Below are 72,089 nucleotides of genomic sequence, written 5' to 3'. Positions count from 1 at the left end.
AACACCAAGACCATGAATTATTGGGTAAATATAGAGCATCACCCACCAAAACAGCAGGATATACATTCTTCCCAAGTGCTTGTGGACCTCTCTCCAGGATAGACCATATGTTGGGACTTAAATCAGATCTCAATAAATGTAAAAATCTTGAAATTATACAAAAACACTTTCTATGATCATAATGGAATAAAGTTGGAAACTAATAACAGAAAAAGGGAAAATTCACAAATATATAGAGATTGAACAATACTCTCTTAAATAATCAATGGGTCAAAGAAGAAATTGCAAAAGAAATCAGTAAATACCTCAAGACAAATGAAAACAAGAACACAACATACATAAACTTATGAGATACAGCAAAGGCAGTGCTGATAGGGAAATATATAACCTTTTTTTCTAAGAAATATATATTAATATATAGCAATATATATAGTTTATATATTAAATTATATAAATTTAATATAATCAATGCTTATATTTGTTTAAAGAAGAAAGAGCGAAAATCAAAGATTAACTGCACACCAGGAGAAATTTTAAAAAGAATGACAGGGAAGCGGTTATGACTCAACTGATAGAGCATCTGCCTACCAAATGGAGGGTCCAGAGTTCTATATCCAGGGCCTCCTGACCCGCGTGGTGAGCTGACCCAAGCACAGTGCTGCCACACGCAAAGAGTACTGTGCCATGTAGGGGTGTGCCCCACGTAGGGGAGCCCACATACAAGGAGTGCACCCCACAAGGAGAGCTGCCCCATGCAAAAAAAAAAGCACAGCCCACCCAGGAGTGGCACTACACACACGGAGAGCTGACACAGCAAGATGATGCAAGAAAAAAAGCAAGTTTCCCTGTTCCCCATGACGAGAATGCAAGCAAAGAAGAACACACAGTGAATGGACACAAAGAGCAGACAATGGGGAGGGGGGAAGGGGAGAGAAATAAATAAAATAAATCTTTAAAAAAGAATAACACACCAATCCTAAGCAAGCAGAAGGAAAGAAAGAATATACGAGCAGCAATAAATGAAATGAAAATTTTTTTAAATGACAGAGACAATCAACAGAACTAAGTGTTGGTTCTTTGAGAAGATCAGTAAATTCAATCAACCCTTAGCTAGATTAACAAAGAAAAAAGAGAGAAGATGCAAATAAATAAAATCAGAAATGAGAAGGGTAACTTTACCACTAACCCAGCAAAAATAAAAGAGACCATAAGACGATACTATGAACAACTATATATCAACAAACTAGACAATGTTGATAAAATGGACAAATTTCTGGACATACATGAAAAACCGACACCAACCCCAAAGAAATAAAAGACCTCAATGAATCAATAGCAAGTAAAGAAATTGAAAGAGTCATCAAAACCTCAGATGGTTTCACAGGTAAATTCTACCAATGATTTAAAGAAGATCTAATACCAATCTTGCTCAAACTCTTCCAAAAATTAAACAGGAGGGAATGCTACCAAACTCATCCTAATATCTAACATCACCCTAATACCAACGCCAAGTAAAGACAATACAAAAAAAGAAAATTACAGACCAATTTTGTTAATAAATATGAATGCAAAAATCCTTTGGGAAACAGATGTGGTTCAAGCACTTGAGTGCCCACCTAACAACATGGTAGGTCCCAAGTTCGGTTCCCAGTGCCTCCTAAAGAAGATGAGCAAGACAGGGAGTTAATGCAACAGGCTGATGTGGCAAGCTGGTGCAACGAGAAGACACAGTGAAGAAACACAATGAGAGACACAACAAGCAGGGAGCGGAGGTGGCTCAAGTTTTTGTGTGCCTTCATCCCACATGGAAGGTCCTGGATTTGGTTTTTGGTGTTTCCTAAAAAGAAGATGAACAGACACAGAGAGCAGACAGTAAGTGCAAACCATGAGGAGGGAGGGGAATAGAAATAAATAAATACAATAAAATATTTTAAAAAATAAATCCTCACCAAAATACCTGCTAACCAAATCCAAAAGCACATTTGAAAAAAATTATATATCACGATCAAGTGGGCTTAATGCCAGGTGTGCAAAGATGGTTCAACATAAGAATATGAATCAGTGTATTCATTATACATATACATTATACATAAGAATATGAATCAGTGTATTCATTAATAAACTGAAGAAGAAAACTCACATGATCATTTAAATTGATGCAGAAAGGACTTTTGACCAAATACAACACCCTTTCTTGATTGAAAAAAACACTCTGAAAGGTAGGAACAGAAAGAAACTTTCTCAATATCATGCATGCATATATGAAAAACCCACAGCTAACATTGTACTCAATATTGAAAGACCAAAAACTTTGCTAATGAGAACGGGATCAAGACAAACATGCCCACCCTCACCACTGATATTCAGTGTAGTATTAGAAGCTCTAGCTAGACAACTAGACAAGAAAAAGAAATAAAAGGCACCCAAATAGGAAAGGGAAAGGAATAAAACTTTCATTATTTGCTGAGGATATGATCCTATACTTAGAAAATCCAAAACAAAAACACCATAAAACTATTAGAATTTGGGAAGTAGATGTGGCTGAAGCAATTGGGCTCCCACCTACTACATAGTAGGTCCTGGTTCAGTTCAGGATGCCTCCTAAAGAATACAGCTAGCTGGCACAATGGACAGGTGCAGCAAGCTGACACAAGATGATGCAACAAGAAACATGGGGAAAACATAAGGAGAGACACAACAAAGTAGGGAGCAGAAGTGGCTCAAGCAATTAAAGCACCTCCCTCCCATGTCGGATGTCCCAGGTTTGGTTCCTTGTGCCAGGAAACTAGATGAACAGACACAGCAAGTGCAAACAACGAAGTGGTGGGGAGAAACAAGTAAAAATAAATCTTAAAAAAAAAAAACTATTAGAACTTATAGATGATTTCAGTAAAGTGGCAAGTACAAGAGTAATATGCAAAAGTCAATAACATTTCTATACACTACTAATGAGCAATCTGAGGAGGAAGCCAGAAAAAATTCCATTTATAAAAGCAACTAAAGGAATCAAATATTTAGTAATAAATTTGACCAAGGACATAAAAGACCTGTATGCAGCAAACCATAAAATATTGCTAATAGAAACAACAATGATCTAAATAAATGGAAGGATATTCCATTATTCATGAGTTGGAAGACTAAATATCAGTAATATGTCAATTCTACCCAAACCAATCTATAGATTTAACACAATCCTGATAAAAAGTTCAATATCCTTCTTTGTAGAATTAGAAAAGCTAGTTACCAAATTTATCTGAAAGGGTCAGTGTTCCTGAATAGCCAAAAATATCTTTAAAAAGAATAATGAAGTTGGAGGACTCTAACTTCCAGAATTTAAAGCATATTATCTAGGAAAGCGAGTATGGCTCAAGTGATTTGTCTCCCATCTACCTTATGGGAGGTCCCAGGTTCAGTTCCCAGGGCCTCCTGGTGAAGGCGAGCTGGCCCGCATGGAGAGCTGGCCCACATGGAGAGTTGACCCTCATGGAAAGATGGTGCAACAAGATGATGCAACAAAAAGGAGACACAGAGGAAAGACACAACAAACTAGGGAGCTGAGGTGGCTCAAGCAATGAGTACCTCTCTCCCACATCAGAAGGTCCTGGGATCAGTTCCTGGTGCCTCCTAAAGAGAAGACAAGCAGACACAGCACAGAAGAACATGCAGCAAATGGACACAGAGAGCAGACAGTGAGTGCAAGTGGCAAGGGGAGGGGGGCATTAAATAAATTTTTTAAAATAATAGTAGAGCATAGTATCTAGCTACAGTGGAAAGAACAGCATGGTACTGACATAAATATAGACAGATTGACCAATGGAATCAAAACTATAGTTCAGAGATAGACCTTCACATTTATAGTCAAGTGATTTTTTACAAGGCTGTCAAACCCACTCAGTTGGGTCAGAATAGGTTATTCAACAAATGTTTCTCAGAAAACTGGATATCTATATCTAAAGGAAAGAAAGAGGACCCTTATCTCACACTTTATACAAAATTTAATTAAAAATGGATCAAGGACTTAAATATAAAAACTAGAACTATAAAACACCTAGAAGAAAATGTAGGGAAACATCTTCAAGCTCTTGTGGTTGGTGGTGATATCTTGGACCTTACATCCAAAGCACAAGCAACAAAAGAAAAAATGGATAAATGGGACTGCCTCAAAATTAAACACTTTCGTTCTTCAAAAGATTTTGTCGAGAAAGTAAAATGGCAGCCTACTCACTGGGAAAAAAATCTTCAGAAACTATATATCTAATAAGGGATTGCTGCCCATGGTATATAAAGAGATCACACAACTCAACAACAAAATGACAGGCAACCCAATTTAAAAATGGGCGAAAGGGTTGAATAGACATTTTTCCAAAATGGAAATACAATTGGCCAAAATGTATATGAAAAGATGTTCAACATCACTAGCTACTAGGTAATGCAGATCAAAACTGCATCGGCCCTATGGGGTGGCAGCCCCCTCTCAATTAGAGATGGAGTGGATCTCACCATCCCAGAATTCTCAGGTTGGGGGAATGAACTTTGGACTAAAGTAGACTTACAGGTATTCTACTACAGACTTATGATCCTAGCAATGGAAGAAATTATATCACAGAAGTAGAGGCAGTGGCCACTGGAGGTTCTGCAGACAGGAAGAGAGAAATGTGTAACACGGGGACACTTTAGGGACCTGGGAATTGTCCTGAATGGCATTGCAACAGCAGATGCAGGCCACTATATATTTTGCCATTATCTACAGAATTGAGTGGGAGAGAACATAAACTACAATGTAAACTTGGCAATGCTCCAAAATGTATTCATCAATAGCAATGAATGTACTTCACTAATGAAGGATGTTGTTAATGTGGGAGGTGTGGGGAGCAGGCATATGGGAATGAGTGTGCCACAATGATGGGGGAGGTTGTTAGTGTGGGAGGAGTGGGGTGGGGAATGGGGGTATATGGGACTCATGTTTTTTGTAATGTAACCTTTTTTGTGATGTATGTATCTTCAAAAAATACAATTTATAAAAATGATGGGGGTGGGGGAGTGAGGTGGGGGTTATATGGGAACTTCTTATTTTTTTTAATGTAACATTTTATGTTATCTGTTAATTTCAATTTTAAAAAATACAATGAGATATCATCTCCCACCACACAGAATGGACATTATTTTTTAAAAAACAGAAAACCTCAAGTGTTGGAGAGGATGTACAGAAACAGGAATACTCCTTCACTGTTGGTAGGAATTTAAAATGGTACAGCCTCCAAGGAAAACAGTTTGGCCCTTCCTCAGGAAGCTAAATATAGAACTGCCTTATGATCCAGCAATCCTGTTACTAGGAATATATTCAGAAGAACTGAAAGCAAGGATGTGAACAGGTATTTGCACTCCAATGTTCATAGTAGTGTTATTCACAATTGCTAAAATGTGTAAACAACCTAAGTGTCTGTCAACTGATGAATGGATAAACAAGATGTGGTATATTCATATGACAGAATATTATTGAGGTGTTAGAAGAAACCAAATGGGGAAGCACATGGCAACATGGGGGAACTTGGAGTATATTATGTTGAGTGAAATAAGCCAGACACAGAAGGACAAATATTTTATGTTCTCACTGATGGGAACCAAATACAATGAGTAGACCTGCAGAGTTGGACTACAAAGTATAGATTGGTTGGAGATGGAATGTATGATACAAAAGGGAGGATGATGCTGGATCTATGTAGAATATTTAATAAGGTTAAATGTAAATATGTGGTAATAGTTGGACTTGATAGTAACATATTATAATGAATATAACACAAACACTGTTGATTTATGGATATGATTGTGACTAAAATGAGTAGTCTAGGAAGAGAAATGTTAGTTGAAACACAGCTGGAGGATAATATTGGGAATGTATAATGATGATTTTGGCAATAGAAAAGGATTGTGGTTAACAATATTTCTTCTGCTACAGGGTGTTAAGAATGTGGTGATACTTGGGAAAATATAACTAGTGTAATTTATTGACTATAATTAAATTAACAAAAACATTGAAATGTTTTTGTAGAAAAAGCAAAGTTGATACTATATTAATGCTAATGGTATAAAGAATATGGGGTTTGGTATTGTGAGATATGAATATGATTAAGTATTTTTTCTCTTCATTTTTTTCATTAATAAGGAGACCTTTACTATATCATTTAACTAAACTGTGTTCATCTGTGTATCTTTCTGAACACTAGGGGAATAACTGAGTTAGTAGTTGGAATTAGATGAGTAAAAGTCCTAGAAAGAACTTTTTTAGGAGTGTCTCCATAACTCGTAGAGCTGCCTTTTTTCTTTTTCTTTTTTTAATTTGAAATGAAGTTATTAAAAATAAATAAACAAAAAGAAATGTGTTGCTGCTTCCTTCTATGTTCTGTATGGAATATGGAAACATTACACAAGGGTGATGTGGAATATATGTGTGCACAGTCCAATTTGATTTTCTAAAGTAGGGAAGTACAAATTCTCTCTGGAACAATTTCTTTGATTCATTGTAGGAAAAAACCTTGTCACCATGACAAAGGCAAAATTGTTGCTGGGTTTAGTTTTGAATTTTATAAAGTGAATAAGTGAAAAATATATATACTCTCATTTGACTCAAGTTATAAATAATTAAATGAATATATAATTGTATCCAGTTTTACCCTCAAGCTCAATCAGCAAAGACAACTTCAGTCCGTGTAAAAAGGACACTTCATGTTTTATTTTGTTTTTATATTGTGAGCAAGCTACCAAACACCACTGAATTTATATGCTTGTAAGCAGTAATAGAAATCTGTTGATAAAATTATGAATTAGAGAGTAAAGCAGCATGTAAGAGTTTTGTTTAATGGACCTTATGTGTTCTATAATTTGTATTTACAGAAGTGTTTTCTTGTGTTGTCTCAAATGTCTTATATCTTCATCATGTCATCTTACTCCTGGTCCAAGCTTGGGGTGGGGACGTGTGTGTATGTGTGGGGGGAGGCTAGTGAACATCACTAAGTAACATATTTAATAAGTGTGTCCAGAAACTCTTTTCATGTTCAGAATCAATCCTCCAGAAATGCTTTATCAATAGAACAATAAGGAAGTCTTTCTATTATAAATAAAAGAATTGCATTCAATTCCAATACCTTGGTGGGGAAATGGGCCACCGTGTGCAGATGGGCATGGTGTTCTGCCCAGATTCGTCAAACCACATGCTCTGGAGCAAGGCTAGATATGTCCAGGAGGGAAGAATATCTTAAAAATTTTTACTCAAAGGCACCTATTACAAAAGGCTAGCCATGCTTTGCCCCAAGGAGCTTCATTCAGCCAGAGAGGATGTCCTTGGCTAGTTTGTAAAAAGGTGTCACATGGACTAGTAGCAGCTCTATGAGGAACTTTCTTGCCTTAATGATACCTTGATTTTGCCATCTGTAAAGCGGGAACTACGGGAAACACTGAGGCAAAAATGTTGTAAGATGTTCCTTTAATTTTTTTTCAACTGTGAAGAAGTGCAACATGCCCTGTTACTGCAGTGTAACGGCAAAGCCACATTTCTCCATCTATTGGAAAATGCTGTGGAACTAGTTTGAGGAGAGGAAGAAGGTAGCAATGGGAATAGCAAAAGTACAAAAAGGCAGAAAAGAGCTGTCCAAGAAGCCATGTGCTGAAGAGGAGTTCACACAAGACTTTCTCACACATTCAAGGCCAGAGTGGGCCAGAGTGAGCCAGGTGGAGAAGGGAAATAGAACACAAAATATGTGCCTGAGTGAAAGCCATAGTTCCCCATATGGAAAGCTGCCAATACAAAAAGAAAAGGGGGGTGGGGAGCGGTAGAGATTCTTTGACAGAGGATACAAATGATGATTCCCTTCCCTGTAGAAACCGTGAACCTAAAAGCAGAGATTTCCAGAGGAGGCCACTCCACCACTCATCCTGAAACATTGTTTTTCATTCTGACAATTGAGAAGGTGACAGAAGCCTGTCCTCAGTGGAGTCTGACATCACTCTCTGGTATCGCAGGATGGATGGTGGCTCCTATCACTTGGCCTCTGGCTCACATATCCATTCCCGTAGCCTGTCTTCCCTCCCACCATTCCTGGCACAGATGCTCAGCTCCTCTTCCAGTCTATGTTGCTTGAGTGCTTTTATTCTAATGTATGGAGTAGGGCAAATTAACATGGATGATTTTAACCCACACATTAAAGCATGTATTCAAATGAGAGTTGTCCCCTTCAAAGTGATTCTCTTAGGGAGACTTATCCTATGATGTTGTCACTGTGCAGGTTATGTTTCAATCTCCTTCCCCTTTTGGAGTACAATTTTAAAGATATGGTCCATTTTTTCCAAGTTGTTCTGAAGGCAAATAAGTCCTTAGCACAATAAAAAAAAAATTCCTTTTTAATCTGTGCTTTGACATATCTTATACTTATTGGCTATTCACACCCACCCACCCTTCCACATACTGCTTGTGCTCCAGTTATACTGAACAATGTACAGTTCCTAGAAGCTTCTGTGTATCTGTTAATCCCTCTACTTGGAAGATCTTTCTCTTATTACTAAGCTTGAGATCAGCTCCACCAGAAAGGCTTCCTTCATTGCCCCTTTCCCATCCCCCAATCTGTTTAACTCCTTTCTATTTAACTGAACTTTAGAAATACTAAAGTCACCTCAACCCCCCAAGTTATTTATTGTTTTCATTTGCCTCCCTTCCTTTCTAGTCTATGAACTCCTAGTAGGCAGACACTGCCATTTTTATTTGTACTCACAGGGCCCAAAAGTATTGACACACAATATAAGTTCAATAAGGATTTGTCAAATGAGTGGTGTGTCTTAGTTCCCAACCTGCTAAAACAAATATCAAACAATGCGTTGACTTAAACAACAGGAATTTATTGGCTCATGATTTTGAAGCTAAGAGAAGTCCAAACTTGAGGCATCAGCCTTCCCTCTGAAGACTGTGGTATTCTGGGGCTAGGGTGATCATTGGTCCTTGCGTTTTAAGTCACATGATGATGTCTTCTCCTTTCTCCTCCAAATTCAGTTGGCTTCTGCTGTTTTTCTTTGACTTCCTCTCTATGGCCTTCTCTATAAGGTCTCTAGTAACAGCATTAAGACCCATACTGAGACAGTTGGCCACACCTTAACTGAAACTATAATCTTCGAAAGCTCCTATTTACAGTGGGTTCACATCCACAGGAATGGATTAAGAACACATTTTTTCTCAATCTACTGCAAGGGGATATTTGAATAATGGGTAATCTAAGATGACATCTTTGAAAGTAAACATTCATTTGAGTAAGACCAAAGTAAGTTCAAGAATTACTGGATTATTCACTAAACAATTTAGGAAAACTATTTAGCCAGTTAGGAAACTATAAAATCAGATCCCTACTTCATATCATAAAAGTATATAAACCAAATTCCAATTTAATGTTCATATGTAAAAACAGTGAAGGTTTAAAACTGCCAGAAGAAAGCAGTGACTATTTGTATAATTTTAGGATTAAGAAGGACTATTTAAACAAAGCAACAAAGCCAGAAACAAAAAGGAAAAGCTTGAAGGTATCTCTGAACTAGTATATCACCTTCCAACTAATACCTTCCACTTAGGGTCTGGAAGCCACACGCTTTATCCTCTGCAAATTTTTGAATTTTGAATATCTGCTTATTTAAAGCTCATAAAAACAATAATTGTTGTAAAAATACATTAAGACTGCCCCCAAAGTCTGGAAATAGAGGGAAAATTGTATAATTTTTATACTTCTACCAAATGAACAATTAGACCCATTGCTTTATTTTTTTTTTATAATTTTTTTATTTTTTATTGACTTTGTAATAATATTACATTAAAAATATATATGTGAGGTCCCATTCAACCCCACCCCCCCACCCCCCCTCTCCCCCCCCCCCCAACAACACTCGTTCCCATCATCATGACACATCCATTGGATTTGGTAAGTACATCTTTGGGCACCTCTGCACCTCATATACATTGGTTCACATCATGGCCCATACTCTCCTCTATTCCATCAAGTGGGCCCTGTGAGGATTTACAATGTCCGGTGATTACCTCTGAAGCACCATCCAGGGCAGCTCCATGTCCCGAAGACGCCTCCACCTCTCATCTCTTCCTGCCTTTCCCCATACCCTTTGTCCATTATGTCCACTTTTCCCAATCCAATGCCACCTCTTCTATGTGGACATTGGATTGGTTGTGTCCATTGCACCTCTATGTCAAGAGGAGGGTCAGATTCCACCTGGATGCTGGATGCAATCCTCCCATTTTCAGTTGTAATCACTCTAGGCTCCATGGTGTGGTGGTTGTCCTTCTTCACCTCCATCTTAGCTGAGTGTGGTAAGTCCAATAAATCAGATTGTAGGTGCTGGAGTCTGTTGAGGCTCAGGATCTGGCTATCACATTGTCAGTCCAGAGATTCAAATCCCCTAAATATATCTTAAACCTCAACATTAACTGCACCTCCAGCACATTAGCATGAAAGTCTTATGAAGGGAGATCCCATCTGAGTCCAGATTCATCACACATAAACACCATTTCCAAAGAGGGGCCATCTGCCCTGGTAGTTAACCCCATCGGCCATGACCATAACTCCCATGAGGACCCATTGCTTTAGAGACACCTCACCTGAGAACGTGCCTGGAAGTTCAAGGAAAATATATTGAACATATTCTTTGAAAATGTGATGAGTATATTGTTTAGAAATGTTTGTCCTATTTTTCCAACTTTCTGGACATGCAACACAGAGTTGTTTTGAATTATTCAAAAAATGAAGTAACCAAATTGTTCAATACTGATTGTCAATAAATAAATTGCCCATAATAAAAATGGTGTTAAAATGTATTTATTGACCTGAAAAATGAGTTCATGATATATATATATAGATATAAGTTATTTTCTGCTTTTATTTTTTCAATAGCAACCATTCCAATGGGTGTGAAAGAGTTTCTCCTTGTGGTTTTGATTTGTATTTCCCTAATGGCTAATAATGTTGATATCTTTACACATGCTTTCTGGCCATTTATTTTTTCCTCATTTTTAAAGAAGTTTTTTTTTTTAAGATTTATTTATTTATTTCTCTCCCCTTTCCCCACCACCCCAGTTGTCTGTTCTCTGTGTCCACTTGCTGCATGTTCTTCCTTGTCTGCTTCTGTTGCTGTCAATGGCATGGGAATCTGTGTTTCTTTTTGTTGCGTCATCTTGCTGTGTCAGCTCTCCATGTGTGTGGTGCCATTCTTGGGCAGGCTGAACTTTCTTTCGCATTGGGCGGCTTTCCTTATGGGGTGCACTCCTTGCACGTGGGGCTCCCCTGCGTGTGGGGCTCCCCTTGCGTGGCACAGCATTCCCTGCACACATCAGCACTGTGCATGGGCCAGCTCCACATGGGTCAAAGTGGCCCGGTGTTTGAACCGCGGACCTCCCATGTGGTAGATGGATTCCCTAACTGCGGGACCAAGTCCACTTCCCTAAAGAAGTTTTAAACTACAGAAAAGTTACACCAAAAATATAGGGGATTATCATACACCCCATCTTCTCTCCCTCTCACATTTTTCCTTATTAACATCTTACATTAGTGAGGTACATTTGTTACAACTGATGAACAAATATTAAAGCATTGCTACAATATTAGTCAGTGAAAGAGGTGCTAATGCAAAATACCAGAAATTGGTTGGTTTTTATAAAGGGATTTATTTGGGGTAGGAGCTTACAGAAACCAGGTTACTTCCCTCACCGAATCTATTTCCACATGTTGGAGCAAGATGGCTGCCAACATCTGCCAGAGTTCAGGCTTCCTGGGTTCCTCTCTTCCAAGGTCTTTCTCCTCTCTGGGGTCCTCTTATTTCTTGACAAGTTCAGGTATAGACCATGAGGCGCTCTAGACTTTGCCTCTCTTCACAAGATCAGCTGGAGACTATCAGGCAAATGACTCTTTCTCTCTCCTCTGGGGTTTCTGCTGTGTCTAAAGAGCCATCTCTATTCCTCTGTGTTCTTCTCCTGGCTCAGGTCCTCTCTTCCTGGGGCTTGCCTCTCTTTCCTCTGTGAGCCTACTTCCCGGTGCTCCAGTTTAAGGCTTCAGCATCAAACTCCAATATCAAAACTCCAACATCAAAAACCCTCAACTCTGTCCTTTGCCATGTCTTTTATCTGTGAGTCCCCACCCACCAAGGGATGGGGACACAACACCCTAATGACGTGGCCCAATCGAAGCCCTAATCGTAACTTAATCATGCCCAGGTACAGACCAGATTACAAATATAATCCAGTTTCTATTTTTGGAATTCATAACCATATCAAACTGCTACAGCTACTAACCATGGTCTATAATTTTCATTATGGTTTACACTTCACACTGTACAATTTTATGGGTTTGGACAAAATGTATAATAGCCTGTATCCATCATTGCAATATAATGCAGAACAATTCCAGTGCTGTAACAATGCCTTATCATGATATATTTTTAATGAAACCATTAGGTATATGAACTCATTTTTTATAAAAAGTATATTCACACATAATTTATATAGTTATAGGTATTAAATCTGAAAGGATATACATAAGTGTAATTAATAATGATTATCTTTTTTGACTTATCTGTAGTTTCTAATGTGTCAACAAGTGTAATGTGGCAGTTTGAGATTATTTTATGAATCCCAAAAAAATAAAGATTATGTTTGTAAACGAATCTATTTCTCTGGGTGTGATAACCTTCACATTAAATTCAGTTGAGGGGCTTTTGATTAGATTATCCATTAAGATTGATTTAGGGGAAGCAGATGTGGCTTGGTGGTTGAACACCTGCTTCCCACATGCAAGGTCCTGGGTGCAATCTCTGATACCTCCTGGAAAGGAGGAAAAGAAAGAAAAAAGAAAGGAAAGAAAGGAAAGAAAGAAAGAGAAATCAAGGCTTTTTGATTCAACTATATCAGTGGGCGTGGCTCAGGTTGAGTCCCCACAACCCACCCCCTCCTTTGCTGGGTCTGATATAAATGAACTCTCAGACACAGAGACAGGTCTGGTTTGATTTTTGTTTGTTTGTTTTTGAGGTACCAGGGCTGGGGATTGAACCTAGGACCTTGTATGTAGGCAGCCAGCACTCAACCAGTGAGTCACATCCACCCCTCTGCATTGGTTTTTTTTTTTTTTCATTTATTTGCTTGTTGTTTGTTTTTGTTTTTAGAAGGCACCAGGGATGGAACTTGGGACCTCCCATGTGGGATGCAGGTGCTCAACTTCTTGAGCCATATCTGTTCCCTAGTTCTGTTATTGTTGATCCTGCCATGTGACAGAAAGGAAAAGGCTCAAATAGCTGAGGCCCGGGCCAGAGATAAGCAATTTGCCTAGTAGCTTACAGCTGAATTTGGGAAGAGAGCAGAACAGCTGAGACTGATATAGGAAGCCCTGAGAGACAAGCCTATCCAGCGTACAGCTGAAATTGGGAAGAAAATGAAGCAGCTGGGCCTGAGAGGAACCCTACAGAGAAAGGAGAGACCAGGCGGAGATGGTCTGCCATCTTGCCTCAACACATGGCAGCTGACTTTGGTGAGAAAACACTTCTTATGGTGCCTTGAGTTGGGCTTTTCATAGCTTGAGACTGTAGGCTTTTACCCCAAATAAATCCCTATTATATTTCTGGTACTTTGCATCAGCACCCCTTGGCAGACTGATACATGTAGATAATTTGTGATAAAGATTTTTAAAAAGACACAGAATTACTTACTCAAACCAAAGCAAACACTGGTCAAGATTATTAAACTATACTTACTAAAATTAAGAAGAGAACAAAGATTGCAAAATCATTCAACTATTCATGACTTTAAATTATTTTCTGCCCCCCTGTGGAGAATACTACTCATTACAGGACTGAAATCAACAAAATTTGCAACTATGAAAAATCTGGAACTAGTTCTGAAATTGTTAGAAGGAGCAGGGCCCCAGAAGTTATTTACTTGCATCTCTGTTGATCAGTTTTGTTTATTTTCTCTGCAGGTACTTATCAAAATTACTAAAAGAGGAGGAAAATAGTAATACCTAATATTTATACTGATTACAATATGTGAAGCACTGTTCAAAATAAATTTCATTATTATATTTTTACAGATGAGGCACGGAGCATTTAACCACTTGCCAAGGCCACACAGTCTATGGCCAATGATTTTCATTTTTTGAACTTTTCAGTTCTCCTCCGGCCCCACCACTTCCTAAGGCATTACACAAATGCACTAGGTTGCCTTCTGGGCCCTTGAAGGGTTTTGTGTAGCTGAGAGATTACTATGGTGCTGGTTTTCTCCAAACTAGTAATTAATCTTATTTCTTTGAAACCGTAGAGCAGCTTTGCTGCTCAAAGCATGGTCCACCGATCTGTGTTCTTCAGAAAACTCTTTGTTACTGGTCTACTGCGAGACAGTGCAGAAATTGGGAGAAAGCATTTAAAAACCTTTATGGCAATTTTACAGAGCAATATTACTGCTGTTGACTTGTACTTTGTATATCTTTTATCATCTCGTTTTTATAATTTTTTAAAAAATTTTATTAAAGTATGGACCACAACAAATCAGGAAAAAAAAATTTTTTTAATTGATCTCTTCCCCATAGGTAGTTTAAGAAGCACTGCTTTAGAGTAAAGCTATCCACACTCCATGAATTTTAGCATACTCTCTAAGAATTCTTCTCAGGTCTAGATCCCCAAAATGGGGCCTCAGATATTTTTCTTCCCCTCATTTTATTCATTTTTCAATACAGGCATACTTCAAAGATGCAGTGGATTGGTTTCCAGACCACTGCAATAAAGGGAATATGGCAATAAAGTGAGTGACATGAAGTTTTGGTTCCCCAATGCATGTAAAAGTTCTGTTCACACCTTACTGTAGTCTATTAACTGTGCAATATCATTATGTCTTTAAAAAGTGTACATACCGTAATTAAAATGTGACAGAGGCCAGCACACGTGCTCCTGCCTGCTGGGTGCTGGCATGCCCGCTCTGACCCGCTCTGGGTAGGGATTGGTCAGTTGGCCCAGGCACCATCAGTGCCAAGGTTGAGAATAGAGGGTTCTTCTGCTCGCTGGCCAATTTTTGCAGCGGGGACCAGTGAGTAAGAAGAAAGAACTCCCAAGGAACAATGAACAGGGCAAGTACACCCCAGGACAAGAGTGGCTGCTCCCATAACAGAAGCCCTCTTGAGGCGTTTTGATGCTTGAAGGAAACTGGAGCTTGCTATTAGAGTTCTGGGATGAATAGCAAGTTAAAGATATAACTTGGGAGAGGTCAAAGTTCAGATTCACAGCTGCATAAGCTGACACCTGGAATGCCTTCCAAACTGTGAGGTGCAGCTGTACGAACATGTTTATCTCATTTATCAACTTAAAGAGGAGACATTTCAATAGCAAGCCCAACAGCTCTACTAGTTATTGGGTCAGTTCAATTGTCTTATTCATCAACTGGAGTACACCCAAAACAAAGATCTAGCCAATCAGGTCTCTGTGTACCTGGAGAGACTGGGCAATTTGACCCTCAAACCTGAAGATTCCACTGTCATGGTCTTTGATGCAGATACAGCTGTTCTGTACCAGACCATCGCCATATTTGGATCCCACAAGACCATCCAAATTCCTAGCACCTGATGGCCCATGCTAGTTCATTAAATACTGGGCACTTCCTGGAGAAAGAGGTTACATCCCAATGCCAGAACTGAAGCCATTTTCCAGCACCACAGCTGTCCTTCTCGGTGAATGGCTCCTTGGAAGCTAGCTTGCTCATTGTCATCAGGTTCTTCATGATTATCAGTCTCCTTATATACCTAGCACCGACCCTCAGGACTGGCTCTGCCAGTAGCAGACTTTGGAGAATAATAAAAGTTTCCCCCAAGCCTGAAATTTTTTTTCAGTAATGTCTGGGGCAACTTAAAGGGCTTGGAAAACTGAGTCCTCAAGACTCAGCAGCAAGAAGTTTCTGAAAAACCAAGTTACCAAAAGTGTAACAGTTATTCTACTGCCAGTTCTTTCTCTATTGAAGTTGAAAAGGTCAGTGATATAGAGCTTCTGGATCAAGATGAGGTGGACCTTTCTAATTGTCTGGTGATTCCACAGGAACCCCATAAGCCAGAGAAACCTGAGAATGACAGCTGTGAAACCAGGGAGAAGTTTTAAACTCTCGTTCCAGATTTTCCAGTAGTCATATAGTGTGAACGACTGGCTTGTCATTTGTCGGGGGATCCAACCTATAGATGTGGAGATCGAAAACGTGGGCAATCTGAAGTGCTCGAATTACCACTTAGAAACCAAGAAACCATTGTCCATCCTCAGCAAGACTGGCTTATCCAGATACATCCAGAACCATGTAAAGTAGAGGAAGCCTGCAAGGCCAATGAGTCTGCACACGTTTTTCAGAGTGTGGGCGTTATGACAATTGTGAGAAGGAAGCCCTGTGTAAAGTGGCTTCTGAAGAAAGAAGGAAACGATAAAAATGGATCCAACACCTGAGCTGAGAAATTTAAAGATTCCCTGAATATGTGACTCTGTCCTCCCAGAAAAGCGGAAACAAAACAGGCTAAGGCACCAAAGGCAATGGAGCCTTCTAGAATTGCTGACTCCTTCCAAGTCACAAGGAGCAGTCTGTTGTCAGAATGGCTTATCAGATCTCTGGAAGTCCCCAGGAAGTACCTATACTGAGGGCAGAGCTGCCCAAGAAGTGGCACCCCCAAGCAAACAAACGCTTGTGAGCCTGACAGCCACTACCTGGTGTCCTTTCAAAACAGCTGACTGGATCTTGCTAGGAAAGACTACAGGAAATTTCAGTCAGTTATCCCCTAAAGACGACAAATGGCCACCACTTCAAAGAAGGCCCAGAAAATATACTTCTTCCCTACAGGAGGAACAAAACTTTTCCCCCAGACTGCCATGGCCTCCCAGGAGTCTGGGATTTCTTTGTCCATATGCAGCTTAGAGTTGATAAAGAAAAGTGGTTGTATCAAACTCCTCCACAGATGTGAAGGCATGGAATACTAGAGTTGAGCAACTTTTCTACATACTGTTGCACATTCATGAGCCAAGTGACTGTGGCTTGCCAAATAATTGTTTCTTGGTTTGACTAGTAAGCTTCTTTCCTTTCCTGCCTAATTTTCAACTAGCGAAGTGAAAAGTCTTCAAATTATGAGTTACCATACAAGAAAAAGGCTATTTGTTAAATTGAAGCTAGGGCAATTCAGTGCCTTGAACTGAATTATTTAATTAATTCCTACAGTAGAAACACAGCGTCTTGTTGGATAAGTCTTTTTCCTAAGCCTCCTTAAATCTGGTTGTTAATAAAAGTACATTAAAGCACTGTAGTTTTAAAAATGAAATATTTCTGTGGAAAAGTGTGTTGATGTATTATAAAGCTATAAACTTTCCTTTTTGATGACCTTCTTTAGATGTTTCCCTTGCTGTGGGTTTTCTACAGTTAGTGTTCTGAAATAACAAATTTCACAAAAGTAATTAGCCTTGCCAATATAGTGATTTTTCTTTCTTACCAAAATGTATATCAATAATCTTGGCAATTTTTTACATTAACCACAAAGTAGTTTAGACTACTTGTCAATTTTACATTATTTTTCTACCCCCCCCCCAATGGCTCCCTCATCTGTCTGCTTATTGTCTGCTCACTGTGTCTACTCATTGTCTGCTTATTGTCTGCTCTTGGTCTCTACTTGTTGTCTGCTCATTATCTGCTCGTCTTCTCTAGGAGGCACTGGGAACCAAACCAATTCTACCCAACTCTTCCAAAAACTTGTGGAGTAGGGAACACTACCTAACTCATTATGGGAGGCAGGTGCCCAACCACTTGAGCCTCACCTGATCCCTGCTCATTGTGTCTGTTCACTGCATCAGCTCCTTGGGTTAGTTTGCCTTCTTTAGGAGGTACGGGGAACCGAACCTGGGACCTCCCATGTGGGAGACAGGTGCCCAACTGCTTGAACCACATTTACTCTCAACATTATTTTTCTTTCTACATTTTTGAAAGAAATTTAAGCTACTGCAAAATTCACTTTATTCCCTTTTTAAAAATGTTACTAAAGTGTTCATTGGCTCTTGTAGAAGAGTTCAGTACTGCTTCAAGACCATATTCAGTATAGTCCTAGCCTTTCAAAGTATTCTGCAGACCTACAGACAAAAGGGTACCTCAGCACCGATGAATCAAAAAGCAAAAAGGTGAAGACAAGTAGGAAATGTAGTTCTTGAACCATTCATCCTCCTAGGGATGGTTGGTGCACTCTGAGTAATGGAAGACAAACAGCTGAGTTTGACATCTGGTGCTTTTAACTAGGGATGCATTTCATGTCCTCTCACTGCAAGCACAGCATACCAGCATCTCAAAACGTATAATGTAGTGATATTTTAGTGATTAGACCATTTTAAACACTTGTGCCTTGGAGTATTTATTGAAGTTTTATGAAAAATATTGATATATTTTCTCAATCTCTTTAAGGTAGTCATACCTATGCTTTAAAAATCTTCTCTGTAGAACAGAAATGGGGCTAATGTTTTTAAATTACCTAAAATGAGATGTTTCCTTCCAGGTTCTTAAACTATGAAGTCTCTCAACTGCCTATGTATTTTGGAAATACTTTTTAAGTTTGTGATGTGGTCATCTAGAATTTAGCCCTTCTGGGGAAATTTCAGTCCCACAGCATCATTGCCACAATGTCAACTCCACTAGAATTCTTTGGACCACAGCTAAAAAGAGCCTACTATTTTTTATTTCCCCAGATAACATTTAGAACTAAAAATGATAAAGATGTTCGGTAAAAACTTACAGAGCTTTTGGAATATCTTAGAGTGCAGGAATTTTGTGGAGTTTCTTGAGGCGCACACTGTGTATTCCTAAATTTACATTAATCACTATGCTAATGAATATTTTTGCATTGATGCATTTTATACCTCCCTCCATTAAAAGAATATCTACCAAATAAACAAATGACAAAGACAGGAAGTGAGTACATGCTGATGAAAAATTGGTTGTTAGACTAGTAGGCAGGGTTGCCACAAACCTGCAATTTGTAAAAAACGCAATATCTGCAAAGCGCAATAAAAGAAAAGTATGCCTGCATTTAGTTTGTCTAACTAATTAGCACTCTAATCAGTAAAAATAAGCCAAAAGCAATCTAAAAATAGCTCTTTGAGACTTGAGGAAAACCTCCCGGCAAAAAAGAAAGGGAGAGGAGGGCCTCCAGCCTTAGAGGCACGGCAATTAAGGGCTCAACTCTCCTGCCTCTCGCAGGGGAAACAGCGGGTTGCCCAAGTCGCGCAGAGCCCGGATTTACCCCTCCAAGGCTAGGGGTTGGCGCGGGGATGACCCCGCGGGCTTCAAGAAGATACCCCGCCCCCGCCTGTGTCAGGGTGTTGTCACTTCCGTCGTGCCCCATTTCTGCGTCCGGGTCAGAGCGACTACTGTCGCTGCTACCACCGACTCCGCCGCCGTTGCTGTAGCCGCAGCCCGGAGACTCGGCCCAAATATCCGCCGCCCACTGAGCGGATCGGGCTCCGCTCGGCAGCGCCTCGTCCGCCCTGGCCGTCAGCCCCACGTCGCCGGCCTGGAGGAACGAAGGGCACGAGGGAGCCGAGGCTTCCTCCACGGTGAGTGCGGTCTGGTAGGGCCCGGTAAGGTGGACCTGGGCTGGGAACAGGCTCGGGGGCTGAGGATAGGAGTGGCGCGTATCCGCGGGCGTCGGGAGAGAAAAGGCCCTGTCCGAGGATGGGTTTCGGCCCTAAGGGGCGCCGTAGAACCTGCCCGGGAGGCGCTTCCCAGTCCCCGCCCAACTTAGGTCTCCGCCCTTGGCTCGGCTGCGCTTCGCGTAGGCCAACTTTGCCACCCACCCCATTTCTGCTTGTTGTGGTGCCCCGGATGGCTCCTTCTCGCTCCCGGGTGTCCGCGCCGCCAGATATACACACCTTGGTCTGGGTGCGTGAATGGGCCACGTTGGTCCCGTGCTTATGACTAGTGAATGTCCTAGTGCAGAACAAAGAAACTTGGGCTTGTGTGCCTCGTACCCTCGGGGAATAGACGCGGAAGCGCCATTCGTAATCTGGTCTCTGTTAGGCCTTCCTGAGCAAGCCAAGCCAAATACAGGGTGTGTACAAGAAACGCCGAGTCCCTTCAGGGGATTCATACACTGTGCCCTCTACGCATTAATACCTGACAAAAAAAGTTTGGGTTTCCTGATTCATCTGAAGCCACTGCACATCTACTAAGATCGCCTCCTGTTAATTTAGGAATTTAAGTCTTTATCACGTTGCTATCGAAGCTGTTCCCTTGTCTGCCAGGAGCTGTTTGAGGGCACAGCTTTTGCTGTGTTTATCCAGGCACTCAAAATGCCTCCCGTAAATTTGGTTGAATAAATCCATGCTAAGAGTGTGATTTTCGTCCCCACCATTTTTTTTATTAGGATCTCTATTTCTCCTAATGCTTAATTTCTTAATTATATTTAGTGAAATGTATTCTTTATCTAATGTAAGAATTTCAGCAATTTGTAAATGGATAATGTTTCCTCAAAATTATAACTGAAGTTTATCTACAAACTAGTTTCCTGATCTTCTTGCACGTTTCCTCCTATCTGTTCTTGTCATTTCATATTTTCCCTTTGCTCTATTCATAATCTCCTCTATCGCAGCCTAATATTGGATTTAGGCAGGCTGTCCAGTGGCAGGTCCACTTCTGCAAACACAGGAAACTTGAGCTAGATCACAATAAGTCAAGGCTATTAGAATCTTTAGGCATTGCAGGACCTTTGAAGCTAAGTGTAACCATATCTTTTATTATGGGCTTATTCTGTATAAAGTTGCCAGTGAACTGGAGACAGTGTACTATATTAGAGACAGTTCTTGCTTAGATCTGGGAACCAGAGTACTGAACTTTGTAGTGTCAGTGCTTTGTATATAAAATAAAAAGGAGATAATAACACCAGTGTTGTATACCTCACAAAATTGTTGGTTGGATGATGAATGTAAAAATGATCAGTAAATGTGAAAAGAACTCTTTGGGAAAGTGGTTCTCTTCTGTACAGTTTGTCTGGGGTGATGCTGGTAAAAAAGAGTAATTGAGGAAGGAAGGCTTTTGAGAAAGGCAGCGTAACCAGATCCAATAACTCAACCTTGGCTGGCAGTAGATCAAAAGATGCCTTGTTAAGCTTACATCCTGTAAATCAGAATGCTAGTGTAATATGGTGGTAGTCATATTCCAAGATTATAACTTTATATTACAACCAATATTTATAACTCTATAACAGAGTGTTAGAGATCCATTTTTAGACTTTTTAAAGGTGTCTGCCTCTCCAGTATGTTCTGCATACTGATAATCTAATAAATGTACCTTGTTGCTCTGTTCTTTTGTGTTTGTGTGTTAATTTGGTGGTAGAGGTTTTGTCTTCTCATAGGTGGTATACTTATCCTTTGCGTTGTTTTCACAATTTTAGGAAACAGCATCATTCTAGTTTTTCTTTAAATTTTGTGTTAATATTCCCGATAGAGCATCTCATTTCACGCTTAAAAATCGATGACCCTATCCTTAGGGGAATAATGACAAGCAGGCATGTCAGGGTTTTCCAGAGGTGTTTTGGTGATCTTTGTAAACATATAGGATGGTTTAAAGTATTTTCCTATAGTGCTACCGAATGCTATCAACTTCATAGGGAAAAAAATGAATATAAATATTTAGAATTAAAACCTTTTGCTTAAATGGGAAGGAGCTTGCCTGTGCATTTATTTCCTTCTGCCAACCATATTGATTTCAGCATAGATGGTGGTTACCAGTACCTATTCCAGTGGCGTTGTTGAACTACATAATGGTAGTTTGCCATGTAAAATTGTGTTACAGTTTAGACAGTTCTAAATACAGTCTTAATATTTAATTTTTGCTTATGTTGCTGAGGTGCATGGGGAAGTCCCTTTCTTCCTCTAGTTGGATTTATCACCACACCTCCCTCTAAAGCTGTGCTAGGAAGGAATCCACAGCTCCTTGAATTTTAACCTCAGCGAGGTCAGCAACTGTTTCTAATTTGTCTTTATGACCTCCACAGATAACTGGCATAAGGATGTGCCACCACTACCACCAATCTGTTGATAAATTTGAGTATTCCTGTTACCTTGGGTTATTTTAATAAATAGCGTCTTAAGGTGTTTATTTTCCATTCTGATTTGCAAAAAAAATCTAAGAACAGAAAAGGAAACAACCACAGTTAGCTTGTGAGTCATCAGTATCCTGATTTCCTTCAAAATGGTTTTGCTTTTATTATTCCTCTTTGTTAGCTTCCTGTTCTTAGCTGCTTGATAATAAAGTACTTCCAATAACAGTACTCTCTCAGTTGTTTAAACTTTTTATCTACCTAGTGTACTATTTGTGATGAAATCATCAAGAGGAAATATATCTTTGTCTCTACTCCTAGGTTCTATTAAACTGGCCTGATTAATTTTCCTCAAACTAAATATCCATGTCTACATGCTGTGGTATATATTAATTTCATGTGATTCAAGAAAATTAAAAAGTTGAATAAATAGGCCAAGAAGACTGAACACTTAGGCTGTCAATGTAGACAGGCTATTTTCAAGTGGTAAACTTTTCCAGTGGTAAAGCAGCTAAAAGATAAGATTTGTCTTCTAGAATTCCATGAGAGATATATTAATTTTACAAACAGAAATTTCTATTACATGTCTGTAGGTTGTCACAAAATATTTTTATTACTTTTTTTGAGAGATAAAACCTAAGAGGAAGCCTATTTATGAAGTTTAATGAACAAAATGACCCTAAGAGGTTGAGAAAGGCTTGCTAGTCAGTGTATACTTAACAGTTAAATATTTGTTTACAGACCTACTATAGGCCAGGTACTATGCTAGGTGTTGGAAATACAGTAGTAGCAACTTTCAGCCACTGCTTTTACTTTTGAAATATTATATATTTTTCCGAGTATGTGGGATATTGGAAAAAGACATCCAGAACATCCTGATATTTTTTAGTACTCAGAAAAAAGGTGAGACAAGATAATAGAAAACTTTTTTTTTTTTTGATAATTGAATTTTGGGAAATATATCTGTTCACTTAGTGAGTACCAGAGACTTAAGAAACTTGACATTGAGAATTACAGTGAATTAAAAATTTGGAAGAGTGCCAGTATTTGACCTTTAGTGATAGAAGGCTTGGGACTCACTTGGGATTTGGGATGGTTGCTATGATTTTGGGTTCTCTTGTTTTGTGCTCTTAAATAAAAGAGTTGCTTGGTAAAGTAGATGTCCATCTGTTTCCCCCCCTCTTTACCCCCACTGTTCTTGCCTCAACATAGAGAAAGAGTTGCAATCAGAAAGCAGTCTATGGAATGATCATTGAAGATATGTGTTAAAATTACTTTAAAGCATAGATTGTGTATTAGAAATAGAGTGTGGGAGCATGAGGGATGGGATATATGAGAATTCTCTATTTTTGATGTAACATTTATGTAATCTATAAGCTTCTTTAAAGATAGTATCTATATATATTTTAAAAAGACGCAGTCCCTTGTGCTCTTCCTTTCTGACTTGATTGAGGCAGAATAGCTCCCACTAAGAAGGGTGGCAAGAGGAAGGGCCGTTCTGCCATCAATGAGGTGGTGACCAGAGAGTACACCATCAGCATTCACAAGAGCATCCGTGGAGTGGGCTTCAGGAAACATGCCCCTTTGACCCTTACAGAGATCCAGAGTTTGCCATGAAGGAGATGGGAATGACAGATGTGCTCATCAACACAAGGCTCAACAAGGCTGTTTGAGCCAAAGGGATAAAGAATGTCCCATGTCGAATGTGTGTGGTTGTCCAAAAACGTAATGAGAATGAAGATTCTCCGAATAAGCTCTATACTTTGGTTAACTATGTACCTGGCACCACTTTCAAAAACCTATAGACAGTCAATGAGGATGAAAACTAATAGTTGATTATCAAATAAAATTATTTTTTAAAAAATAGAGGAACTACTAAATAAGTCAAGCTTGCCATATTTTAAGTATTTTTCATGAATTTCTCAACATTGCCTGGCTCCGTTTTCCCAGAGAATTATAAATGCCTTACTCCTATATATAAATAAACTGAATTCTCCAAGCAAATATGTTGGTGAGTAACAGTCAGCATTTGCCATTTTTTTCCTATGCTAACAAAGTGGCTACTCAAAAACTTAAACCTTTGGGGATGTTTAAAACCTTGTCTTGAGCAAATGTAAGAACTCAAACCATGGAGAGAGCCTCCCAGTCTTTTGGTGGAGTTATGAATTTGTTCTACCATATGAACTCAAGCAATTTAGGAAATTCCCACTGTAATTTTATTGTTGTTCTGAAATGCAATCCTTTCTCCATACAACTTTGTGTAGATAAGTCAACCATAAAACATGACAAAGTCTTTGTTTTAGAAGACTAATTGGTAAGAATGTGAATGGCTGTCACCAGCCATTAAAAAACAATGGCTGTTGTATTTGATAAGTGCTTTTAAAAAAATTATATATACATAGTTTTAAAAATCAAATGTAGAAAATTTTACAATGAAAAGCTTCAGTCGTTCTCATTTCACCCACTTACACTGGTGTCAACCAATTTTAACTTTGTTTTTAGTACTTCCAGTGATACTTTTTTTTTTTTTTTTTTTTGATGTACTGGGCCTGGGAATTGAACCCAGGACCTCCCATGTGTGAAGCCAGCACTCAACCACTCGAGCCACATCCATTCCCCTCTGATACTTTATATTTCTTAAGAAATATGTGTTCTACCGCTGTTTTTTGAATAACTTTAGATATCTAATGACTTACTCTAATGGAGATGAGCTAAATACCCTTCTATTACCTCTGACCCCCCCTCCCCATAGTTAAGTCAGTATTTTTGTTGAATTGTTAACCAGTTGATCTTCGTGGATTCTTAAATAAATACTTAAATTACTCTGTTTCTTATTCCATCAACCAAAGGGAGTACCTCTAAACTCCTCACTTTATAAAATGAGGAATTGGCACTCACACCTTCCTTGGAGAAACTAAAGTTAAAATTCATGGCCTAAGTTAAAATACGTAGTTGCAGAAACAGAGACATTCACCAAGTTCAGTGTCTGAAAACTTATACTGAACAATATGAGAAAGGCAGTGTATATATGGAGCAAATCAAAATATAGTATAATTCATTTACTGAACAGTTATTGCATAGACTTAAGTGGCTCAGGAGTTGTAGCATTGAAACTATAGAGAAAGAAATATAAATGATAGCACATCCACATGGCTCTGCTGAATTCTTAAGAGTATAAATGCTGTTTACTTGTTTTTAATTTCTACAATCAACCTCTATTGAAAGGACAGGTTTAATTATAAGTTGAGTAGAGTATGTAATCATTTACTTTTATCCCTTCCCCACGTTTTTTTTTTTTTAACATAATCCATAGCAAAACATGCATTTTAAATTGCAGCTGAAAACAAATGTTTTCATTGAACAATACCCTTACTACAAATACTTATTTTATTAGAATATATTTATTCTGGGTCTTTTCTGTTCTGTTCTAATTTTTTTGAAGGGGGGCAGGGGAGTTGGTTGCAACCAATAAATTAATTTCATGGCCAGACTTTTGAGCTAAAATCCCAAAGGTTGATGTGGTAGAGGTATGAACTAACATGTAAGATTATTGCACCTTTCAGCAAATGAAAAATAAAGTGGAAGATAAGTTATTAATGGTTATAAATCATTCTCTCTATCCTTCACAGGATATTCAGTCTCTGGGTCATGAGGAGTTTGTAGTTGACATTGAGGACAGACTGAGGATGGAAGGTGTGGAACTAAAGGAAGAATGGCAAGATGAAGATTTTCCAGTGTGAGCAATTCTTTCAAGTGAAAACAAATTGAGAACAAAACTTAAAAGTTTCTTTATTAGTATGTCACTTATTAAATGACTATTGGACTTCTTAGAGAAGCCCATTATTATAAGATGATTACTTGAATACTACAAAATGAAAGTTCCTTTCCAACAGTCAGAATAATTCTCTTGTCTCTAACTTTCCAACCAAACATACAGGCATTCTTAATCTTTAAATTTTTTTTTTACATTTTCTTTTTAAAAAAATTATAGTTACATACATGGCACCTAAAATTTCCCCCTTTAACCACACTCAGATGTATAATTCAGTGGTGTTAATTACATTCACAAAGTTGTGCAGCCTTCACCATCATTCATTATCACAATTTTTCCATCTTCCCCAATGGAAATTCTATACCAATTAAGCTTTTTTAAAAATCAGTTTTATTGATGCATATTAATAAAGCATACAGTCCATCCAATGTGTACAATCAATAGTATTTGGTATAATCACATAGTTGTGCATTTATCACTTCAATCATTATTATTTTCATTTATTCAATAATAGTAATAAAAAAGAGACCCAAAAAAAATACCCCTTATTAATAACCTCTCAGTCTGTCTGCTGTACATAGCTATTATTCTGTTTGAACTCACCTTTCTCTATCCCTCCCCATCCGCTTGTAACTTGTATTCTAGTTTCTGACCCTTATGGATTTTTTTTTTTCTGGTTATTTCAAACCAGTGTCTCATATAGTATTTGTCCTTTTGTTTGGCTTACTTCACTTAACATGTCTTCAAGGTTCATCCGTGTTGTCACATGTATCAGAACCTCCTTCCTTTTCAAAGCTGCATAATATTGTATGTATAGACCACATTTTACTTATACATTCATTGGTTGATGGATACCTGGGTTGCTACCATATTTTGAAAGTTGTGAGTAATGCTGCTATGACTATCTGTCCATGTCTCTGCTTCCAGGTTTTTTGGTTGTATACCTAGTAGTAGGATATGACAGTACTATACTTACCTTTATGAGGAACCACTAAACTGTCTTTTACAGTGGCAGCATCATTTTACATTGCCACCAGCAGTGAATGAGTGTTTCTGTTTCTCCATATCCTCTCTAACGTTTTAGTTTTCATTTTTTAAATATTAGTCATTCTAGTGGGTATACAGTGGTATCTCATTTGGATTTGGATTTAATTTGCATTTCCCTGTTAGCTAATGATGTTGACCCTCTTTTCATATGCTTTTGGCCATTTGTATATCTTAACTGGAGAAATATCCTTCAAATCTTTTGCCCATTTTTTAAATTGGGTTGTTTGTCTTGTTAAGTTGTAGGATTTCTTTATATATTCTAGAAATTAAACTCTTATTAGATATATGGTTTCCAAGTATTTCTCCCATTGGGTAGGCTGTTGTTTTACTTTAATAATAAAGCTCTTTGATGCCAGAGTTTTAAATTTTTATGAGGTCCCATTTATCTCTTTTTTCTTTTGTTACTTATGCTTTTGGTGTCAAGTCTAAAAAACCATTACCTAATACAAGGTCCTGATGATGCTTCCCTATGTTTTCTAGGAGTTTTATAGTCCTGATTCTTGTATTTAGATCTTTGATCCATTTTGAGTTAATTTTTTATATGGTGAGAGATGAGGGTCTCTGTTTATTCTTTTGATTATGGATATCCAGTTTCTCAGCATCATTTATTAAAGATACTGTTCTAAATGTAGTCTCTTATGATTTAAGCATTGGGACAAATATATGTCATAAGAAGTAGGGGAAGCAAGAAAAAAAAATCTTAAAAAACCCACTGATTTATCTATGTATTTTAAAGTTCAAGGAATAGCCCTTGTGATAATGATCTAGTGATATTTACTTCTGACTATTCATTAATTTCTTCACTAACTGAATTTTTAACCAGGCCCCTATAATCTATCACAAGAATTGAAAAGAAATAAAGACAGATATATATACCAAGAACTCTATGAAATTCACCACATATAGCTGAACATCCCATATAAATTTCCATAATCAAAAGACTATGGTATTCTTAAAACCCATAGGCTATAAAAAGCCTGTTTTCCAGTTTTCTGAATTTTAAGAAATGATTTGATCTACATTAAAGTAAAATACATTATATATTTTAACATCAGTAAGATAATGACATTCAAGAGGACAGCTAAAAAAACTTGGCATTTTAAAACCAAAAAGAACATATTCTGGACACCTTAAATTATAAAATTCAGTTTTAAGCAGGAACTATTATCAAAAGTGCTGGTTACAAAGAATTCATTATGCCCTCGCCCCAATATCTGTTCACATACATACACACATACATATCTCTCTCTATATATAGATATATATGTGTGTGTGTGTGTGTGTATATATATATTTGTCTATGTGTCTAACGGCAATAAGACTTGAAATGTTTAAGGTGCTTACATTTTGCACTGCAGGACTAGTTCACTGAGTATCCATCTGCTACCTCCTTAGTAACAACTCCAGTTAGAGTGAATGGTCCACAGACCAAAAACATGCTGTTATTTTCTAGAATGTGACATTTGTGGAGCTGGAGTGCCCTCTACTGGTACAGAAGAGGACACACTCATAAGCAATCCTGAATGCATCTTCTCATTAATTCAGAGTTCACATCCATCCTGAAGTATTCGAACTGTTATTCTGATATTTTTCTTTTTTTTTTTTTAAAGATTTATTTATTTATTTCTCTCCCCTTCCCCTCCCACCCCGGTTGTCTGTTCTCTGTGTCTATTTGCTGTGTCTTCTTTGTGAGCTTCTGTTGTTGGCAGTGGCACAGGAATCTGTGTTTCTTTTTGTTGTGTCATCTTGCTCTGTCAGCTCTCCTTGTGTACGGCGCCATTCCTGGGCAGGCTGCACTTTCTTTTGCACTGGGTGGCTCCTTACTGGGCGCATTCCTTGCGCGTGGGGCTCCGCTACGCGGGGGGCACCCCTGCGTGGCACGGCACTCCTTGTGCGCATCAGCACTGCGCATGGGCCAGCTCCACACGGGTCAGGGAGGCCCAGGGTTTGAACCGCGGACCTCCCATGTGGTAGATGGACACCCTAAACACTGGACCAAGTCTGCCTCCTGATAATATTGTTAAGGCATCAAGATCTCTGTGTGGCTGCCCATTATAATTCATTCCAAGTTTTTCAAGCATTATTGTCAATTTCATTTGGCCTCTAGGAACCTTGTAAAAGTTTTCGTAAGACTTTCGAATATTGATCTACTTTTTAGCAAAGAGGATATCAGCCTGCTGAGTTAGCACTGAATGTTCAGGAACTTACTCATATCCCATCTGTTAATACGGGGTATTTATACTTTGTTCCTAATTCTTTCAACTTCATCCAGTCAATTACTTTTTTTTAGAACCTGAGGGAAGGTATGCACTCTGTCTATCTGATTCTGAGTAATTCCAGTAATATTGATGCAGAAATCAGAAATCTCTGGTCTCACATACTGCTGAAATGTATCTTCTATTTCTAAGGTATGAGTTTTCAGTAAAACAATAGGAAATCCAATTATTTCATGTATAAACTCAGGTGGATTACCCTTTTCAAAATCGATAGTACAGATTAGTCATAATAACTGCGAGCACAGTTGTTCTCTTTCAACATCAGCTTCTATTTCTTATAATAGTTTCTTAGCCTCTTCTTTAGTACATCCTATATTCCTCTGGTTCCAAGCTTGAATTCTGAAAGTTAGCTTGCAGGTCTTTCTTATTCATTCTATTAATAGAACCATTTGTAATAGCAATCTCTTTGTAAACTGGGTCACTGAAATCACCTGCATTGGAGCTAATAAACTTAGTTCCTTTTGTTTTTGGCCATGAAATCTACATTGTTGCTTTCTCAGACTCAGTGGTGGCCACACTGTAATAAATTTTAAAATCTGAAAGTGTGAGTCCTCCAACTTCATTCTTCTCTTATTAAGATAAATGGGATTTTTTTTCTTAATTTCCTCCTCAGATTGTTCATTACTGTAGAAACACTACTGATTTTTACTTGCTGATCTCGTACACTGCCACATTGCTGAATTTGCTTTTGTAATAAACATTTAATTTTACTTAAACAAATCAATTTTATTGATACATATTAATAAAGCATATAGTTTATCCAAAGTATACAAGCAGTGGTAATTGTTATAATCACATAGTTGTGTGTTCATCACTTCAATCATTATTAAAGCATTTTCATTATTTTAATAATAATAATAGACAAAAAACCAACAAAAAGCAAACAAACACATATGAAAGTTCCTTACCTCTCAATATCTCTGAGATATAAATAAATCTTTAAAAAAAACACGTAGCATAGCAACAATAAAAATAATTCAAATATAATAGAAATTATAACAATTCTAATTTTTATGTCACAACTCTAACAATTGGATATAATCTCTAAGAATGAAATAAGTTACTGGTTTATTTATTTAATTTCCATTTAGGCCATAGTTCTTTCTAGATAATCAAATTCCTGTTTTGGAATTCTTCACATCTTATTGAAATGAATTACAGCAGATAACAGTTTGCCAACTCATAATTTTATGAGGCAGAAAAACTCAAAATCTTTTTCAACAGTAGTCATGCTAAATCATCATTGGTTCAGATAGATTGTTTTAATTAAGAGTATGAATAAGAAAGGGTTAAAGAAAAATGAAGTATCCAAAAAGATATCTCTTCTCCAGTCCTCCTCAATTAAAGCAAGTGTTTATTTTGTGTGAAAAAAATTATAGAATACTGACCACAGGAACAATATGCCAGTTGCACTAGTTATTGTTCATATACTATAACGTTGTTATTTTAAATATTTATCTGGTCTACTCCAGCTCCTTTTTGATTACTGTTTGCATGGAATATCTTTTTCCAACCTTTTACTTTTAACCTAGTTGTGTCCTTACATCTGAGGTGGGTGTGTTGTAGACAACATGTAGACTGCTCATTTTTTTAATCCATTCTATCAGGCTTTGTCTTTTGATTGGGGACTTCAATCCATTAACCTTCGGTGTTAACACTGTAAAGGCATTACTTACTTCATCCATTTGTCCTTCAGCTCTCTGTTGTCATATTGTTCTGTTGTCTGTCTTCTTGTCCTTTAATTTACACTTCCTAATAATCTTCATTTCTAAACTCTTCTCCAAATCTCTCACCCTTGTTTTTGCCTTTCAGGCTGCAGCACCCCCTTTAGTATCTCTTGTAAATCTGGTCTTTTGGTAACATATTCTATCAGGTTTTTTTTTTTGTCTATGAAGACTTTGACATCACCCTCATGTTTGCAGGACAGCTTTGCCAGATACAGAATCTTGGCTGGCAGTTTTTCTTTTTTCAGTACTCCTCCATGGTTTCTGATGAGAGGTCAGCATTTAATCTTACCGAGTTTCCCTTGTATGTGATGCTTTGCTTTTCTCTTGCTGCTTTCAGAATCCTCTCTTTATCACTGGTATTTGTCATTCTGAATATTAGATGTCTCAGGTAGTTCTATTAGGATTTATTTGTTTGCGGTATGCTATCCTTGGATATTGATATTTATGTTCTTCAGAAGGGTTGGGAAGTTTTCGGTCATTATTTTCTCAAATATTCTTTCTGCCCCGTTTCCATTCTCTTCTCCTTCTGGGATACCAATAATGCAGATGTGTGTGGATTTCATGTTCTCATTCAGTTCCCTGAGACTGTTTCATTTTATCCATTCTCTTTTCTTTCTGTTCTCCTGTCTTTTCCAGTTCAGATTTTCTGTCTTCGAAATCACTAATTCTGTCTTCAGGCCATTCAAATCTGTTCTTATGTGCCTCTAATGTATTTTTAATCTCATCCATCATGTCTTTCATTCCCATAAGGCCTGTTACTTTTCTTTGTAGGCTTTCAGATTGTTCTTTATACTCTGTAGTCATATTTTCTTTAAATTCTTTGAAGTGATTTAGGAGAATTGTGTGATTATACCTGATTAGTTATATTCAGTCCTGAATCTTTTCAGGATATTTGGTTTGTTATTTCTGGGCCATCTCTTCCTGTTTCCTATTATAGCTTGTAATTTTTTTGCTGATGTCTAGTTATCTGAATATGTTGGCTATTTTCTCTCTCCTGCCTACTGTTTTATTTTTTTCCTACAACTCTTTGATATTTGGTTCAACTTATTCTCAGTCTTTAAAATTACCCAGCTTAAATTTTCAAAATTGGTCAGGGACTCACTAATGGGGCAGAGATTTTCTCCCCAGAGGTTGGATACAGAGAGAATGGACAGTTTTTGTCCATGCAGTTTCTAGACTGGCCAGTAGATGGTACTAGTCAGCACACCTTTCCATGGAGGTGTTTTGGTCCCAGATTTCTGGTGTTCCTACATTGAATCTCCAGATCAGAGATTTAAAGTGGATTCTGTTGGCCGAATTCACTGAATAAAAGTGCCCCAACCTCCCCTCCCTTTTTCCTTGAAACAGCTGACAGGGAGGAAGATGTCTGTTCCCCTCTCAGTTAGCTGGAGTGAACCAGGTGTTTCACCTCAGCGTATTATCTTGAGGGTGGGGAAGAGGAATCCTTCCAGCTGCCAAAAGGACTTGGTAACTCATGTTTGTCAATTAGGTTTCTTAATCTCTCTGTCCCTCATCCTCCTGGGAGTCGTATACACTGTCCTGGTCTGCTGATCCTCAAAGCATGTCCCTCGGACACCTTTTCTTTCTCTGATGTTTTTGTGAGAGCATTCAGCTCTGCCTATAAGTCCATCACCATTTTTGGGGGTACTGGGACTGGGGATTGAACCTGGGACCTTGTATGCAGGAAGCTGGCACTCAACTACTGAGACACATTGGCTACCCTGAGTTAGCTCCCTCACCTGTTTGTACATTGTTTTGCTCTTTGTTTGTTCATTGTTTTGTTGTTGGTTGGTTTTCTTTAGGAGGCACTGGAAATCGAACCCAGGACCTTCCATGTGGGAGGCAGGTGCTCAACTGCTTGAGCCACATCCACTCCTTGTACATATATTTTTTAATTTATTTTTTAATTTTATCTTCCTATATATTTTTAAAAATACTTTATTTGTGGTTACCCTGGGATCTGTATTACACAATCTTAAGTCTAACCTACTTTTTGAAGATTCCAACTTAACTTCAATAGCATACACATTCTTTGCCCCCGTATCTCTCTGTTTCCCCTCTTTATGTTGTTTTTCCCCCCCACACTGCCTCTTTCTATTCTGTGTCTAGTATCAGGAAATATTATTTCTTATTCAATTGTATTCTAACTCTTATAGGAATTAAAGAGTAGAGTTATATACTGAGAATATAGTACTTTTGGGTTTTGCATTTACCCATTTAATTATCTTTACTGAAGAGCTTCACTAATTCACACTGCTCCAAGATGCTTTCTCCTACCCTTTCCTTTCAACCCAAAGAACTCCCTTTAGCAATTCTTTTTTTTCTTCAGACTTTTAAAGAACAATCATGCATACCATACAGGATTCCCATATATTACCTCACTACCAACACCTTTCATTGTTGTGACACATTTCTTACAAAGGATGGAAAAACATCATCACAATATTACTGCTATCTATTGTCCATTACTTATATTTGGTGTATTTTTCCCACAAACCATCCTATTATTAATTGCCATATATTGGTATTGTATATTTGTTTTAGTTCATGAGAGAATGGTGCTAAACATAATCCATCATTCACCATGGGGTTCACTGTGTTAGATGGTCCCCTGCCTTGTACAGTCCATCCAAAGTATATACCCAGTGGCTCTCAGTTTCATCATATCCTTGTGCTATCATCAGCCCAGTCCACTTTAGAATGTTTTCATTACTCCAAAAGGAAATAATTTCATTTCCCCTTATATATCCTATTATTGGCCCTTAGCATTGGTATAGTGCCTTCTTTGCATAGTTGTAAAAATATTACAGTATTACTGTTAACTATAGTCTATATGTTACATTAGTTGTATTTTTCCATGTAACTCAATATTCTTAACACACTGTAATAGAGGAACATTCTTGTATTAGTACTATTAACCACAATCATCATCCACCAGTCTTTAGCATTTCTTGAAGGGCAGCTCTTTTGGTGACAAACTCTCTTGTTTTTTTCTGTGAATGTCTTAAACTCTTCCTCATTTTTGAAGGACATTTTTGCCAGATAAAGAATTTGGGGTTGGCAGTTTTTCTCTTTCAGTACCTGAAGTATATCACACCACTACTTTCTTGACTCCATAGTTTCTGATGAGAAATTGGCACGTAGTCTTATTGAGGATCCCTTGTATGTTGTGAAGCACTTTTCTCTTGCTGCTTTCAGAATTCTCTTTTTACCTTTGCCATTGGACATTTTGATAATTAAGTGTCTTGAAATATGCCACTTAAGGTTCATCCTGTTTGAAGTATGTTGTGCTTCTTAGACATGAGTATTTATGTCTTTCATAAGAGTTGGGAAATTTCTGACCATTATTTCCTCAAATATTCTTTCTGCCCTTTTTCTGTTCTCTCTTCCTTTTGGGACTCGCATGATGGTATGTTGGTATGCTTCATGCTATCACACAGGTTCCTTAGACACTGCTCAGTGTTTTCCTATTCTTTTCTCTATCTGTTCTTCCAACTGTATGATTCTGATTGTCCTGCCTTCAGTTTGCTGATTCTTTCTTCTCCCTATTCAGATCTGCTGTTGTATGCCTCTAGTGTGTTTTTAATCTCCATTATTGTTTTTCATCCCCATAATTTTTGTTATATATTTTTAACTTTCAAACTCTTCTTTTTTGCTCACACCTTGTCTTCTTAATATCCTTTGCTCTACATCCATATTTAGTTTATTTCTATCCATATGTTCCTTCAAGTTCTTGAATTGACTTAGGAGATTTGTTTGAATTTCTTTGATTAGTTGTCCAAAGTCTGTGTCTCCTGAAGTTTTAACTTGTTCCCTTGACTGAGCTAGGTCTTTGTGTTGGCTTAGTATGGCTTGTAATTTTTTGTTTACATCTGGGCATCTTATAATTTTCATGTGCTAACTCGGAAAGTCAGGTTCTCCTTCTTGCCTTGGGTTTTATTGTAGATTGTCTGTGTGTTAAGGTTGTTGTTTGACCCACAGTCTAGTTTATACTGAATCTTTAGAGCAGCCTTTGTTTGTTCAGATTTTCTTAGATCTTCTGTACCTGTCTCTTGTCCTGGGCATGTGGTGCAGCTTTTAAGATTGCCCTTTTATGTGCAGTTTTTTCTGTCTCAGGAGAACCCTTCCTTTCCTCTGCTCCTTCTCTGGGAAACCTGAGCTGTTGTTTGTTTTTGTGCAGATTATTTTCCTCATTGCCTATGATTTGCTCAACTCCTTCACTATTGCCCCCTTTCCCTTACACTTTTCTGTCCTGAGGCCCATCCTGCCTTATAGCAATTCAGTTTTCCTTTTTTTTTTTTTTTTTTCTGTGAGGCTTTTCTGCCTCCAGTAATTTCCAAGTTAGGGTATCCTACCCCAGGAGCCAGATGGGGTTAACGGTCAGAAATGCCCAGTTTTTCATTTGGGTGTTTCAAAAATTAGAGACTGGGTTCGGTGTTTAGACTGCTGGTCTCTTGTTTCTTGGGGAACCCCCCCACCTCTTTTTTTTTTTTAGGAGGTGCAGGGATTGAACCCAGGACTTTGTTTCTAGGAGGCAGGTACTTAACCACTGAGCTACACCCATTTCCCTTTTGTATGCACGTGCTTGCCAGTCAGTTGGGTCCTGCCTGTGTATATGTGCCTGGGTCCCTGTGCCTGGAGGTGCATGAGGTTCTAACTTGCTGCTGTGAGTAGCTGTGTGGTCTATGACTATGAAAGGAGGAACCCTGGCCAGCGTGCTGCCACTGTGTAACTCTTAAGCCACACAAGACCATATGAGGGGTAGGGGTCCAACTGGCAGGTCCCAGTCATAGATCTCCTAACTTTTTTGTGTTTGAGGGTTTTTTTCCCTTCATTTCAGCATTTGTAGAGTTCTTCTCCACTCTTTGTTGTCTTCTATAGAGTCCCAGATAAGTGAGATTTGTCATTTGACTAGTTGTCTGATGGGAGACTTCCCAGGGATATTGTAGATTGCCGTCTTAACCTTATTATAATCTTTAATAATTAATCATTTTATATAATTATAATCTTATATAGTCTGTCTTTTTGTTTTTATCATTTATGTCTCAAAATTTTTGTGGTGATAAACAATGCTTGAACTGGGGTCTGATGGGTTCCTTGGAGAAGGAGAAATCTTTAGTTATCTGTAAGAATTTCTGACTTTGGTGTTTCTATTTCAAGAAGAAACTTTTAAAATAAACAAGGATTTTCTAGATCATCACCTTGAAACATGCACCTTTGTACTTATAAGTATATTGTTACCAGGTGGGTTAAGGAAAAAACAAAGGCAGACCTTATGTTTAAATGATGCTTCCATGCCATCACAGTCAGAAGACATCCCAGTACCACCGTAAGGTGGCTGAGCAGTTGGAATTTGACAACTGGTGGAAGAACTGAGTCATTGCTGCTGCTGATAGTATATAGGAATGCTGAACTCAAAAGAATTCTAGCTGTGGGGGGGCTAGGGAGCAGGACATATGGGAATACCCTATCTTTTATTATTATTATTAATTTTACTTTTTTGCTTCCCCTATATTTTTATGTAACATTTATGTAATCTAAGTTTCTTTTTTAAAAAAACTAAAAAGTATATTTAAAAAAAAAAGAATTCTAGCCATCAGTTTCATATTCCTGTTATGAGTGGCAATTTACTTTATCATATATCACATTATTAAAACTGCTTTATTTGATTTCCTGTATAAATGTTTTTTTCAGCTGTCTTGTAAAAAAATTTTTGTGGTAACAAATGCAACCTAAAATTTTGCATTTTAACAATTTTCCATGTACAGTTCAGTAATATTAATTACATTCATAATATTTTGCATACAACATCACCATCCATTACCAAAACTTCTTTATTAACCCAAACCATACCCATTAAACATAATTCCTTATCCCTTCTCTCCCTAGCCCATGGCAACCTATTATCTACTTTCTGTCTCTCTATGCTTATTCTAGATATTTCAGATAGTGAAATTTGTCCTTTTGTGTCTGGCTTTTTAAAAAAAAAACTTTATTTCAAATTCACAAAAATGAAAGAACAGAAAAATGCAGTACAACAAGTTATGGAAACATTATTCCTAAAAAGTTATTTTTCAGGCACTTTTATCTAATTCCAACTGCTAGCTCAGTTATTCCTCCAGTGTTTAGAAAGATACACAGATGACTACAGATTGGTTAAATGACAAAGTCAAGATCTCCTTATTAATGAAAAAAAATGTCTGGCTTATTTTACTCATAATGACGTCTTCAAGGTTTATCCATGTTGTCATATGTATCAGAACTTCATTTCTTTTTATGGTTGAATAATATTCCATTGTGTGTATCCACCACATTTTGTTTATCCATTCATCTTTTGATGGGCCCTTAGGTTACTTCCACCTTTGGCTATTGTAAATGATGCTGCTGTGAACATCGGTGTACAAATATCTGTTTGAGTTCCTATGTTCAGTTCTTTGGGGTATATACTTAGGAATAGAATTCCTGAGTCATATGCTATTTAAGCTATTTTTAACAGATCTTTGAACTTAAATTTTTTTTGTTTAATTTTTGGATTAAAATTTATATATATGTTTTCTAGACCTCTACCAGAAGATGATAGTATTGAAGCAGATATATCTGTATCTGGACCAGAGAGACAGCCTGGTAAGAACTTGAGACTTAGTTTCAATAAAATGAACTTTAAAGAAAGCATTTTTTGGAATGCTTTGGAAATTTAACATTCTAAAATCATAGCCTTAGTTTCTTGAAATTTATACAATAAAAAATATGGGGGCAGATCATTTTTAATAGTAAGAAGGGACTATGGGGAGCAGATGTAGCTGGAGTAGTTGAGCACCTGCTTCCCACATATAAGGTCTTGGGTTCGATCCCCAGGACCTCCTAAAAACAAAACAAACAAATGAAAAAACCAGTTCTCATTGGGGAGTGGATGTAACTCATTGGTTGAGCATCTTTTCCCCATGTACAAGGTCCTGGGTTCAATCCCCAGTACCTCCCAAATAAAAATTTTTTTTACAAAAGGGGGATGATTGTAAGATCTGCTTTTATTACTTAAAAAGACATATCCTTGCTGGGATACTTCATTACCTCATGCCATGATATAAAAGCAATAGTGATCAAAATTCAAACTTTGTAAATTAATCAGTCTTTGGAATTGTGTTTAATTAATACTATTTTTCTCAAGAGTTTTTATCTTATTCAACTTGAGCATCTAAGTAGCCCTTCTAATATATCTCTCACTTTGTTTTTCTATTTCAGGCTCACTTGAAGTTAATGGAAATAAAGTAAGAAAGAAACTCGTGGCTCCAGACATTAGTCTGACATTGGATCCTAGTGATGGCTCTGTGTTGTCAGATGATTTGGATGAAAGTGGGGAGATTGACTTAGATGGCTTAGACACGCCATCAGAGAACAGTAATGAGTTTGAATGGGAAGGTAAATGCTTCACTGTTTTCATCTGATATTTATTGATAAGTATTTGTGTTTACATACATACATGTTTTTACAATGACATTCTCTATTAGGAAAATGAGGATAATTGAAAAACTTAAAACTTGATGGTGACACCTACTAAAATCAATGTATTTTATGTGTGAGTGTTATATAAACCCACAATTTTTCTAATAAAAAAATTTTAATGTATTAAGGACTTTTGTTTGAAATATATGTTATTGTTTTCTAAAGTTTATACACTTATTCCTAAAATAGGAATCCTATATCTCTGAATACTCATAGATTTCAGTACTGTCTACAGTAGATTACCCAGGTTGGCTTAATTTTTTTTCTTAATTGCCCATTGTTATAAAGTGTTGATTCTTCATGGCTGCCCCAAAAACATTGCTTGGTAATTATGGCATGCTCTTTTATTCAGTTGATCAGCTAAAAAAAACCCAACAACAACACTTTGAAAAATACAATTTAGTGAATGTATGTTAAGAGTAGTTAACGGTTTGAGGGGAGGGGGTCCCAAAAGCAGTTTTTTGGAAGTTTTTAAAAATAGGCTTGCTTGTTAGTGCTATACTTTGTGGACCAACCAACTTGAAATAATATATACTCTTAGCTCCTAAACCTTATATTCCTTATCATTAGTTATTTGGAATTCAAAGGAATTGGCATGTGTTTTGCTTTGCATGCTTTCTTTAATTAGATAATTGCTGTCTGTAGTATCTTTACATAGTTGTTAATAATTTTCACGTAGTTGTTAATAATTTATATATAGTCTGTCTTTAAAATGATTTTTACTGCAAAGCAGCGTTTAGCATTAGGTGTCTTTATATGCAGTAAAGAGTAAGATTATTGTTATGTTTGTCTTTGGTTCCTTTTTCCCTCCATTTTACTGGTTTAGTAAGCATTCCAGTAATAAGCAATATTTTATAAAGATACTGAAATAGTTTTCTGCCTATGTGTTTTGTCTCTTCTTTCTTTAATGCTGCTGTAGTCATTTCCTGGAAGGATATTTTCCGTTAACAGCTTTGTCTTGGAAACAAACAACTAACATGCAGTAGGTCCCCCCTCCCCCATCTTTTGGTAAGGACTATGATACTAAAACTCTGAAAATCATTACTTCATTAAAAATCAGCTAAAATGTATCTTGAAACATATAAATTATAACTAATTATTGTTGCTTATGCTTTGACTGTTAATTTAAATAGGCTTTTTTGCATGTACACTTCAGAATATCATAAATAAATAGCTGCTTTATAAGACCAATCAAATGAGAAATAATCTTCAACTAGTTAACCACTTTCTATCTGGAATTATAATGTTTGGAGAATAATTTATGTGCTCAACAGAAAAACAGTTGGCTCCCAGAGAGTTAACATTAAGTAACAATATTAACTATAAAGGACAATGTCTTCATAAATATCTTCAGAATCCTGGAATGGTATTTTAGGGCCAATATACTAAGACTTAGATTGCTAAATGAATTCTCTTTCCTGAACGTGGGGATATACATTGTGTTCTGATTAGATGCTTTGCCGAATCAGGCAGTAAAGAACTATGATTTGCAAAAAAACATAAAATAGCCTCATTTTAAGAGTAAGCCTTTTCCTTCTTTAAGGGAGAGATATTTAAAATTCTGCAGGTGATATAATAAAAATCTTTCTGAATAATCAAAGATAGTAAAGTGGTTAACATAATTTGATTTTTACTGTAAAAATAACAATTTGGATTCAAAAACGTTTTATTTTGACAGATGATCTTCCAAAACCCAAAACTACTGAAGTTATCAGGAAAGGGTCAATTACTGAATACACAGCAGCGGAAGAAAAAGAAGATGGCCGACGCTGGCGCATGTTCAGAATTGGAGAACAGGATCACAGGGTTGATATGAAGGCAATTGAACCCTATAAAAAAGTTATCAGCCATGGAGGTAAAAATTACTGAAGATCGTTCAGATTTTTTTAAACCTAATATCAAAAATCTAAATATTTATAGAAAAATATCCTTGAAATATCACATAATTTAAAAAAAATAAACATTGCTCATATCATTTTAGAAACACTTTAAAATCATTAATAAAATAAAAAGTAAACAGTTTAAAAATCATTAATACATGCATGCAGAAAGTTCAAAAGGTACAAAAATAAATACAGTGAAAACTCTATCCCTCTAGCTTCCATTCTTCAGTCATCCAAAATGGGGACTTTACTTTTTTCTCTTTAATATAGTTCAGTGAGTTTTGACCAATCTCCATGTAACCACAAATACCCATGTAACCTACACCCCTAAGGATACAGAACATCTTCATTGCCCAGAAAATTTCTCTAATCCTCCTCTGTAGTGAATCCCCCCTCAGAATAACTACTGTTCTAATGTCTCCTCCCATTACTAGCTTTCCTTGTTTTAGAATTTCATATAAATGGAATCATATAATACATACTTTTTTCCCTACTTATTTAGCTCAGCATGTTTTTGAGATTGATCCATGCTGTCACATGTATTTGTAGTTCACTCCTTTTCATTGCTGAGTGATATTCCATTGCATGGATAAACCACAATTTTCTTATCCATTTTCCTTTCGATGGACATTGAAGTTAGGCTCATGAATAAAACTGTTGTGGGCATTCTTGTACAAGTCTTTTTGTGGATATAAGTAAAACTTAGACTTTTAAACTATGGTTCTTAATTTATCTTAAATCCCTGAACAAATCATGTAGCTCTCCCACAAAACAGGGAACTACTTCATTCCACGTTTTTCTCAAGCACCTACTTTGCATATTTGTGGGGTACAAAAATACAAAGCATAGTCCCTTCCCTTAAGAAAATTTACAAGTCAAGTAGGGAGAGCTATGGAAGTACAGGTTATAACATATCAGTCAGACTGTGCCGTATGTAGACATTTACCTAGGCACTATGTAAATGGTGCCAGAATGTTAGTAGCTACCAGAATGCATAGGGCAACTTCGTAGAGTGTATCATATTACCTTAAATCCTCCTAACACAGGCCAGAGAGAGCACCTAGAAAAGCACATTGATTTTTCACATAGTCATTTCTACTTCATTTACTCTTCACTGAATGCATTTCTCTGTTTATTTCTACAGTCTACATTCATTTGAAAGCAAATCACTAGAATATTTGCAGTCACATTATTCTGCCTAATTTAATCTTAGTCAGATGAAAAAAAACAGAATAATCTGGACCAGGAAGTCTAAAGACACATTAATTCAACTAGTTCATGAGATGGAAATCATAAGACCTTCCTTATGGTTTCTACCTAATATCTTGCAGAAATGACACTTTATTTCTCTTAGGGGAAAATAATTAAGGCCATCTAATCCTATTGGATTGTCACATTATATTTTGTGACAAAGGAATTAAGAAAGATAGGGAAAATTCTAATGTACTTGAAATAATAAAACCTTTCCAGTACATGTTTATAAACAATAGAAATGAAGGTAAAGCAAAAATATTTGTTACTGGATTCAGTTTAATATCTAGAGATTGTATGGAAATATGCTTATTTTAGCACTGCTTTTCTTCACTTAGAATTATGTTAAAGATGTAATCTTTTCTTAATTTTAATATCCTAAAATCTGTAAAATGCTAGGCATTGTTGAATGTAAAACTACCTTTTAAAAAGCACCCACTTTAACTGTAAATAGCAAAAGAATATTTTAAATGAGATATTTTGGACTTGTGACTACTTGTATTTTATCACTGTCTATCTGCTAAAATAAGGCTGACTTTTTAATTATGCCAGTTTAGGTGGGTTTTTGGTTTTTATGCCCACCCTTTTTCCTCTTCAGATTTTATTGTTTTCTTTTTTGGAAGAGGAGATTTAAAGATCTATATAAGGGAAGCAGATGTGGCTCAAGTGATTAAGCTCCTGCCTACCAGATGGGAGGTCCCTGGTTCAGTTCCCCGTGCCTCCTAAAGAAGACAATGACCTGGCACAATGGGCAGGCATAGCAAGCTGATGCAACAAGAGACACAAGAAGAAAAACATAATGAGAAATAACAAAATGGAACGGAGGTGGCTCATGTGATTAGGTACCTCCCTACCACATCAGAGGACCTTGGTTTGGTTCCCATTGCCTCCTAGAGAAACAAAGATAACAAACAGATCACAGCAGTGAGGGGATGGAGAGAAATAAAATAAATCTCTTAAATTAAAAAAAAAATAAGATATGTATAAGACTACATAAGCTAAAACATATACTTATTAATCCAGAAATTTGTGGTAGGTAAACCACTATAATCTACCAATCATACAGACTTCCTCAGAAAAATCTTCAGAGTGAAGTAACACTGATGATTTTATCTTGGGTTTCTTTTTCAGGATATTATGGGGATGGATTAAATGCCATTGTTGTGTTTGCTGTCTGTTTTATGCCTGAAAGTGGTCAACCTAACTATAGATACCTGATGGACAATCTCTTTAAGTAAGTACATCCCTACAAAATTGTTGCAACAGAATTTGGATCTAATTATATATTCAATTTAAGGAAGTGAAATTTAGCTATGTAAAAACTATAAATGTCCCAATTCTGATTAAGTTCTTATTCTTGGGCATTATGGAACAAGTGTTTTCCAGCTCAGTAGGAAAACTATCAATTTTAAAAACTGGAAGGGATATCTTAAATGATCTCCTCCAACTTTGTTTGCATTTGAGGACATAGTAAGTTTAAAGAAGTGACTTTTATCCCAACATCATATGGCTGATTTATACCTAAGCCCTAAAAGCAATATATAACAGAGCTAACTTAGTTTAGTTATATTTCCACAGATTCATTCTATTTCTCACAATAGTGCAATTTCTAAAAATTTTATTGTAGAAAATTTCAAGCATACAAAAGTAGGGAAAAGTATATTGTATTTTCATGTAGTATCAATTTATACTACCCACTTCTTCAAGATAAGAGCATACTCTTCTTTTAATAATCATAATACCAGTTAATGCAGTTTTTAAAAATTTAATTGTTTTTGCCTTCATTGATGGGGAGAAAGGGGAATTGTGTTATTGGGTGCTCTATTTCTGTTCTGCACAGCAATATATAAGGCTTAATATTAATTTGTTTCTTACAGATACGTTATTGGCACTTTGGAGCTGTTAGTAGCAGAAAACTACATGATAGTTTATTTAAACGGTGCAACAACTCGAAGAAAAATGCCCAGTCTGGGATGGCTCAGGAAATGCTATCAGCAAATTGATAGACGGTAATATGAATACAAATTGAAAGGAAGTCTGAATAACTTTTATAATGGCCTTATTAGATTCAATTTTATTTTCCGTTACCTCTTAAAGATACCATGTATCTACTTTCTAAAATATATTTATTAATATCAAAACAGGTTTCTCTTTTCTCAAAACATTATTTTAGAAAGTCATGAAAGAAATCTTTTAAAGAATAACTATTTAAAACACTTATTTTTCCTTATTTATAGCACTCATACAATTTATATCTTGAGAAAGGATGAAGAACTTAGAGTATTTCCTATTTATTACATTCTGAGTAATAAATAGGAAATTTCTTTATTTACATTACATCACATTTATTTACATTTTATTTATTTTAGCACATTTCATGTTTTTTTGAGGGTGCTTGTTTAACTGTAATCATTCCTTGAAATGAGCTTTAGAAGTGTATTCTCATGGTAGTTACCTAAGTTAGTGGAATGAACTTTGGTCTTCCAATTGGTTTGATTTGGCTATGGCTAATTCAACCTAGTTTGATCTACTCAGACTTTTTTTTTTTTTGTTAAAGATTTATTTTTATTTATTTAATTCCCCTCCCCTCCCACGGTTGTCTGTTTTCTGTGTCTTTGCTGCGTCTTGTTTCTTTGTCCGCTTCTGTTGTCGTCAGCAGCACCGGGAAGTGTGGGCGGCGCCATTCCTGGGTGGCTCTCCTTACGGGTGCACTCCTTGCGCGTGGGGCTCCCCTACGCGGGGGACACCCCTGTGTGGCAGGGCACTCCTTGTGCGCATCAGCACTGCACATGGGCCAGCTCCACACGGGTCAAGGAAGCCCGGAGTTTGAACCAAGGACCTCCCATGTGGTAGACGGACTCCCTAACCACTGGGCCAAAGTCCGTTTCCCTACTCAGACTTCTTAATAGGTTTCTCTTCATACCCAAATATTACACTGGCCAGTTCTTGTGACTAAAAAAAAAATCTTTGAATGATCACTTTATTTATATATGAAATATGCATAGTAAACAACAGATTTTATTTAGGCATTTTAAAAGAAGAGGACTAGGATAATGTCCTTTCTAATCAGTTTTAAATTTTAAGAATAGAAGTTAGGGTTAGGTCTGATTCACATTGTCTGTTGTGTGGTCATGTCCACTCCTATGTCTCTGCCTGTACCTTTAATCATGTTGAAGGAATTGAAACCAATTTCCCCCAGTCCTAAAATAAAAATACCATGTTTCTATATTCACTTGCCCTCTACCTGTGGTTGATAGTCCTGAAGACAACTTAATATATTCTATGAGACATTTAATAACAGACTGTACTAGGACATAAATTTGCCAAAGTTTGTTTGATAGCAGTAGGAGGAACCCTAGGAATTTGTGAGTACATTTTTTTTATTCTCCAGACTGTCACACCTAAATGAAAACTCTTGGATGAGCTTTTTAAATTATTTTGTATAAAATTGCACATATTTATTGAAGTTTTAACTCCTAGCATTAGAATTTATATAGACTTATTTCCTTTTTCTTTTTTTACTCTAGGTTACGGAAAAACCTAAAATCTCTAATCATTGTACATCCCTCTTGGTTTATCAGAACACTTCTGGCTGTTACAAGACCATTTATTAGGTAATTTTTTGAGAAGCATTGACTTAAAAAAAGAAAAACTCCTTGTATAAATTTCTTTCCAATTCTGTTGGTCAGAAATATTGAGGTAATTATTCTTATTTTCTTCCATAGCTCAAAATTCAGCCAAAAAATTAGATACGTCTTTAATTTGGCAGAACTAGCGGAACTTGTCCCCATGGAATATGTTGGCATACCAGAATGCATAAAACAGTATGTTTTGTTTTATTTCTTTAAATGTGTTGAATCTTTATATTTTGATAGATTTGTCAATACCCGTTCTTTCTTCCTTCACCTATTATAAATATTTTATAGCTGCTCTTTTTTTTTTTTTACGTAACATAGAAAACCAGGAAGAAGTCATTTTCCCACACATTCCTAAACTTGTAGACTAATCTCCCCATAAGTCACCATTTTCTTCTAACTTTCAGTTGAAGAACTAGGAGAAATGATTGCTGGTTGTGATTCATTTTATATTTTAAAAAATTGATCACAATCTAAGTGATTACTTTCTGATTGGTCAGTACCAAGGAACATTCTTCAAACTTTGAACATGCTGTTCTCCAAATCTGAGTAAACTCATCCTGGGATTGAATTACCATATTGCTAGAGAAATAAAATGTTATTTATATCAACCTAGCCTTAATACCTTCCAGTGGCTGGAATTTGTTCTTTTTAGAAAATTTGCTTCCATCTAACTTTTGAAAGGACTTGGTAGAAGGCTAACACAAATACTTAAGCATCACAATCCTATTATATAGAAAAAAGTTCCTTTGTTCTGTTTATATGAGGTTTTAGTCTATTTAATGTGTCAAAGCCAGATCTACAAGGCCAGTTTTGTCTTTGTACATAGTATATTAAGTATTTTTGGTTTCTCCAGGCAGACTTATATGGGTTTATTCATAGTGTCTTATTTCAAGACTTAATTCATCTTCATAACATGTATATTTACTAAAACAACTCTTCCCTACCAAGGTATGAAGAAGAAAAGTTTAAAAAGAAACAAAAAAGGTATATGCACACCTTGACTGGGTTGCATCTAGACTAGTCTATTTGCATTGCACAGACTAACTCTTCCTGATCGGTTGGTTAGCTTGTAGACAAAGATAATAGCATTTGTAAATATAAATATACTCCAGCATCCAAATACAGGGTGAATCCAAAGTTTCTGGTGCTGAATATGACTTGGATTCACCCTGTATTAACACCATATATATTGGCCAATTGGGAATTAAAAGTCACTGCCATTCATTTTTGGTAAAAATACTGAAGGTGAAACAAATTTAGAAAATACTATCTGAAACATCAAGTACTTTAAAGACTATATCTGTTTTCACCATTCTCTTTAAATCCCTAATTTGTGCTTTTGAGATATTTATGCAGACTGTTTTTTAAGAAATTGTAATTTATTTCCCTGGGGTTGATGATTATATTTGCAATGCATATATTCTTTGGCTAACCAACATTGATTTCCTTGTATGCTTCAATTAAATGGCCTGCTAACCAGTCAATTTCTACAAGTGATAAAAATACCTAAAAGTTCAATGTACCATTTAACAGTTAAACACTCTGCTCTTCATTTTAAATTTAATTCTGAACACTTCTGCTTTGAGCATAACAAACTATTTTTTCTGGCATAGAAAATGAAAGGCCAGGGTATAATATAGTTTCCATTTTTTATAGTAATTTAGAAAAGTGTAGAATTTGGATCTAATTTGTTAATGGAACGTAAAATACTGACAATTAAGTTAGCAAAACATAGTTTAATACAATCTTTCTTCCTTAAAAGTTAAGGTGAGAAACTTATATATAGTTTTTTATTTTGCTGATTATATGGAACCAGCTAGAACTGGAACTTGAACTTTGAACACAGTTTGGCTTTGTTGATGAGGTAGAACTCAGTTGAGCATGTAATAGAATCATAATCTTACATTTTTATAATGACACTTTATAGTTTAACCAACACTTTAACATAGAGATGTGGCCTATGATATTAGGTCTTGCTGGTTTCCCATTCCTTTTGAAATAAAAGATACAGACTGTAATCAGAATATTTTGAAGGTAGCTGCTTTGTGGGTTTCAAAATGAATCGTTTTTTGCTGATGAAATGTTCCATATTGTGTCTTTAAAAAAAGAACAACTCAATTTTTAATTACCTGCCAAGAAGTAATGCAGGCATCAGGAAAAAAGTGATGGTACTTTTTATTTAAAACTATTGTTTGCTACCTACCACTACTATTTTATCTTGATTTTCTTTTTTCTTATTTTCTTTTTGTTTCTCTTTAACTTTAGATGGCATCATTACATAGACCATTCAGGCACTTAATAGTTTGTGTACAGTTTCTTTAGCTTTAAGAAAGAGTAAGTCCTGTCAGCTTAAAATGATAAAATTGAATTTTTTAAAATAGAGGTCCCTGTTTTTATAATGAAAACTTAACAGCAACTGGGTGCGAAGGAGTTAGGGTAAAATCTCCATGATGTGTACTAGTGATAGGGAAGGTATGAAACTGAGTGTTTTGAGTATAGTAGTTTTAAATGTTCCAGATGTTTCTTTCAACCAACTCCATACGAGCTATCGATTATTAAAATGTTTCAGCAGTTGAAAAAAAACTAACTATAAAATTAGTTCATAAGAATATTCAAATGTTGAAAAGTTTGGGTATATATTGCTTGCCTTATCAAGAGTGTGTACCTTTCACATTTTTGACACCAATATAAAATATTTTAAAATGTTAATCTGCCTTTATCACAGGCTAGGGCATTGACATGTGATTCAGTAATGTTTAGATGCATGATGATCACAGTAATGGAAATAAATGTGAAAGTATCTTCATATATCATAACCAGATTGTTTTAAATTTCTCCCCAACAGTAATTCAAATTACTATAAATATAATAGTAATAGACTGTTGTATATTGTCTTTGAAAGGTTGTCTATAATTGTTGTGTAGTAAACTATATAATTATTCTAATCATCACTTGCCTAATTTTGGTATAACATCTGTGCAACCTACCACTAATCCAAAGATTTGTAATCTTTGTCTATGTATTTCCAAATAATAAATACATATGGCTCTTTACTATCAAAACAAGGGCATTTCACATTTTAAGTCTACAAATAAATTTTGGAGAATAATTTATTGTTTCTATAAATATGCATTTTATTATTGTATTTTAAACTATTAATTGATCAATTGGTGACATTAGTAGCACTTCAGTATTTCAGTTAACAAAATCTTTTGAGGTAGTTGCTTTTCCTGCCAATTTCTCTAAATACTTGGATCCTTGCCCCAGCCAAGCTACAATTCAGTATTTTATTATCTCAATTGTAATTAGAACTTTAAGGAAATATATCTGCATTTGTATTAAAATATTTTATAATCTTCAAAGAAACAAGAGTTACATTTCTTGCCAATGTCCTGCCTTTAAAGTTTGTCTTCTCTTTTCTGGTTGGGGAAATAATGTTTGGTAACCTTTTTTACTACGTCTGCTTTGCAAAGCTTTGTTTTTAACAATAATATTTCATGCTAAAAGTACTTATTAATTTTAAAAAGAAAACTGTTCACTTGCTGTTCTCTAATTATTATTTTTCATTAAACAGAGTTGATCAAGAACTTAATGGAAAACAAGACGAACCAAAAAATGAACAGTAAGTTTGGCATCTATTCCAAACAAGACTGAAGAATGTGCTGATGAAGCCATGCTCATTTTGCATTTATAATGCATTTATTCATCCTTATTTTTAGGTAACCTGTTACAAAGTTGACTTGATTTTTTTATTAATGGACTTTTGTACAAGGGACTGTTCACTGCTGTATTAGCTTGCAATCTATTGAATTTAGCTCTTTAATAGCTAATTATATTGTAACCATTTTATATTTTATAATGCTAAATATCTGAGAACCACACTTTATATAAAGCAGTTTTTGCATTTGTTTGTTGAATGATGCATCTTCTTCAGTAAAATATTTATGTTCATAAATGATAAAGGAAAGAGATAATATATATTTTTATGTTTTTGAGCAATATTTTTAATGTATACCTGTCTACTGGAAGAATATGCAGGATAATAAGACCATGATTTTGTAAAGTGCATGTGTTTTTGTAAATGGATAAGTACATTTCCGGGTAACTTAGAAAATTAAGTTGCTCATAAGTTAAGGGACAGTTAAACTGGTTCTCTTGAATATCCAAAGATCCTTCTTCTTCATGTATATAATTTGAGTAGTACTATCCTGAAGTTTTTTTTCCTCACTTAGTGTATATTATTCCTCACTTCAGAAGCACAAATACTAATGCATAGCACATTTTTTTCCTTTTTAAGCTTAAAGACAAGTCAAAAAGCCATTTTTGGAACTAGAAAATTTAAGAAGCTAGGAATTAGGGTGTGTGTTTACATATAAATGGAACATTTTATCTTCTGGCCAAAAGTCAGAACTTCATAAAAATCTTACATTTATTCACTAATGTGAAATAAGCTATGTGTCCAGGGTATTACCCCCGAATTGGTGTGAGTATTATAGTTTTGCAGAGTATGTGATAAGTTGTTCACTGTCACTACTTTTTTCTGTAGAAACAAGGGCTGGTTTCTAACTGCTCTCAATGTAGGCACTTTACCAAAATACTTCCCTGTCAGTTACTTATAATTGGTAAGTATTTGACCTAGTCAGATACGGTGTTTTTTTCACATTTCTATTTGTCAGTAGTGTAAATTACATTAACTTTGTAAATCTTAGAACTCAATGTTATAGTGTACTTTTTGCATGACACATTTGACATAAGCATGTAAACTTGTTTAATTTGGTAATTACTTCCACTTCACATTAAAATAAATTGTATTTGTGCCTCCAAACAGAGTTTAGTTATCCACAATATCATCCTAAAATACCAGAATAGACTAATACCATGCCATATACTTATATGACTTGTATATATTTGGTAAAATTAGTACCCTCCAGATTGGGAGGTCACACTACTCTCTTGACAATCCTATAAGGTATTTTTACAAAAGAATGACTTAGAGTAACAACTGAAGTGGATGTGAGCTAAGTTTTTTAAACTGTGCCGAGCCTGGCACAACTGCCTTGTTTAGCATAGAGTTCCTATTAAAATGGGAGTTTTCCTTTACTCTTTGTCCTCTCAATCATGAACTTGGTCTGCTAACTTATAACCACTCACCAGAGATAGTGGGGGATTCCCAGGATGAGAAATTCCTCAGCAGCCTCCTGATGTAATGTGGATCCAGCAGCTATAGGTAGATCGTAAACTAATGTCATTATAGTGAATAAAGCCAAAACCATTATTGATTGCTCGAATCTTAGGAACACTTTGTGTTGAAGAAATAAACTAACAATAACAACTTAGGCATTCCTTCTTAATTCACTGTATGAAGATTATGAATAAAGGATCATACTGAATTTAATTAAGATTAGATTCTTTATGTATAGAGCATATTAAGTAATATTTCATCTATTAGGACTTTATCTTGCTCAAAGTGGGCTGAGCTTTTTAAAAGATAGTTTTTCACCTTTTTAAGTGCTCAGTTCTTCACCAAAGAACAATTCAACTCTATTTGTTTAAAATACACAATAAATACTGACTTTTGCTTCTGCAGTCACTTCTTCTTTAACTGTAGATAAAACATAGTCCAAAAATGAAAAGTCTTTCTAAATATTATGTTTTATGTAGAATTAGCTTACATTCCATTAGAACATTAAAATTCAGGGGGAACAGTGATATTAATATTAACACCTGGGATATACAGAAAGGATATGTTGTGAATCACTAGATTAAAAGGAAATTGCTTCAACCTACACCTTAAAGGAATCTGGTATAGATTGGAAGTGCCCCACAATAAATGTTTCATAACTATCAGATACAAGATCATAACTAGTGTGATAGGGTAAATGAATTTATTAAGTTTGTTGTTTGTACTTTGTTGCTATGTAACTTTCTCTCTAATCATTTAATTTTTTTTTTTTTTGTACTGGGGGCAGAGGACTGAACCCCAGACCTTGTATGTGGGAATCCAGCATTCAAACCCTGAACTGGTTTTTTCATTTGTTTTATTTGCTTGTTGTTTGTTTTTTTGTTTGTTTGTTTTTTGCTTTTAGGAAGCACCAGTGACTGAACCTGGTACATGCCCAACCGCTTGAGCCCAACCGCTTGAGTCACATCTGCTCCCTTAATTTTAATTTTCTAATGCTGATTAATATAAAAGTACATGTGTAATTGTATTATTTTACTTTCCCATTGGTATCATGGGAATCTTAACTGGTTTAATTTGATGCGTCTGTAGCTATTTTTTATTATACTTGGGATCCGAGTGCCCCTCTTTACTTAAAACTTTTTCATATGAATTATGAAATAATTTGATTCTTTGTTCTGCTTGATCATATTCTAAGTAGCACCAAGGAAAGATGCTATATTGTCCCTCTGTTTAAGCTTAATAGTCTTTAACTCAGAAGGTGGTATCAAGAAATATGATTCTAAATAGGGCTTGGCAGGACAGTTGAAAAGGAAGATAGCAAAACCAGGAAGAGAAAGAAAACTATTAAGGGGTAAAGAGTTAGCCATTATGTGTAGTACCATGTGTCCCTGTTAAGAGTAGTGTGTGTGTGGTAGCTGGTGCTACAGTATCCTGCAGGAAAACTTGCAGCCTGCACACAGAATATTGAATAAGGAATATGTGGAGCAACAAGAAAAAAGACATAATATCTATGATGAGAGTTCATATTTTCCTCCTCTTTGTCTCATACAGAAGCAAGTTTGAACAGAGAGGGCAGCAATTACAGCACTTAGATTAAAGAGTGGGTTATTTTTCATATTCTGTGGTTGGTGAACATTAATGTAGTCTTCCAAAATGGACATCACTGTTCAGTACACTGCACTGAATACTGAAATCTGCTGATTAACAAGTATTTATTTATACCTACAATTTCTTCATCTGCAATTCCAGAAATTTTAAAAGGTAAAGGATGTGCTTTTTGATAAAGACTTCTTTTAAATGAATATATAGCATTACTGTTGGACTGTTTTTATGTGAGTGCTCAGGGAATTTGAGAGTATTTGATGTAATGCAGAAGTGGCCTCTTAGAGTTCCTCAACTGATAGTTAAATTAGCGTTGGGGTATATTGGGTAGAGCAAGCCAGTTTCTTGTCAGTTGGAGAAAAACTTGCATGGGAAAGAAAACCAACTGATGAGGGAAGTAGAGAGACAGGGTTATCTATTCAGTGTTCCAAACTAGTTGAGAAGAATTGCCTGGGGAGTCCTTTACCTCCTTTCCCCTTCCCCAGATTCTGTATGAATTATAATCAAATCAGTGATCAGGCCCAGGAATGTAACTTTCCTTCTAATTCTAAATGGATATTGAAAATAAGAGTAGTGTGGTGAACAGTATAGAGTTTGAACAGAATGTTAGCCTGTTGCAACTACGTATGTGATAGATCTACTTAATTTCTTAGGTTTGAAGAACTGAATAAAAAATGCTATGGGAAGTTCATATAAAGCACTTAAATCAAACATGGATAAAAAGAGTTTAGCGCTTTTAAATTTAATAAAGAATGATATTAAGCTGTTTACTTCTGATTTAAGACATTCTAAAGGAGGTTAAAAATTTTGCATTTTTCAATTTTTATGCATTTTCCCATTCATTTTGGCTAAGGAGCAACTTGGAAAATAACATTGAAAAGTATCAGCTACCCCACTGCACTTTTTATTTACAGACTTTCTGACGTTATATCCCTTAAACCATTGCTTAATTGTTGATTTACATAAACCCAGCTAGTGTTTAGGCCCTTGACTGCATAGCCCTTGGGGTATCATTTACGTAGAACACAATTCAGAGTTTCTTGGACACTTTTGCACTTTGATATATATTTCAAAAATGTTTTTGTAACCACAAGTTCACATGCTGTCATTTAAGAAAATCAATGTACTGTTATCATTTTTACTGCTATTTAAATGAGGTTGCCTAGTCTAGAACTGTCATTTACAGTGTGAGAAATTCAGTTCTGATGGCTGTGTGTGCAAGATGATGATGTAGTCCCTGTAAGAAATACTAGGGTTGATCTTGATTTACTAAGGAGATGTAGTATTTTATTTCCTTTTGACCTGTTAGGAATACAATAATTTGTGTTCTGGTTTGTTGCACATCACATTTTTGCAACGTTAATGAATTAAATAAATTAATTAGAAAATGTTTTTGTCTTATCACATTTTTCTGTTTTCCATTATGCTACAAAATTTTTACACTCAATTAATTATCTTGTAAGCTTTACAAGTAATTTTAGACCTTATTGGTGTTTCTCTTACAGTGTGAGTGCTTCAGAATCTTTTGGGGGATAAAGAGTTCTCCCTGCTTTCATTTAAACATTTTCTCAACTGTAATCAAACTTTGTATTTTCTTGGTTTAGAATTACTTTAATTAGTGCAGAATCCAAAAATGAAATCAGCTGGCAACATGACATATGTGAGAACTTGTTTACAGGATTCCAGTTGGTAGCACTTGTTTTTGCACCCTTAATCACTATTCAGCAACTTAATGGCAAACTGCTGTACACTTTACTGCTGCTTTTAATTCAGAGATAGGATACCATCCCTAACATTTTAAGGAATTTGGCATTATACAAACTCAAAATATATATCAAAATATTTGTCTTGCATAATGTCTTGGCACATTAGACACAACATTTTAAATATAAATTATCCCAAGTTAAAATTTTTCATGAATGACATGTTTAAAGCTTGATGCCTGAGTTAACTGCAGCCCTAGTTTGGCAAAAGAAATAACTGCCAAATTCTTTTCAGACTTTGTCTTCAATTTGAGTATCGCAAGATCTTCAGTAATCCTATCTGAATACACCCCAGGCATAAATTGTGTATCTATCAGTGAAGAATAGTAGTCCCTAAAACTGATAATTCCCTTAAGATTTAGTAAACGGCTTCGTCACCCAGGTCTGAAATCGCAAAGTAAGCCTTTCTACACGCCTCTCCTCTCCAAGTCCCGCCTCGGCTCTTAAATCTAGAGAGGAAAGAGGGAGCTGGGAGTGGAGTGGGCGGGGCTTCCTGGCCCACCGGCGTGGTGTCACTTCCAGGTTCCGCGATCACTTCCGGGTCGTTGGCCTTACCATCCGGTGTCTGCGGCGGCTGAAACGGTGGTCGGGGAAATAGGCACCTTCCGCGCACATTCTGACCTCGCCGTGGCGGAAAGCGCCTTTCTACAGGTACTGGGTGACCTGGGTTGGGTTAGGCGGAAAAGCCGGGCCGACGCTTCCGGCCGCCACCCGGAGCTAGGCCTATCTGGATGGGTCTTCTCCTAGGACGACTTAGAGGGCCCTTTGCCCCGGATGCCCGAGGTTGGCCTGCCACCGACTTTGCTGCGGGCATGCTCCGAGGCCGGTACCCGGGAAGGGAGGTGAGGCAGCGGGAGATTGTATCCTGGGGCGGGAAGCTTGTCCACGGACACCGTGAGGCATCTCACCATAGCTGAACGGATCTAGGAGGAGGTTACTAGCCCAGCATCGTATTTTAGCCACGTAAATGGCTTAAAGCATTCAGATCAGCAGTTCGGGGTTTTGGCCGAATATTGAGGAAGTGCATTCTTAAGTGCCTTGTTCCTGTGCTTCATTGCATAAACTGCAAAATAAGGAGGGAGTAGTGAATTTCTGTGGCTCATATCACATTTAAAAGGTTTGTACGTTTCTCAGGGAATTTTTAAAAATCTATGATCTTTAAAGCGAGTAATTTTAACAAAATGTTCAATTTTGAAAAGCTGTTTTCTAGATAGCTCTTAGACGTTTGTCAAACGGGGCTTAGCAAACTTTGTATTCCTACTTTGTCAAATTCTTCACTCTTGATTGGTACTTATTTTTCCTCTTTACTGTTTTGTCTTCATTTATTTAAGCAAATGTTACTGGATTCCTACGGGCAAAAACCAAAACAGTCAAAAACCTGCCCTCCTGGAGCTTGCATTCTCTTTGTTGAGGCAGAAAATAAATAAAATATATAATGTTTTAGAAGGCGATGGTGCCGCTAAAAAAAATAATAAGTCAGAATAAGGGGGATTGAGAAGTTCCAGATGTGTGGGGGGTGGGGAGAGAGTTGCTATTTTAAACATGATAGTCAGTTTAGGCCTCAATGAATAGGTGCTATTTAAGCAAAGATTGAAGGAATTGATAAGCGTTAGCCAAGTAAATACCTGGGAGAAGAGCATTCCAAGCAGAAAGTAAGACTCTGAGGCAGGAGCACACTGTAATGTTCCAGGAGTAACAAGAAAACCTGTGTGTATGAATAAGGACAAACAAGGGGGCAGATAAATAGTAGATAAGGACAAAAAGGTAATGGGTAGCCAGATCATTATAAAGACTGAATGAAATGGAAGTCAGATAGTGTGTTTGCTCCAATTTCATTTTGTTGATGTGGGAGGAATGGGGTGGGGTGGAGTGGGGGTGGGGTATGTGGGAATCTCATTTTTTAACGTAGCATTTTTTGGGATCTTTGTATCTTCAAAAAAAATACAATTTAAAAATAAATAAATAAAATAGAATTTTCCTAAACATGGGGAGGGGAAAAAGCATTATTACAGTAATCCAAATGACAGATGGTGATAATGGTCCAGGCCAGAGTGATAATGATGAGAAATGGTTGGATGCTGAATAGGTTTTGAAGTTAGAGCTTACAAGATTTGCTAGGGATTGAATGTGGAGTGTGAGATAGAGAAGGGAGTGGAGGATTACTTCAAGGTTTTGCCTAAACCCATAGAAGTACAGAGCTTTCTCAACTGAGATGGGAAAGACTGCCTATGGAGATGTTGGATCTAGGAGCAAGGAGTTCAGGAGAGAAGTCTGTACTATTGTATACATTTGGGAATCATCAACAATGATATTTAAAGCCATGAGACTGAGTGTTATCACTAAGAAATTAGATAGAGAGCTGCTAAGGATCTGTATCCTGTTGCAGCAAGAGTTTAAGAGAGGGGAAAAAAAAAAAAGATGCAAAGAATAGTTCAGGAAGAAGAGGACCAACCAACAAACAACAGTAAAGATGAACCAGTGAGATGAGAAGAAAACCCAAAAAATGTGGTGTCCCAGAGGCTAAGTAAAGTTTCTTTATGAAAGAGGAGGGAGTGACCAGTTGTGTGAAATACTCATGTTTGGTGAGAACTGAAAATTGAGGATTAGCTTTAGCATTACCATTGGTGAACTAGACCATTCGCGTGTTAGAGGCAAAACCCCATTAGTAATTTAAGAAAAAACTGGGAGAAAAGGATTGAGAGACAGTGAGTACAGGCAACCCTTAGGAGTGTTGCTGCTGCAAAGGAGAACTGAGAAATAGGATGGTAGCTGGCAGGGAAAGTGGGTCAAGACTTTTTTTATATTTTTTTAGATGGGAGAAATAGTCTCATATTTGTTTGCTGATGGGAATGATCCATAGAGGGAAAATTTAATGGTGAAGGAGAGAAGAAACAACTGAATTAGCTGATATCCTTGAGTCTACTAGAGGATATAGGACCTAATGCACATTTGGAAGAATTGGATTTAGATAACAGTGTGGATAACTCAACCACAGAGACAGGCAGGTAGGCAGAGTATATGGGGATAGATGTTGGTAGGTGATCCTGATTTTGAGAGTCTGGAAGATTTCATTGCTTCAGTTTTCTCAGTAAAGCAGAAAACTTTTCATTGTATTTCTAGTATTTGATATTAGCACTTTGACATATCTTCAAGTCATTTACTCACTCAACAATTATTTATTGAATACATGCTACATACTAGGCACTGCTCTAGGTGGTAAGTATATACCTGTGAACAAAAGTTCCTTTTGTATATATTTTCGTGGCTAGAGACAGAATAGCCATGTATATGTCAGCTTTAATTATTGGTGTGAATGAAAATAAAGCAGTGTAAGTAAGAAGGGGATCATTCTTTTTCTTGGAGGAGACATCAGTCACAGAAGGCTGATCTGACGAGTTGACGCTTTAGCAGATATCTGAATCAAATGAAGGAGTTAACCATGCGTATACCTGGGAAGAACATTTGCAGCCAAAGGAGCAACCAGTGCAAAACCCTGAAGCAAGAATACACTTGCCATCTTAAAGAGCAGCAAGGGGCCAGTTTGGAGCAGAGTGAGTGAGAGAATGAGTAGAAGATAAGGTCAGAGAGGTAGTAGGGGGACCCAGATCATTTAAGCTCTGCAAAGCATTGGAAGGAGTTTCTTTTTAACTTTGAGATGATATGCTGGGAGGTATTTGGATAGACGGGTGATGTAATTTGACCCGGCACAGCTCACCCAGTACCTGTAGAGAAGGGGCCTGATACATGGGAAGCAGGCACTCAACCACTGAGCTACACCTGCTCCTCTGCCTTCTGTGTCTTTATTCATTCTGTTCTTTCAACCTAGAATGACCTTCCTCCTTTGTTTGGCTAAAGTCTAGCTTTACGAATCAGGAAGATTTTCTGAACCAACTTGCACAGTCCACAGTACCATGTGTATATTTCAAGTTTTCTTTTATACTGAATTAACTTTTTTGTATGTCCTCTACCCTCTTGAGAATATAAACTTCTTAGGACGAATATCTTTATTCATCTCCCTCTACCTGATACTTAGCACAGTGCCATCCTCTTGGTAGGTACTTTATAAATACTGAACTTTAAGAGAACAGGAAAATGAAGAGGAAGGTATGCAAATGTGAGCTGAAGATTTTCTGGATCAGTGGCTTGACAGTAAGTAGAAAAGATGGTGCATGGTAAATTCTAGATTAGGGCAGAAGGCGGAATTTTGAAAGAAATGGTAAAGATGTATGTTTTTATAAATACAACATTTAATAACCTATAAAGGAGTATAAATGCCGATGTTAAAATCACAGAAAAAAAACTAGAAAAATTATTTTAAACTATTCCTTCTAATTCTAAAATTGTTATATAGTAATTTGCAATTACTAAGCATTAGAATATGCATTAGACTATGAGGGTAGACTATGTTACTCACATAATTTATAATGCAACATTACAATCTTCTTTTAACACATATTAAGTTTTTAGGACATCAATGCAAACCTGAATAAGAAAAACAGTTTCTTCCTCCAAAGCCATGGCATATCAGTTATACAGAAATACCACTTTGGGCAACAGTCTTCAGGAGAGCCTAGATGAGCTTATACAGGTAAGAGACTAAAAATCAAACATTTTTATTTGGTGGGTCTATAATAATTCTTGCCTTGCCCCAAGTGAAAGATATGAGGTAAAATACCTTGGACTGTTTGACCCAGCAAATCAGTTATCATTGACTGATGAATAATCTCAAATTCCTGTTCATTACACTCTCCTGACTACAGGACATAAAGTATAAGGATGATTGAATGATAGAGTTGAACATATCTAAATCTCCAAAGATTTTTGTTAAACCTAAACATTGAGTTGTTCATTTTCTCCTTCTTATATTTATACAGAAGGCATATTTATGTAGTAAGATAATTTTGTCCAATTAAAAGTCTTTTGAGATTTAAATAGAATTTTGAATTTATATTTCAGTTTTAGGAGAATTAATCTTTTTAATATAAACTCCATCTAAGAATATATTAAATATTTCCATTTGTTTAGATAAGTTTTATGGGGGGCTTCAATAAGATATTAGTTTTGTTTTGTTTTTCTAATAAAGATCCTATGCTTTTTACTTAGAAGAAAATTGGTTCCCTCAAATTATTGAATGCTTCTTTCCAGACCCTATGAAGGAAAGGTAGACAAAATTTTGTTCTGGCTTTGTAACATCACTGCATGTTTCCTTTCCAAAATTATGTTCATGTTAAGATAATGCAAAAATACTTTCAGGCTTCTTGTCAGTTATGGCAAAAGAAAACAAGGAATTCTAGTTTAGAGACACTGGTAAACCTTGGTTAAATTTTAGGGCCTAATTCATACATTTTTATTTAAGTCTTTAATGTTCTTTCCTAAGAGGATTTATGATCTTTACTTTTTTTAGTCTCAACAGATCACCCCCCAACTTGCCCTTCAAGTTCTCCTTCAGTTTGATAAGGCTATAAATTCAGCATTGGCTGTGAGGGTCAGGAACAGAGTCAATTTCAGGGTAAGGATATTTTCCTAAATCTACAAGTCTGCACCAGTGATTGCTACCACTGTGTTTTTTAGGATCAATGCATATTTATTAATCATGATAGGAAAAGGTGGCTATATCAACATTTGGAACTTGTTTTGTAACAACTAAATTATACTTTCAAATGAACTGTGTAACTAAGTTCATCCACTTAGTAGGAGATACATAGTCATTTTTAGATTTTTATTCCATTGTTTCACAAATCAGCCTGTGTATATCTGGCTGCCTTCCCTGAAGTGTTACTGAGATTTCAAACGCCTGAAACATTATCTGCAGGACTGAAGGTAAGTGGCAGAGTAATCCCCAAGGTTATGTTTTGCAAACTCTGGCCTTCACCCATTTCAGGGAAGTGCAAAGTTATTTCTAGAAATAAATTTGATCAGTAGATTCTTAAATTTTTCACAGTTATCTTTCTGGCAAGAATATTTTTTGTGTAACCATATGTAGAAATCTTCCCAATTTGTCATTAGCCTAAAAACCTAATCCTTTAATTCTAAATCGATTCCTGTTAATATATGTAGAAAATTTGATCAGCTACTTATTAGAGTCAGTACAGTGACAAGACCCCAATAGTCTTCTAATTATAGCCTTACTGTAGGTTTCTAGTTTGTATGTATTTAGCTAAATTTAAAGGTAATCTGACATTTGCATTTCTCTTGCTTAGTGTTTTGTAAATTTGTCTCTTTTCCAAAACCTATAAGTAATTCCTTGGTTTTGACCAGGTTTTCCATTCTTGTTTTTGTTTTCCCCCTACTTCTGCCCTAGTTTAGGCTTTCATCACCCATCCCTCTCCCTCTACCCCTCTCTTCACCCCCCAGATTAGGGCAAACTCAAATTTTTCTCCTTCAGGAGGTCCCAGGGATTGAATTTAGGACCTTATACATGGGAAGCATGCATTCAACCACTGAGCTACATCTGTTCCCCAATAAGAATTGTTTTTTGTTTTTAGGAGAACTGGGGATTGAGTCTGGGACCTTGTACATGGGAAGCAGGGGCTCAACTACTTAAGCTACATCCACTCCCATTAAAGTGATTTGGTTTTGGGTCTAGGGGGGTTTTTTGTTTTGTTTTGTTTTGTTTTTGAGGTGCCAGGGCTGGGATTGAACCAGAGACCCCGTAAATGGGAAGCTGGTGCTCAACCACTGAGCTACCTCAGCTCCCTGAGTTGGTTTTTTCATTTGTTTGCTTGTTTGCTTTTTTTTTTAGGAGGCACTGGGAACCAAACTTGGGACCTACCATGTGAGAAGCAGGCACTCAACCACTTGAGCTACATCCACTCCCCTCAATCAATTTTAATTCCAGAATATTTGCAGATAGGTTTCTTTTTAGCTTGGTGGGGCATATGACAAAGAGAAAAGAGATAGTACATTGATAATATTTAATTTTTAAAGCCATATACTTCTGATTTATAATAAATTTTACTGACTTAGCAATAAGATTATTAAGGATCCATTGAAAGAATAAAATAATCTTAGAATGTTAAATTTTTTAAAAATCCTTATATGAATTCCATATGAGATTATTTAATAGAAAGTTATGGGGGGGGGAATCCCCTCATAGGAAAGTAAAGGTTTTAATAATTTATGTATTGAAATTTATTGGAAATAAAGTTAAAATCTATAAGAGCCTGGAATTAATTTTAGAGAAAAACTTTCAGATTGAACTAGTATATATAACTAGGTTTTTAAAGCACCATGAGCTTTTGAGAAAATGTGTGCCTGTATATAAAATACAATAATAATAAGTAAACATTACTAGTACTCATCATAATACAATAATTAACAAAGCATTAAAAAATTATTGAACAAGAAGAATAGTCCTAGCAACTTCGATAATTTCCTTTTGTCTATTTGTGTTTCTACAATCAACATGTATTATTTATTTAATATTTTAAGCCATCTTTTTAGAAAAAGATTGTCCAGTTGCTGTTTGGGGGAGTGGATGTGGTTCAAGTTTTTGAGCGCCCACCTCCCATGTGGGAGTCCCAGATTAGGTTCCTGGTGCCCCCTGAAAACAAACAACAAGTAAAATAAATGAAGAAACCAACTCAAGGAAGCCGATGTGGCTCAGTGGTTGGGCACGGGCTTCCCACATGCAGGGTCCCAAATTCAATCCCCAGTCCCTGGAACCTGGAAAAAAAAATTGCTATTTGGCCAAAACCAAATATTAACATATAAAAGGAACTTTCCGAATATAAAAACTAAATCTAGGGAAGCAGACATGACTCAGCTGATACAACATCCACCTACCATATGGAGGGTCCAGGGTTTGATCCCAGGGCCTCCTGACCTGTGTGGTGAGCTGGCCCATGCGCAGTTCTGCCACACGTGCAAGGTGTGCACCCTGCAAGGAGCCGCCCTATGTGGGGCCACACACACAGAGAGCTGACACAGCAAGATGACGTGACAAAAAAGACGCAATTTCCCAGTGCCACCGGATAATGCAAGTGAATGCAGAAGAACACACAGCGAATGTACACAGAGAGCAGACAGTGGGGAGGAAGGGAAGAGAAATAAATAAAAATAAACCTTTAAAAAAATGAAATTTTAGATTTATGCGTGGCATGGCACTCTTTGTGCGCAGCACAAAGTTAAATACAGTAAAGATTTTTTTATTTTATTTTTTATTTCTCTCCCCTTCCCCCCCTCACCCCAGTTGTCTGTTCTCTGTGTCTATTTGCTGCATCTTCTTTGTCCACCTCTGTTGTTGTCAGCGGCATGGGAATCTGTTTCTTTTTGTTGCATCATCTTGTGTCAGCTCTCCGTGTGTGCAGCACCATTCCTGGGCAGGCTGCACTTTCTTCCGCACTGGGCAGCTCTTCTTATGGGGCCGCACTCCTTGCACGTAGGGCTCCCCTACGTGGGGGCACCCCTTTGTGGCAGGGCACTCCTTGTGTGCATCAGTACTGCGCATGGGCCAGCTCCACACGGGTCAGGGAAGCCCGGGGTTTGAACCGCGGACCTCCCATGTGGTAGATGGACGCCCTAACCACTGGGCCAAGTCTGCCGCCCCAGTGAAGATTATTTTATTCCATGTTAGGGATTGTAGATCAAACATTTCTAGATAGATTAGATTTATATTTTTATCTAATCTCTTACCTTTGTGATTAAATTCTTTAAAACATTTGTTAGCTCAAAAGTTATCTGGGGAGCAGGTGTAGCTTAGTGATTGAGCGCCCACTCTTCATATACAAGGTCCCGGGTTCAATCCGCAGTAACACCTTTTTATTTTTTTAATGGTACCAGTCCAGGAAATGTGCCTGAGCCATGTCAGCTCCCCTGAGTTGGTGTTTTCTTCATTTGTTTGCTAGTTTTTTGTTTGTTTTTACAAGGCACCAGGCACCAAACCCAGGATTCCCAATGTGGGAAGCAGGTGCTCAGCTGCCTGAGCTATATCTGCTCCCTTAATGTACTCTTAGTTATATTCATCATCTATTTGTTTCTTAAATCTAAACGTTGAAAAGCATTTAATAACTGTTTTATGTATAAAATTAATAGCTTTCACAGTCAACTTTTATGTCACTTTGATTTTGCAATTATAAATAAATGGGCTATATACATATACTCCACCAATTAATAGAATTACAACCTATAGGCATATAAGTAGATTTTTCATTCTCAGCCACATCTGAAATGCTTTATTTGTATTTGGAAATGAATGTTCGGGTGCTAATCCTAAATTATTGACACAGCTATCACCAATCTGATAAGACAGTAAACTACCCAACCACGGGATCATTAATTACACACAAGTTCAGGAATGCCAGAATTGAACATTGATGTTGGCAATTAACTGTTTAGCTTCCAAAGACTTATATGTCAGTCAAGGAATTGATCTAACTTTTTAATGTATTTTTTTTACATTTACAGTTCTCTGTCCTTTTTTCCACTTAACATTATATCCTGGATGGTTTTCCATACATTAATCTTTCACCATCCCACTGAAACTGCTCCTGCCAAGTTATTCATTCCCCTAGCTAATGCATAATTTCTGCATTAGATTGTTGATTATTCCTTCTATTTTTGCTATGCAGTCTTCCCTTGGAACCATACTATCCTAGCTTTTTTCCTGTTCTCTGGCCTCTTCTTCTCAGGCTCCTTTGTAGTTGTCTTCCATATCTGCCTGTCATTTAATTTTTGGTATTCCTTAGGGTTATGTGGGACCTCTATATCCTTTCCTTGACAGATGTCATCCACCTCATGGCTTTATTTTATTTTTTAAGATTTTATTTATTTCTCCCCACCCCCTCATTGTTTTCACTAGCTGTGTCTATTAGTCTAGCTGTGTCTGTTAGTTTAGGAGGCACCATGAATTGAACTCAGGACCTCTGAGATGAAAGGGAGGCTCCTAATTATTTGAGCCACGCCCCCCCCCCCCCCTGCCTTGCTGTTTCTCTTATTGTGTCTTTCTTCTTGTGTCTCTTGTTGCATCATCTTGTTGTGTCAGGTTGCCACATCTGCCCATCACAGTCAGCTCACTGTCTTGCTTATCCTCTTTAGGAGACACCAGGAACCTTCACTGCTTGCTTTGTTTTGTCTTTCATTATGTTTTTCTTCTTATGTCTCTTGTTGCATCAGCTTGCTGTGCCTGCCCATCACACCACCTTCCTGTCATCTTTAGGGAGGCACCAGGAACCAAACTGGAGGCCTCCCATGTGGTAGGCAGGAGCTCAGTCTCTAGAGCCATATCCACTTCCCCAACCCATGCCATTAAAGGTGATAAACTCATGCTCCTGCATTCTCCTACATTCCAATTACTTATTGGATATATCTAAAACTCAGCAAGTTCCAAATTTAATTTCCCTCTCAACCAGCTTTTTTCTGTGAATGCATTGTTCCTCAAGCCAAACACTTGGGAAGGACCTTAGATTTCTCTCTCCCCACCCAACCATATCTAGTAAGTTGTCAGGTCTTGTCAGTACCATCTCTTGAAATCTCTCTACCTCTTTTGATTCCTTTGCTTCTCCTGTAGAAAGGCCCCTTTCCCTCTGGTTAAGCCGACTAAGAGGCACCACCTTCTTCAGCTGATCTCCCTACTCTCCAAGTCTATATCCTTTCTAATCCATTTTTCCTGCTATCACCAGAAATCCATATCTGATCATGTGACTCTCCCTGACTTTCCTCCTCAAACTCTTGCATTGACCTCCCAGTACCCTTGAGAAAGGATTTCCTAGCATGTCGCTGTTCTCCTTCACTTTAGGGCCTCCTTACACATTCTGTTCTCTGGGACTTAGTACCTCACTCCTGCTGTTTCTCTTCCTTTCCACTGTCCCACTTCTGCTAGCTCTTACTTATTTTTCAGGACTGAACTTAAGCTTCACTGTGTAGAGATGCCTTCTCTGCCCTATCTATGTCCTTCATATCCTTGCCTGCCCCTGCTACTCTCCTATTACACCTAGTAACTTACACTTTCATAGGACTGTTACACAGTGTATTTATTTGTGTTACTGATCTCCTTCGCTAAACTAAAGTCGTTGATGATAAGAGACTATATTTGTATTTCTCACCATTGTATACTAAGAGCCTAGCATATAGTAAGTGTTCATATTTGTAATTCATTAACCAGTTTATTCATGGCCATCATAGTTGCCTTAATGATTCTCACTTTATAGAACATTTAGACTGAATCCAAATTTTGCTACTTACAAAAGTATTTTTTAAGTATATTTTGGTGCTTAATGTCTTTTTCTGAATTGAGGTTTTTTTAAAAAAACTTTTTACTAAGAAGAATGTAGCATGGAACAGTGTATGCTATAGTCTTTGTGACTGGTATCAGTAATGCATTTGAGTCAAATCACAGAAACAAAATTACTTTAGTGTTTCTAGGAAATCCCTGCTTTTGTACAAAAGTCAGAATTAACATGCACAATAAAATATGTAGCTCTTAAAAAGTGCTTGTATAAGAAATTCACAATCTAGCCACACGAGGGCAGTAGAAATACAAATTCAAGTTTCCATTCAGCTTTTCTTCAGGCTTCTGGTGTAGTTTGCAAACTCTTACAGTGCTGAAAATAGCTTGCTACTATTCTTTTTAACTCTTCCTGTAGCAAATTTATATAGGATTTTTAAAAAGTAGGTGATATGATTAAAATTAAGGAAAATCTTAAGCTAGCTAAGCTTCACATAAAAATAATGTATTGTTTTAAAAATTATGTACTTCCAAGCTAAGTTCTCTTTCTTAAATTGCTTTGGAAAGAAATGTGAGGGGGAAAACGGCTCTTCATGATATGTCTAAATGTTTTGTTTTAAAGGGCTCTCTAAATACATACAGATTCTGCGATAATGTGTGGACTTTTGTATTGAATGATGTTGAATTCAGAGAGGTGACAGAGCTTATTAAAGTGGATAAAGTGAAAATTGTAGCCTGTGATGGTAAAAGTAAGTGTTTACCTAATTACTGTGAAAATCAAGCTACTTGAAATCTTGTTTTTAATACATCTTTATCTGTCTGAAAAGACTAAGGGGCAGAAATGGCCAACTGATCTACCTGACTTCTATTTCACCTAGATTCTGAATTTCAGATCTTAATAAGCTTTTTCTTACCTTGTTTCAAAATAAGTGTCTATTAACCCTTTCATACCATCTTTTTCTTTAAGAAAGTGTTGATTTATTTGACAGCTTATCCTGTAGTTTCTGTGTTCCTGGATACCTATACATTTTATAGTTTAATAAAAGCAGACTTTAAGTAACCATAAGAACCTTGTTAGTCATAATGGTAAATACTTATTCCTCTAATCTGTTAGGTATTCTCCATCGCAAACCTAGGGACTTATTCAGGTACTTAAGTGTTTTAAAAGTTATGCTTCTCTGCTTTCTGTTACATAATTAGTTATTTCCTTTTTGCTAATTATATTTTAAATATATGCTTATCTTTATTATCTTTTCATGGTCAAGGCAGCTAGGCTTGAAATTAAAAAGTGAAAATTCTCCAGAAAGAAGAATTTTGAAAACAAAAGAGAAATGTAGCCTCCATTTCTCAGGCTATGGGTTAGATTTTTTTGTATTATATATTTTTGTTTTCAAAAGAAATATCTAAATCATTGAAGAAATGTAGAAAATACAAAAAATAATCTGTAGTACCACTTGGAGATAACGTCACTTTTAGTATTTTATTGTATGACCTTTCATGTATATATTTTTATAGTAAGATATATCTATGTGTATACACATTTGTAAATACACTATTTTTCACACGTGTCATTAACTTAAATATGATTTTTAATGGCTGCCTAAAATTGTAGCTTCAGTCCCTTTTTTTTTTAGAAATAACCTCTACCAAATGTCAGAAAGTCTTGGAAAAACTAGCAACATTATTACAATGCATTCCTTTCAGAAGGTTAATTAGGAATAATCACTCTTAGAACTTTAGGCATAGTGATTAGAGCTTTTTGTCATTGCAGCAAGGAACAGTGTTATTTTATAATTTTTAATTCCCATGAAGATGATGCTAAGAATTCCTGGATCACAAGATAACAATTCTATATTTGAGATGATGTATAATACTTTTCATGTATTTTTCTTATAGTTTAGGCTAATAACATCCTCATAATTCTTACGTTCTTTTCAGTTTTTAGTAGACTACAAAATTTGGGCATTAATTTTTAACTCCTGGGTGTTTATCAAAGATGAATTAATGATGTAGACCAGTACTATCTTATAGAACTTTCTGTAATGATGGAAATGTTGTTTGTACTTTCCAGTAACCCCATGTCACAATTGAATACTTGAGATGTGGTTAGTGCAACTGAAAGGTTGAATGTGTTTTTCTTTTAATTACTTTAGTTAATTAATTTAAATAGCCACATGTGGCTACCATATTGGACAGCACAAATGTAGACTAGAGTGTCGGTTTCATTCATTGGAAGCATAGCTAAGGACCAAAGTGGGTTAGAAAGCCTTTGAGCCACCTGAATAAAATTAGGGAGGCTATGGATCATTATGTATTTTATTTATAGCTTCTCTGTGGTAGTTCTTAGAGTGTGTTATCCTCACTTAAAGGTGCAAAATTATGTTTTTTTCCCAAACTTAAGTGGATGAGAAATAGCAAATCAGCCTTACCTATTGCAGTGGCTCCATTCTTCTCCTCTTACAACATAGTATGGTTATCGATTTTCTAAGAAAACGTTCTTGAGAACTCAAGAAAAGCTTAGATTGTGTACCATGTACTTTATATCAATAGACAAGAATGCCATCTCAGAAAATTAAAATACAAATGATTTGGCATCTACAAGTAGAAGTAAATTTGAATATTTAGAGAATACCGTTGCTCAGTGATTCCAGATAAATTTGCCGCTGCTTTAAAGTAAGACTATTTTATTCTAAAAGTCAATTTTCTGGAATAAAGTTGTGTTTCTAATATAGAAGCAGAGAAAAAGTGATAAGCACTACAATTTTTATCTGTTTCATACCAGGATATTTCTTTAAATGCAGTTCTCTTCTAATTATAAAAAATGTGGTTATATAGCAGTTATATGAACAAAATGTAATAGAACTGGGTTTTTCTCTAACATAGATATGGAGAACTTAGCGGTCTTTTTGCCTCTGTCCTGAAAGGAAAGTTATATCTATGAGTTCTCCAGTTATTTCTATAGTCAGCCTCCCTTTTCACCATTGCCTCCTCTTCTTCCCCACCCCTCAAACCATTACTACTTTAGTTCCTATTTTATTTTTTAAAAGATATTCTTAAAATATTTAAATTTAAAATTATGTTGCTCCTTGAATTTAATCTTTCTCTCTGTATTCTAGATACTGGCTCTAATACTACGGAATGAACAGGAAAAAAAAATGGGCTTTTTTATGCATCTTCTGTTATTATTCACCGCTTTTTGAAGAGAAGCATAGAAGAGACTTTTTTATTTATTCTAGCAATGCAGAAATGACTACACTGTGCTCTACTATCAGAGAATTCCAGTAGAAAGAAGCTTATAACTCTGTAGTCCTTAATTACCTTTATTATACAGCATGGAGAAACATAACTTTTTTTTAATGACAAATCAAAAGTTGTTGCCTTCTAAAAACATTCTTTAATAAACTCCTTTTAAAACAATGTGGCCCTCTTTAGTGGGAATGGGTGTAGCTCAGTGGTTGAGCACCTGCCCCTCACGTATTAGGTCCCGGGTTCAATCTCCAGTACCTCCATCCTAAAAAAATAAAATGCTCCGTTTTAAAAAAAAAAAAAAGGATGCCTGTGTGGCTCCGTGGTTGAGTGCCAGCTTCCCACATATGAGGTCCTGGATTCAATCCCTGGCCCTGGTACCTCAAAAATAAAGAGGAGAAGAGAAGAAAAACTCAATGCGAGTAATAACAAGTAGTGCTATTAAGCTAGCACTATGAAGATGTTAGATAAGCATGTTGAAAGAGCACCATGTTCTTTGCAGAAGAATTCAAAAATGCATTTCTTTCAGTAAAGTCATATTTCATCATTTGAAACTTTTGTTGAAAGCATCAGCAGGGGCAAAAGCAAATTATGGATGGAATGTTATTTATAAAATCTCTTTTTTAAAAGTTCAAAACCAGGAGCAATCATTGGTATGAAAAGCCTATTAACTATAATTCAGTGAGAAGTTAGACAATCTTTAGATAATGCCTATAGTCAAAAGAAAAAACCTATTCCCAACAATATAAAATAGTCTCCACATGACATGTAATTTATTTCTTCAATTGACTATGTTGGTCAAGTTTCATAGATTTTTAAATGACCTACATCTTATCATTTATTAAACTTTTACTTAAAAGTCCTACTAAATATATGACCTTTGTTCTCATGTCTCTTTCCTTCATTTATAAGTCTAGGGATATATAATGAAGAATGTGGCATTTCTAAAATATCTGCAAAGGTAGAATGTCAGTCACCAGGTATTTGATTGTATGGAATTTAGGAGTTACCTATATATGAATCATGTTTATATATGTCTATCATCTAGTGAGATTAGGTTCTTGGCAGCCCCATCCTGTTTACCCCATTTCAACCATAGTTCATTGTGCTTAAGCTACCCCATATGGATGAAAGATCACCTTTTTCTCTCTAGTTAGAGAAAAAATGGCTTTTCACAAACCTATTAAAATTATAAATAATTATATTGCACATAGTCCTTTTTCCAAAGAAATATGTTATACAGTTGGTATAGTAATTTTTAAGCACCCAGAGTAATCTACTTGGCAGCATAGAAATGAAATGTTTGTAGGATAATAGACCATATTACTAATTTTATTATGTAAGACACCGTGCTATATACGTTAGATATATTCCTTATTCTCCTGGTTAATCTTCACAATCACCCTGAGAAGACTTTTGTTCCTTTTTACAAATGAAAAAATTGGGTTTTCTTACTTGCAATTAGTCAAGACTAAGGCCTTTATTTTGGAGGTTCAACATAGTGTTTAGAAGACAAGTATGTTGAGATTATAGTGGTTGTAGAAATTAGAATGTATTTCATAACGATTAAGTCATGGTTTAAATTTTTTTTCCTGTTAATAGTCACTGAAGTCTTAAAGAAGTATAGGGCTGAGTTGTATACCTGTTTGGAAACTTAATGTATAAATGATGTCAATAGATTATACTTTTAAAAGATAAAAAAGGGCCTTTAGATGAGGATTTTTTAAATTATATGGTTAACTGGTTTGACCTACTAATTGGAATAGTAATGTCTTGCACCAGTCTCTGGTGTTCCTACAGTGTTAAATCAGAATTTCAGTGTAGTCCTTGACTCTCAGATTAAGGCAAGTTTTCATGCTAGCCACCCAATTTTTGTACTCTTTTCCCACGTCTTCCTACCCTTCACTTATCACAATCACATAGTCTGTCCCAGTTACACTTGAGAAACAACAATAAGTTTAAGGTTTCTCTTTTGGTCTTATGCTGTTTCCTCCATTTTTCTTCTCAAAAGCCAGGCAAGGAGATTCTCATGAAACCTTTAATGGTCTTTGAGGATGGGAGATACATGAAACAAAGCGGAGATATGCAGGAAAAGTAGAGTATCTAGGCAAGAATTAAAGAGTCTGGCTTAGAGGAGAAATTGTGAAAATGAGAGCTCCAGGTCAGAGAAATTTCAATGAAAAATCAACAGAGCTTGGAGTTCAGGCGGTTAATGAAGACATGAACACTTGTTAAGACCTACCCATGATGTCAACTCATGGTCACATGATGAGGTTCACATATCACCCAGGAGTACACTATATGAACTTGTCCAAGTGGAACCCAATGGTCAAAATCAATGCCTACTGTTAAAATATTTGTGAATGAAATGATGAAATGATAAAATAATTGGGAGTGGGAGGATATAGATAAAATTGGCCATGCATTGATAGTAGTTGAAGCTCATAGGTAAACTGGATTACCTGTATATATGTTTGAAATTTCCTAAGCAAAAGATGAAAAAAATCAATGCTGGCAATGTGCAGCATCTGAACTTACGTTATATTTGGGGCTTGTTTTTAAAACCCAAAAATTTGTTTCTTCTGACCACATTATCGAAATGTCATGGCTTGTGTATCCCACAAGTATTCTCCTTATAACTCAGTGTCAGCTGGTCTGAACAATGGCTTGCCATGTCTATGGTGGCATCCGGTACCCTTCAGAATGATTTGAAGCCTCTGTCAATCCATTCTAAAAATACCCTTTAATTTGGTGAAAATTCCAATTGCTTTTTGCAGCTACAGTAATTGAATCTTAATTTTTTTTCTAGTACATAAATAAAATCTGTTTGTGGTTTGGGGCAAGTCATTTCACCTTTGAAGAGCTATAGGAACTTGGTAACACAGAACAAAGGATTTAGTAGGATTAGCTCCAGAGACAATTGTGGGAAAAGACTAACAGGAAACTCTCTTAAATGTCCCAACTCTTATTCTGATTCTGTGAACCCCTTGAAGTTCTGTTCCCCCAAGAAATTGGCTTCAAAACTAGTTCTTCCAACCCTGGACAGAGATGTGAAATTGTTCTTCCCACTTCTAGAGAGGTATTGGCATCACTAATCCTTTGGCCGAGTTAAAGGACTCGGGACACATACCCTGTGCTTTTCTACTGCTGCTTTTACTTGTGCTGATCTCCAAGATGAAGCCAGTATCTGCAGAGAGACTTATGCTTCCAGCTATGTCAGAGAAGCAAGGACAGGATTTGACTTCTTGCTATAAACAAATGTTTTGAGATATTGGACAACAGGCAACCCGAGACTATAATACCTAAGTGAAACAAGGTGAGGCCTGTAATCATGCCAACTCTTAAGGGATAGGGAGTGAAACCCCTGACAAAGCCTAGCAGCCTTGCTGCATTAAAGGCAAAGGTAGTTCTAAAGAGCAATCACCAGAGCTCATGTAGGATGGGGACCCACAGTAAATAATAAAATATCTTTGGAGTCAAGAATACTTTAGCATAGAGTAGACCCTAACAAAATTTGAAAACAGTACTCAAGGAGTTAAAACTGAACCACAAATAACTGCCAAAATTTAACTGGGTAAAACTAACAGCAGATTAGACACTGCAGAAGAAAAGAGCTGTTAAATTGGAAACCTAGCAATACAATCTATCCCAACTAGAGCACAGAGACTGGGGAAAAAAACAAACAGTTTCAGTGACCTACCTGTAGGATGATAATGTCAAGCAGTCTAACAAACACACACATACAATGTTATATATATAATTATATATATTATAAACAGTCCCAAAGGGAAGGGACAAGAAATAAAATTGAAGAAATAATGACCAGATTTTTCCAAATTTGATGGAAACTGTAAACCCAGTCAAGAAGCTTAATAAACTCAAAAAAAGGATAAACAGTACATCATGATTAAATTGCCAGTAATAAAGAGAAA

The 72,089-nt window shown here is 36.4% G+C and overlaps 2 protein-coding genes and 2 pseudogenes across 6 annotated transcripts; 3 read left to right on the top strand and 1 right to left on the bottom strand.

Annotated features, from left to right (window-relative positions):
• Nucleotides 1-15,131: 15,131 nt before the first annotated feature.
• On the top strand, nucleotides 15,132-17,000 carry LOC101417629 (nuclear receptor coactivator 4 pseudogene; annotated as a pseudogene).
• Nucleotides 17,001-19,384: 2,384 nt separating this feature from the next.
• On the top strand, nucleotides 19,385-53,374 carry BNIP2 (BCL2 interacting protein 2). 2 transcript variants are annotated; one of them, XM_004483251.5, is made up of 11 exons: nucleotides 19,385-19,623; nucleotides 25,736-25,842; nucleotides 37,488-37,552; nucleotides 38,168-38,344; nucleotides 40,107-40,283; nucleotides 42,694-42,796; nucleotides 43,440-43,571; nucleotides 45,090-45,176; nucleotides 45,288-45,386; nucleotides 46,149-46,184; nucleotides 48,775-53,374. In XM_004483251.5, exons 2-11 carry the CDS (start codon nucleotides 25,793-25,795, stop codon nucleotides 48,824-48,826), a joined length of 978 nt encoding a protein of 325 aa, XP_004483308.2. In that variant the 5' UTR covers nucleotides 19,385-19,623; nucleotides 25,736-25,792; the 3' UTR covers nucleotides 48,827-53,374. The 2 variants fall into 2 exon arrangements, with proteins under 2 accessions (XP_004483308.2, XP_012376941.2); XM_012521487.4 differs by lacking the exon at nucleotides 46,149-46,184 and having other exon boundaries at nucleotides 19,406-19,623.
• On the bottom strand, nucleotides 28,368-29,809 carry LOC111761860 (3'-5' exoribonuclease 1-like; annotated as a pseudogene).
• Nucleotides 53,375-53,463: 89 nt separating the features above from the next.
• On the top strand, nucleotides 53,464-68,328 carry GTF2A2 (general transcription factor IIA subunit 2). Of its 4 annotated transcripts, XM_058294287.2 has the most exons (6): nucleotides 54,272-54,398; nucleotides 57,803-57,896; nucleotides 58,208-58,335; nucleotides 59,152-59,256; nucleotides 65,534-65,660; nucleotides 68,028-68,328. In XM_058294287.2, the coding sequence occupies exons 3-6, from the start codon at nucleotides 58,264-58,266 to the stop codon at nucleotides 68,051-68,053; spliced, it is 330 nt and encodes a 109-aa protein (XP_058150270.1). In that variant the 5' UTR covers nucleotides 54,272-54,398; nucleotides 57,803-57,896; nucleotides 58,208-58,263; the 3' UTR covers nucleotides 68,054-68,328. The 4 variants fall into 4 exon arrangements, with proteins under 4 accessions (XP_058150269.1, XP_071070327.1, XP_058150270.1 ...); XM_058294286.1 differs by lacking the exon at nucleotides 57,803-57,896 and having other exon boundaries at nucleotides 53,464-54,398; XM_071214226.1 differs by lacking the exon at nucleotides 57,803-57,896 and having other exon boundaries at nucleotides 54,269-54,398; nucleotides 58,215-58,335.
• Nucleotides 68,329-72,089: the final 3,761 nt, after the last annotated feature.

This window comes from Dasypus novemcinctus, chromosome 3 (genome assembly GCF_030445035.2).
Source record: "Dasypus novemcinctus isolate mDasNov1 chromosome 3, mDasNov1.1.hap2, whole genome shotgun sequence".
Classification (NCBI taxonomy): Eukaryota; Metazoa; Chordata; class Mammalia; order Cingulata; family Dasypodidae; genus Dasypus; species Dasypus novemcinctus.
Note: the sequence above shows the minus strand (reverse complement) of the source record. Positions and strands in the feature narration are given on the sequence as shown.

What these genes read in the sequence shown, in the direction of transcription:
- BNIP2 (XM_004483251.5), top strand. Translation starts at nt 25,793, where the DNA reads ATGGAAGGTGTGGAACTAAAGGAAGAATGGCAAGATGAAGATTTTCCA. An exon ending in GTTACAAGACCATTTATTAG is followed by an intron (nt 45,177 to 45,287) that starts GTAATTTTTTGA and finishes TTTCTTCCATAG; the next exon opens with CTCAAAATTCAGCCAAAAAA. An exon ending in TTTAAAAAGAAACAAAAAAG is followed by an intron (nt 46,185 to 48,774) that starts GTATATGCACAC and finishes TTCATTAAACAG; the next exon opens with AGTTGATCAAGAACTTAATG.
- GTF2A2 (XM_058294286.1), top strand. Translation starts at nt 58,264, where the DNA reads ATGGCATATCAGTTATACAGAAATACCACTTTGGGCAACAGTCTTCAG. An exon ending in GGAACAGAGTCAATTTCAGG is followed by an intron (nt 59,257 to 65,533) that starts GTAAGGATATTT and finishes TTTGTTTTAAAG; the next exon opens with GGCTCTCTAAATACATACAG. An exon ending in TGTAGCCTGTGATGGTAAAA is followed by an intron (nt 65,661 to 68,027) that starts GTAAGTGTTTAC and finishes TCTGTATTCTAG; the next exon opens with ATACTGGCTCTAATACTACG.